Consider the following 72,089-nt stretch of genomic DNA (forward strand, 5'->3'; position numbering starts at 1 on the left):
TAGTCATGCAGTAAGAGCCAAGATAAATAACTATTACTATGAAGATAAAAGAAAATCACTGTAAAAGTCAATGAAAAGGAGCAATCAGGACGTTCTATATGGAGATAGCAGTGTGTTTGTTAAGGCTCAAAGAGTGACTTTTTTTAAATTTATAAAATGGAAACACTGGCAAGACCATAGAATAAGAGGGGTACAACTCCACACAATTCCCACCACCAGAACTCCATATCCCATCTCCTTCCCTGATAGCTTTCCTATTCTTTAACCCTCTGGGAGCATGGACCCAGGGTCATTGTGGGGTGCAGAAGGTGGAAGGTGTGGCTTCTGTAATTGCTTCCCTGCTGAACATGGGCACTGATAGGCCGACCCATATTCCCAGGCTGTCTCTCTCTCTCTCTTTCCCTAGTGGGGCAGGGTCTGGGAAATTGAGGCTTCAGGACACATTGGTGGGATTATCTGCCCAGGGAAGTCCGGTTGACATCATGTTAGCATCTGGAATCTGGTGGCTGAAAAAAGACTCAACATATAAAGCCAAACAAATTGTTGACTAATCATGAACCTAAAGCCAAGAATGTTGCAGATGAAGATTTAGGGTCTCCATTTTAGAAAAAGCTAGTAGGTCTATTTTAGGTATATTCCAAGGGGTCCATGACTTGACTAGTTTTTCCCTGAGTCTGACATCTGATATGCAGGTGGGCCCAAGTTATTGTCTCGGGAGATGATGTCATGTCTGGAAAAAGAACCAGAAAGCTTGATCAAGGAAGAGAGTAGCTCCCAAATATGGAAAAAGTGTATAAATATTGTTGACGTAAACCCCATTTATTTGATCTGGGGCCTGTATTCAGCTTAGGAACCTATGTAACTTCTGCATCCCTATAGGTTTGAGCTCACATTCTGTGGTCATGAGTAGGAACATTCCAAGTTGTACTAATTTCAGGACCCATCTTTCTCAGGTGATAGATAGAATAAGTTATCCAACCTCCCTTCAGAGGATGGAACATTCTCTACCATTGTTGACCCACACAGAGGGCAAGGCCCACAAAGGGGCCTATTGTGTTGTTCCTGATGGAGATGACCAGTGACAATGGAGAGAGGCATCTATTCGAGGTCTAGGCCCATCATGTCTGTGTAGGAATCCTGGGACTCCCCAACTAGGGCCCCAGATGATGGGGTGGCCTGATAGTGACTAAAGAGTCATCATTCAAGTATGCCCTTACTCAGCTTTTCTGGTTCTTGCTTTGATAAGGGAGTGACTGAGGGAAGTGTAAAAGAAACTAGGTGAGGAGGGTATCTAGGTCTAAGCAGAAACTATTTCATTAGGAACTTTATGGTGTCTTTTTAGGTCTTTCTACTTGCTTGCTTCATTTATTGACTCACTGCAGACTATTGTGCACTTTTGCTTTCAGGTAGATATTTTACCCTAATTTATGGCTACATGTGTACATCTGCCCTATCTTACGGGACCTGGTCTATCTCTATATTTTGAGGCTTTGTTAGGAAGTGAACCACCCGAAATAGAATTAAGTAGTCCTATGAGAAAGGAAAGGTCTCACCTGAGTAATGAGGCTGAAGGGTTGACATTCCCCGACTGACATCTCTGGACACAGTTCAAAGTGAAGCATGTCAAGGTGGTTCTCGTTGCATTGATTAGGTTGGGATCAGCCTTGGTCTTGCCTGGTGTGTCATTCAAAGGACATTGAAAGGAGCAGGAGATATATCTGAGAGACAAAAATTTTAACATTGTCCAAGGTAAAGCAAAAATATCAAAATATAAACAGGAAGTTCCTAAGTGACCATTATACTGTTACATTTTAACATGTACTTCCATTCACCCGATCCTTCCACTCCCCTGCCCACCATTCTATGATGTCCAAGACACACAACCTTAGTAAGACTATAATGAAAGAGCATCAAGGAAAAAAAAAAAAAAAGTACCCACAATGACCCTGGGTCCATGCTCCCAGAGGGATAGAGAATGGGAAAGCTATCAGGGGAGGGGATGGGATATGGAGACCGGGTGGTGGGAATTGTGTGGAGTTGTACCCCTCCTATCCTATGGTTTTGTTAACTTATCCTTTCTAAAGTAAAAAAAATGAATTTAAAAAAAACAAGGACATTAATGTCTCCTTTCTTAAGTAAAAAAATAAAATAAAAAATTTAAAGAAAAAAAGTGAAAAAAATTATCAAAGAATGAAGGAAAGAAAACTTCCGTGAGTGGTGGACTCTCAAAAATTCCAGTATCCCCAGTGGAAACCTTGCCGGACTCTGACTGTTGCCAATCTGCTCTCACCTTTGAATCCTATCAGCACCAGCGGACTCTATAACCAATCAGCTGCACCCAGCTTGAAAAAAAAAAGTTAAAAGACTGGGCGCCGAGGAAGAAAGTAGTTCTGGCATGGTAAGAATCTACCTGAATGAAACCTGTTAACGTGAAACAAACAAACAAAAAAGTAACTCCCTGCCCAACAAGAAAAAAAAAAGTCTCATGAAATAACAAACCTGAAGATATCAACAATCTGGTTTTACCTTTTAAAAAATATTTATTTATTATCTTTTGTTGCCCTTGTTTTATTGTTGTAATTATTGTTGTTGATGTCGTCGATGTTGGATAGGGCAGAGAGAAATGGAGAATGGAGGGGACGACAGAGAGGGGGAGAGAAAGACACCTGTACACCTGCTTCACTGCCTGTGAAGCGACTCCCCTGCAGCTGGGGAGCCGAGAGCTCGAACCGGGATCCTTACGCAGGTCCTTGTGCTTTGCGCCGCATGCGCTTAACCCGCTGCACTACCACCTGACTCCCTGGTTTTACTTTAAAAGGCCCTGAGAACAATAGAAAGCAGCAGAGAAGATTGCAGGCATATGAAATAGCCTTCCAGAAAAGCTTGCTGAAGGTTCCTATAATAAATCGTCTAGAAGGTAGATACCGTGGAAACATTTGCAGACAAATTGGCATCTTTGTTCCTAATCAAAAGCTTTCTACTCACCAGAAAAACTCCACTGGCTTCTCATTCCCTGGTTCTTTTCACCCCAGAGGAAATTCTCAACAGAATTTCTTAGTCTTCCACCTATTGAGGACAATTGTTGCAGCATAAATCACTCTAGCTACATACTCAGGCCGGCATAACTTAACATCGGCATGTGACTAACAGCATTAAATTAGTAGTAATCTTTTTTCTTCTTTGGAGTAAAATTACTAGAATTCTCACCTATGCTAATAGAAATGCCAAAAATAACTATAATTTGGAAATGCTAGAAAATTCTGGCATCTTACGACACCTTTCAGAGGAAGGTAGAAATGAAAAAAGTGCATGGGCCTAAACATCACTGGTTAACAGTTAGTTACCCCCCCCCTGTCTTTCGGAATCTTGCCGAATTACAGTGGTGATTCCACTAGAGTCCTGCCACTACCTTTCCTGCAGGCAGAGGTGAAAGGCAAGAAATGATGAATATTGAAATCTGGAACAAGAAATTTAGTTCACTAACTCCAGTCTTGAATTTGACTACTTAATTAATGACATTAATATCCGTTCTGTTCTACAAAATTAGTAGTGAACCTTGTGAAATCTGTAGTGATATAATAAAATTGGTGCTGTGGTCCGGGAAGTGGCTCAGTTGATAGCGTATTGGACTCTCGAGCACGAGGTCCTGAGTTCAATCCCCGGCAGCACATGTACCAGGGTGATGCCTGTTTTTTTCTCTCTCCTCCTATGTTTCTCATTAATAAATAAATAAAATGTCTAAAAACATAAAAATATTTAAAAAAAATAAAATTGGTGCTTACTTTTCTAACTAGAATGTATCTTGCATCACTGTTTTAAAGTCAAGTCCCATTATTTGGGTTTGTTTTTTTTTCCCCTCTCTCTTTCTCCTTTTTTTATCCCCTCATTTTCAATTCCTTCATTTAGTCAAAAACTATTTGCTAGGCACTTTTAATGTTTTAGTTACTGTTGAAGGTAGATAAAAGTATAGTAAGAATAACAAAAAAATTACTCTCAGAGAGATTGAACTCTCATGGTGAAGATGTAGGTCATAAATATGCTAAAATTACAACACTAGATGCAATTTGTGCTAAGGGGGAAATATTCAAGCAAGGAATGGACATAAGAAGCAAATATATAGTGTTAAAGTTTCATAGAGGGTGGTGCAGAGAAGTCAGTGTCTAGTGGTGGGGCATGAAGGAGAGAAGAGAAAAATCTTGGGGGCCTAGCAGTAATGCACCAGGTTCATTGTACATAGTACAAGGACCTGCACAAGGATCCCTGTTGGGGCTGCCCAGTTGCCCACCTTCAGGGAAGTCCCCAACTCTGTCTTCCCTTCTTCTCTCAATTTCTCTCTGTCCTACCCAACAACAGTAACAGCAATAACAATGGGGGAAAGATGGCTGCCAGATGGTGGGATAGAAGGGGGAATAAGAGAGAGTACACCAAGAAATAAGTTCAGAGTGAGATCTTAATTTAATTTTTTATTACATTTATTTATTTATTTGTTTATTGGATAGAGACAGCCAGAAATTGAGAGGAGGATGTGAGATAGAGAGGGAGAAAGACAGAGAGATACCTGCAGACCTGCTTCACCACTCACAAAGCTTTCCCCCTTCAGGTGGTGAGCGGGGGCTCAAACCTGTGTCCTTGTGCACTGTAACATGTGCGCTCAACCAGGTGCACCACCACCCGGCCCCCACAGAGTGAGATCTTATGAACCACTGTAGGTCATAGCAATGTCTTTGATTCTCACTCTTTGTTACCATCTAATCTAGATTGTCATGGAATCACCTTGACTGCTATGTTTAGAATTTGTGAATAAAGAGAACATCTAAGTAGAGGTTGACGTAATGATTCTGGAACTTAGAGAACAGCATTAACCAGAGATGTGTTTCAAAATTAATAGTCAACAGTAGAGCCATGGAGATTGGATGGAATCATTTAAGGAATGAATGCAAACACAGAAGAAAAAAAAATTGGGGCCAGGTGGTGGCACACCTGGTTAAGCACACACATTACAGTGCACAGGGACCCAAGTTCAAGCCCCTGGTTCCCACCTGCAGGGGGAAAGCTTCAAGAGTGGTGAAGCAGGGCTGTGGGTGTCTCTGTCTCTCTCCCTCACTATCTCCCCTCCTCTCTTAATTTCTCTGTCTCTATCCAATAATAAATAAATAAAAATATTTTTTAAAAAAGAAAAAAATTCTAAAGTCAAGCCTGGTATATGTTCAGAGGTTGCAGAGATCTACGAAGGACAACAAAAGAGAATACAGCCCCATGCAAAAGTGAAGAGAGGGTACAGATAGACTCTTCACCAGAGAAGAGATCCAAAGGGTCAACGGATATATGGGAAATGTCCAACGTCACTGATTGTCAGAGAAATGCAAATTAAGACAACAATGACATATCACTTTTTTCTTGTGAGACTGTCATATATCAAAATGGACAGTGACAACAAATGCTGGATAAGTTTTCATGGAAAAAGGAAACCCCTTGACACGGCTGGTAGGGATGTAAATTTTAGGCCCAACCCCTGAGGAGAGCAGTCTGTAGAACTCTCACAAGGTTAGAAGTGGGCACGATGACCCTGAAATTCCTCTTCTGGAGATATTTCCTAAGAAACCAAACACACCTATCCAAAAACAGCCACACAATGCCTCTGTTCATAGCAACACAATTTGTAATATGTAAAGTTGGAAGCAACCCAGGTGTCCAACAACAGATGGGTGGCTGAGAAAGTTGTGGTCTAGATACACACTGGAATACTACTCAGCTATTAAGAATGGTGACTTCACTTTCTTCATCTTATCTTGGATGGAGCTTGAAGGAAGCATGGGATAATCCAGGAAGAGAAGTATAAATCTCACTCATCAGGAGTAGAGACCATCTCGGCCACCTTTTTTCCATTGTTGTTGCTGCTGAGAGAAATTGAGAGAGCAGGAGAAGATAAAGAGGGAAAGAAAAAGACACTTGCACACCTGCTCTACCACTTGTGAAGTGACACCCTTGCAGGTAGGGAGCGAGGGGCTCGAACTGGGATCCTTGTGCCAGGACCCTGTGCTTAGTACTATGTGTGCTTAACCTGGTGTGTCACTGCATGGCCCCCTCTGTTCTTGTTTCTTAATTCTGCCCATGAGTGAGATTAGGGTCACTCATGGTCAGTGATTCAGTCAGCATAACTATTAGTTTGCTCCCATTATATCTAGTTACAAGAGGGAAGTAAGAGTGGGCAGACTTTAGGGAAAGCTAATATATATATATATATATATATATATATATATATATATTTTTTTTTTTAAACGAAAGCACTGCTCAGCTCTGGCTTATCGTGGTTCGTGGAATTGAACCTGGGACTTGATGAAGCCTCAGGCATGAGAGTGTTTGCATAACCATTATACTATCTAACCCTCCACCCATGGGTGGACTTTAGGAACTAGAAGGAATGCACAGGAAATAGAGATGGGGCTGTTAAAGTGAACTATTTGGAATTTAGACTTAAGATATTTTTGAGTTTCTGGCTAGGAAGACATCAAGAGCATAATCGCACAGATAAACAATTGAAGGAGAAGAAATATTCCTGGAAAGTTCTGGAAAGATGATCTTCATGGACATCAAAATCAACATCCAATAAGACAGGAGCAGTATGCAAATGAGTGGCGCTACTACCTTTAATGAGTGAGGTGGTAGAGAAGTACAGGCAGGAGGGACCGTGGTGGGTAGTATATTTTGCCATGAAATGCAAAGATGGGCATTTGGTAGAACAATTAACAAGTGGACTGAGTTCAACACAAAAATAAGAAGAAGAAAAGAAAAGAAAGGGGGGGAAAAGAGGGGAAGGAAGAGAATTTGGAGAAACCATAATCTTAGATAAGAGGGATATTTTACTTAAATAAGCCTCCCTCTCAAAAAAAATTATAGAATAACTTGAGAATGGGGGGGGGAGCTACAGGGGGCTGATCTCAAATAACAGTAGGTATACATCACTCATGGTAGAACATGGGAAGGAGTTAGGACTGGGGCTCAAAGGAGTGGAGGTGCACAAAGTTAAGGGGGCTTGAGCATGATGAATGAGGGATGACTTAGAAATCTTGTTGACTTCAGTCAAGTGTTACCCACGCTGTTCCCAAGATATGAGTGTGGAGGGGGAAGGAAGTGTTTGCCAAGAATATACAGGATGCCGGGTCCTCTGACTTTGAAAGGAGCCCTGGATTCACTCAAGGAGTACAGTCTAGGGGTATAAGCCGTGTCTTTTTCCTTCTGTAGTGGTAACCTACAGAAAGACATGCTTGGAGAGAGGAAGCTGTTCTCTGAATTCTGCTGAAGGAAGTTTCTGGACAGTGAAGGGGAGTATCCAGCCATCAACCCAACCAATTTGTCAGCTACATCCTTGAACAGGACCAAGAGTTCTATTTCTTATGCAAGTGAGCAATGTACTAACAAATGAGAAAAAAAAAAAATCTTTGGATCAGAAATAAGTAAGTCTGATGACTCAGCTGCTGGTGGTACTGCAAAAAGGCGAAGAGGCTGGGCGAATGCTGCATGAGTTGGGAGAGAGAAAACATATTTGAAACGAAAATATCTCCCCCAATTGCCAGTCTTGAAATGGCATTGTTAATCAGAGAATTTCACATCTAAGACCTTAAGAAAAAAAAAAACATCACAGTGACTCTTTAGTCACTATCAGGCCGTTCTACCAGCTGGGGCCCTAATAGGGGAGTCCTGAGATTCCCAGACAGACTTGATGGGCCTAGAACTCGAATAAATCTCTCTCTCCATTGTTACCGGTTATTTCTATCAGGAACAACAAAATAGACCCCTTTGTGAGCCCCCATAGGACCTTGCCCTCAACTTGGATCAACAATGGTAGAGAATGTTCCATCCTCTGAAGGGAGGCTGGGCAACATACTCTATGCTACACCTGAGGAAGATGGGTTGATATTGGGCAGCTTGGAATGTTCCTACTCATGGCCACAGAATGTGAGCTCAGATCCAGAGGGATGTAGAGGTCACACAGGCTCCTAAGCTAATTATAGGCCCCAGATCACATCATATTGATGGGGTTTACAGTCAACAATATTTATACCCCTTTTTCATATTAGGGAGCTACTCTCTTCCCTGATCCAGCTTTCTAGTCCTTTTTCCAGCTATGACATCATCTCCCCAGACAATAACTTGGATCCACCTACATATCAGATTTCAGGCACAGGAAAAAAAAAAAAAAAAAAACACCACTAGTATAGCTACAGGCCCTTTGAAATATAACTAAAATATACCTACTAGCTATCTACAAAATGGAGTAGCCCCCAACACTTCATCTGTACTATTTCAGCCTTTAGGTCCAAGATTGTTCAACAATTTGTTTGGCTTTGTATGTTAATTCTTTTTTCAGCAAACCAGGTTCCAGATGCCAGCAGGATGCCAACCAGACTTCCCTGGACAGACAACCTCACCAATGTGTCCTGGAGCTCCACTTCCCCAGAGCCCTGCCCCACTAGGGAAAGAAAGAGGCAGGCTGGGAGTATGGATTGACCTGTCAATGCCCATGTTCAACGGGGAAGCAACTACAGAAGCCAGACCTTCCACCTTCTGTGCCCCATAATGACCCTGGGTCCATACTCCCAGAGGGATAAAGAATAAGAAAGCTATCAGGGGAGAGGATAGGATACAGAGTTCTGGTGGTGGGAATTGTGTGGAGTTGTACCCCTCTTATCCAATGGTTTTGTCAATGTTTCCTTTTTATAAATAAAAAAAATTTTAAAAAAAGAAATGTGAAAAAAATTAATACATTATTTTAAAAAAGAATAAAATATTTGAGTTCACTTAGAAAACAAACAAAAATCACATTGGAGCAGAAGCAGAGTAAGTGCAGGGTTTTGGCACCCTCCTGCTCGGTGGGTGGATTCCAGCCTTGAGTCTCCTTAGCTGTGTTTTGTCAGTTACCTTCTTCTCATTTATTTATCTTTTTAATATTTTATTTATTTATTTGGGTAGAAACCGAGAGAAATCAAGAGGGAAGTAAAAAGATAGAAAGAGAGGCAGACAGACACCAGCGGCCCTGCTTCACCACTTGTGAAGTTTTCCTCCTGCAAGTGGAGACCAGAGGTTTGAACCCAGGTCCTTGTGCATTGTAGGATGTGCGCTCCACCAGATATGCCACCATCTGGCCCCTCTTTTTTTTTTTCTCTCATTATTTTATAGGGTGTGGCCAATAATCTACAGTACAGTTGTTAGTATATGGGTATAACTTCTCCTCTCCCGGTAGTGTGTGTACCCACAATGCTCTCATCTATAATTCAGATCCCTTTCCACCATAATGTAGCAGGACCCTTAAGCCCACTCCATCTCCCTCCCTGCCCCTTCTCCCCAAAGTCCTTTGCTTTGATGCAGATTCTCTCATAACAATGAAGGAAATTCCTCTTAGTCAAGAACCCTTGTCAAGTTCTCTTTTCTGTTTAGGGTGTGCATGGAAACAATTGCACTGGTTTAGTATTCTAGCAGAAACTTAATGCAGACAGAGGTGGTAAAAGAAACAGAGGTGTGTGTAGGCATTTACAAAGTATGGTGTAAAAAAAAATATATATATATATGTACCGAGACTACAAGACACACTAATATCTGGAACACTCCATAATCTTTGATTCATAATGCTACTGTGTGAGAAAGTAACTCTAAGGTATTTGAGCAAAGAGCTCTTATTAGAACCCCTGTGATATTAACTCACCTCTAAGGTCTCTTTCACTTAAGTTTCTAGAATTCCATGTAACTGTGATAATTGGACAGAAAAAGAGTCTAGGAAAAAAAAATACGAAGTTGAAAAACCTACATTCAGTATTTTCCCCAAGGTGTCTGCCTTCAGCGCTACAATTGGTTATACAGGCACGCACGTGCACCCTTGTTTTAGAGACATCCCTGAACCTCTTATCACTTCATCCAATATCCCGTTCATCAGCGGAATGGATATATCTCAGCAACACAGCAGCCTGGTTAAAGTCTCAGGTATTTGGAACACGTAATATTTGGAGACTCGGGGCAAGTTGAACGTCCTGCAGGTTTGCTCTTCATGATGTGAAAGGGAAATGATAAAGAGTGTCAGGGTGAGGGTATGATTCAGCCTAATAAGGTCAGTGTGTTGATGGTTTAGTACGGTGCCTGGTGCTCGGGAAGTATTTGGTAAATATATATTTTTACAACCACCCTTGATTTTTTTTTTCTACAACCACTCTTTCTTCTTGCTTTCTATATGTTCTTGCTATTGTTGATTCACTCTTGATGTATTAGAATTGTGGTATTACCCACTCTGAAATTAATTGATGTATATTATGATACACAGCCCAGCCTTCTGGGGGGTTCTTTCTAGCTGTCAGACCAGAGATAGATCAGCTAGTCTGTGCCTACTGTCCCTGTGCTCATTTATTCACTTGAACTTCAGGCTGGGGGGCTCCTTTGACCCCTCTCAAATAATGCACAATAGGCAACAGCCTTGGTATTTGGAGACCAGAGTGACCTAGGAATAGGTAGGTTACTTCCACATGTGTAGTCATTTCTGACTGCCCTGTACAGTAACTTTGTTTTTATGCTGGCTATGTGTATGGAAAGATTAAATTAGAGATGTAGGTATAAATTAGAGATAAAGGTATAAATATGGCATCAAAAGGTTAATTCTATAAATCACATAGTTGAGAAAAAAAAAAAACATAGGCAAGCATTGCCCAGGAGATGCTAGAGGATACTGCATTCCACAAGTGTCTAAGCCCATTATATGTTTACAGCTCATTATTTCACTTACAGGTGGACTCTGGAGAGCTGAGGCATAGAAACTTATAAAAGCAACAACAAACAAACAAATAAAAGCAAATTGTTTCTAAGACTTGTGAAATCTCTGGTGGTCATCTTTGGGAGGCGGAGGGGTGGGGTATAGCACTTTAGTGGTGGGTATGGTATAGAACTCTACCCTTCAGCCTTACAATCCTGTCACCCACTGTAATCACAAATTAAAAAAAAAAAAGGTGGGGAGGAGAGAGAGGCACAGGTGTTATTTGAAAGATATGCCCATTATCAAGAATCACATTTTTTAGCAAAAGCATGTAATTTGGGGGGGTTAAAATAAACTAAACATCGATGATTTTATACTTGTAAAATAAAATGCTGAAATTTATAAGTAATAAAAAAGGGAAAATAGATGTTCAGGTTAGCTCCCACAGATGTGATCCCAAGAGACCTAGTAGGTACCTCAAACACAGTAGGCTGTGTCTCAGCTAGAGAAAATCTAAATAAACTCCCAGGTGAAAGCAGATAATGAATTAGCTTCTGCCCCTCTCTGCCCTGAGGAAGATTCTTCTTGTACTGTAGGTCAGTCATCCTTATGCTCTCCTTCCAGAGCAGATGCTGGTCAGTTGCCAAGGTTGTTAGGAAGGAAACCCTCATCATTTCCTACCTGGATTGGCTGCACAAAGTAGTGACTTTTCTCTCTAGCCTCCACACTGCTTGCTCCATAGTCAGTCCTTGGTTCTCCACAATGAAAAGTCCACAACTGTCCAGAAATACCATTTATTCATCAACAATAAAACACACAATGGAAAAGGCCTTATAAATAAAACTATATATTTATAGTGCTTTATTATCTTTGCTCCAGTACTCCACAAAACACTACAGACAGTAACAAAATAATTCAATAAATATTAAAAACTTTCAAGAGGATTCTAGGACACTCTTTATCATACATGAGCATTAACAATGCCACAACCATTACAGACACTATTAAACACTGTCATAGACCATAGACACCTTACTTGAATAAGGGATATGATTAATTATTTAATCCAGTAGTCATAACATGTACACATATCCACACACAAGAGAACAGCTCAGGGTAAGGGTGGCAGACACCAAGCAACTGGAATCATCTGCCAGTACATCATTTAAAGATAATCCAGCGTCAACAGGATAGAGGTCAACACGAGAGAGAGAAATACTAGGATTTTTCTTGGGGTGTAAGGAGTGAGAGGAGGACAGGGCAAGAAAGCTGCTTACATATTTTCCATTGCCCTCTTGGCAGTGTGCTCCCTTCCCTTTTCTGCCTTCTCTTGGTTGAGGTATTCCAGCACTTTCATTAACAGGTCTTCATCCAAGTACTGTCCGTTTAGGGGATCATCATTCTTTGGGGACCTTTTGTCAGTCTCCTGAGAACTTGCCTGACTCAGGTGCTCTTTGATGGCCTGCTCAATTTGGTCCTCACCCTCTAGGTCATCTTCAGATGACGCTTGGCCAGGACCTCGCTTCACCAGGTTAGGATTCATGAGCTCAGGATATTTCACTAGCATTCTGGCCAAAGACTCTTCTATATCTTGATCCTTATCATTCAGGCTTCCATATGACATCTGTCTGCCTTCAGCATCAGCCATCCAGGCAGCTTTGGGAATCTGGTTTGCCCGAGACCTCCATGGACCATAAGGGAGTCTTGACAGGATCTTCTCTCGGTTATACTGGTTGGGAAAATAGGGAGACTTCTGGTTTGCAGGATCCTCTATCCCTAAAAGGGTTAAAATGTCCTCAACAGTGAGCCCATCTGGCACAGTGTCTGCCATCAAGTGGCCAGGTGCTTGGGCGTACCCACCCTTGGAGAACATCTTATTCTGTGGCAGGTTAGGTTGGTCTGAGTCAGCCTCCGAGATGTCTTCCAGATCCTCAGGAAGTTCCAAGTCCTGCTCTGGTTCCAGCGACCCATTTGGCTTCTCTCCATTTTTTAACATGTCAATTAGGTCTTCAGGAGGTATCTGCAAATTCCTGGAGAGTTCAATCAGCTGAGAAATAGACTGGGAATCAAGTGGTTTCTCAAAAAGCCTGGTGGCCCTATCCCCATTCTGCCCAACTGGTGACCTCCCACCACCTACAGCGCTCACTAACCTGTTTAGATAAGCAAAGAGTTTGGAGACGTCATCTGAGATTTGGTCATTACTTAATTTCTGAAGATCTTCACCCTGGAGGTCTGGCTGCCCTGAACGTTTCATTTCATTGCTGATTTGCTCATCTCTTTCCATATTCTCTTTGCTGTCTCTCACCTCCTCCTGGGCTTTGCTCTCTAGTTTCTCTTCCACCGGGTTCCAATCTTCTCCCCCAACCACATCTTCGTAGGCAATATTGTTAGCCTTGTAAATATCATCCTCATCATCTGCATATAGCTTTTGCTCGTTGTTCACCCTCTCACGCTTCTGATTGTTTGGTCCTGTCAGTTTCCCCAGCTCTTGGAAAACAGATTCCAGAGTAGCAAGACTTTGGGGCGTGTACTGTTCCTCCACTATTTCATTAGTGCGTTTAAAAGGGCTCTCCCTGGAATTCTCTTCATACATAGGAGGGAATCGCAGGTGCTTGAGCTTTCTCTCGGGCCACTGTTGAGCCTCATAATCATCAACTATGTCCATTGGAAAGTTCTTTTCTGAATTTAAGCCATAGAGCTTGCTTTCTTTGGGTGCAGGCTCATTTTCAGCCTGTCTCAAAGCTTCAAGTATTATCTTCATCCACTCATCTTCACTCAGGAGATCCCTTGAACTTTCTGGCAATTGACTTTCATCACCATTTTCTTTCTGCTGAAGGGGAAGTGAAACACCTTGGTAGGGACTGTAGTCTGGACTGCTTTCTTCTTTGTGAGCTTGCTGTCTGAGCTTTTCTATGTACTCCAGAGCCCTGATCATTTCAGGACTGGGGAACTTTTGGACATTTTCCACTCTGTGATCTGGTTCTTTCTGAAACAGTAGGTTTCTCTGAAGTGAAGCTCCTTCAGCCCCATAAATGAGGAAAATTAAAAGGAAGAAAGATAAGACTCCTCCAAGCCAATGAGTCTTGGTTCCTGCCATGGAGAATTCCTTAAAGAATATAAGACAGGAGTTAATACAAATGAGGCAGACAAGAAAACATGAGAGCTAGTGAAGTAAACCAAACATTCAAGGGAAAAAAAAAAACATAACAGAACTTTTTCACATTAAATTTAGAATACCTTTTTTAAATTCTTAAATGTTTCTACAAAACCATAACAAATCTACCACAGCAACCATTAACAAAACTAGTACTCATTTAAATCAGTTTTGCCTAATCATCTCTTGGTTAAAACAATAACAGGAACAGTGAAGTTTCTGAATCATTTTTAGTTTACAAAATCTGTCGGTTTTAAGACTATATGATAATTCTGCTTTATTTTTTTCCCAAAAGGCTGGAGAGATATCACAGTGGTCATGTACTAGACTTTAATGCATGAGACCCTGAAGTCCCAGCTTCAGTCCCCTGAGCCACCGTAAATTCGAGCTGAACAGTGCTCCTGTCTATCTCTGCGTTCATCTCTAACAAGATAAAATAAATATTTTTTAAATTTCCAAAATGAAATTTTTATTTACCTTTTGTAATGTTACTGTGGGAATCACTGGAAAAAAACAACTCAGAAAGCAACTACTTTACCTAATGTAAAATGCAATATACACACACTAAATTACTTCCTTCATTTATCAAACCCATATGGTTAATTTCCTGAATTGTCCAGTGGATTTGTTGTAGAAAGACAGCAGCAGTGACACTATTATAAACAACCAAGTGACACAGTATGTTATTGTCAATAGTACTCAATTATGCTGTGGCTAATTCATATTGATATGTATTTTTATGAAATATCTAGTTCTCACTTTGACACCAAGTCTATAAACTTTGGACAGTGTAGACATGAACAGCCTCCAGAACATGGACCGTTTCAGTGTCAGAAAGTAGACCCACCCGATTAAATTTTTCCTATAAACACACTAAATTCATGAAGGCTTACACTGTTGTAGCAGCTCTGAGCTCCATGTTTCTCCTAATAACTTTATCTTGCAAAATGCAATCATGGCTATATGTTTCATCAGCCCTCATGAGTGGATAGTAAATAATAACAGATGCAACAGAGAGAACATACGTTTTCTTAGCCAGTCTATTTTTGAACTTGTGAGTGTTCAGATTCAGCTTGACTTCAGATGCCTGTGCCTATTTTGGTGTGGACCTGTGAAATCTTAAATGACTCATACTGTCAGAAACCTTAAAATAACCACTATGTAACTTCCAATTTAGAAAAACACAATGTGTTGAATTCTTCCTACTTAAAAATCTTCATTCATTTTTTTCTCCAATGCCTTATAAACTCACATATGAATTAACAAGAGAAGTACTTTCATATACTTACATTTGGTATTGCTACACTAAAAACCTATATTAATAATACTTTCGTTGCAGCTTAAAGGAACTTTATATGCTTACTCATATTTTACCTGAATCGTAGTTGTATAGTGACAAATAAATTATGTGGGTAAAAATTTTTTGTTAGCTCAGATAGAAATTGGAAAGACTGTCATCATTCACTATATTATACTGCTAAATGTGCTTTCAGCTTTCAGAGCCTAAAATTATTATAAAAATATTTATCGAGGATGCATATGCTTATATAAATGATTCCCTTTCATCTAACCATGTAGTTTTACCAAAAGAAAAGTCTTCAAAGACATGTCAGAGAATATTTGTAAAATATTTACAAATGTTTACTATAAGAAATTATACTCACACAAAAGTGATTTATACAGTCTTCGTATTACTTAATACTGTTAGCCAGTTTTCATCATCATTTAAAAGAGTAATTTTGAAACCTAAATGAACTTATTTCCTTTACTAGCATTGCCCTGAAATCTTCTCAGCATACAGGTTAGGGGCTTCTCTTTAGTAGTGTTAACATGTAGTTGGATTTTGCTGTGTAATAGAGCATAACACTGGTTGCATTTTTTAAGTCACAGCCCAACAAGTTTCACCTTTTGGTCATTTATTCAGATTCAGTTTGGATAACATATACTAACTGTCATTGAATAAGACTCAAGAGATTTATTTCTCAGGTAGATGCTCTTTTATGTAGTAAAGATGGTTTAAACAGCTCAGATATCCTACATAAGCTTTAAGCTAAGACCTCTCTAGCCAAAAATACCATTTCTATTAACATTAAACTGAACCATTGAACATTCAGGTGGGTATACCTAATATGAGCTATTCAACTAGATGGAATATGAGAGAGAGAGAGAGAGAGAGAGAGAGAGAGAGAGAGAGAGTGAAAGAGAAAAGAAGAAGAAGAAGGAGGAGGAGGAGGAATTTCCGTCTTATTCAGAATTTCTACCAAAATATTTTACTGTCACTTTCAATCATAACATAATACCAGTAGTCATCTATACAACTATGAATATTTCCATCATCTATTAAAATTAGCAGTTCTTTGTAATTCATGGTCATAACCAGCTTACAACCAAAGATAATAGTTCACCCTGAATAAAGAAAATAAAGCAAGTTAAGGACTATGCTAAGCTTATTTTCATGGTACTAAAATTGGAGAATAAAAATGGGAGCCTTTCCAAAGTAGACCAATTAAGACAATAATTTTACAATAGTAATTTTGAGCTCTTCAAGGTAAATGTCACAGGGAAAGAAAACTCATTCTAAAATTGCTTGCTTCTATGACTAATGGGCTTTAATAACCTTTGAATCATTGGAAACCTACTGTTAAGAATATTAAACATATAAATTATAACTTGTCTTTGAATCCAGCTGTCAAAGAAAAAATATATGAAGAAAAGAAGCAAAATATCAGACTTGGTTAACTTTACGTTAACGTGTAATACAGACACTCAAACATTGAACTTTTTCAAGCTACTTCCATATGATTATCTAAATAATATTGTGGTTAAGAAATAGGCAACAGCAGAGAGTAGACATCATAGGTTCACCCATATACCATGAACATACATAGTGTCGCTAGACTATAGGATGAGCAGCAGGTTGTTACGTAGTTTAATACATAAAAGCTTCCCAAGCAATATTTTCCTTCTCAGGCAGGAATTAGAGGAAGAACAAGCCATTTCTAACTTTCCAATAAATCAAAAAGGAAACGCAATCTTACCTCTTAATTGTTTTTATATGGCAGAGAAGGTCCACAGCTTGTTCTCCTGGCCAAGCTGGAGAGCTCCCGGGGCCGTTCGTTCAGCACTCGGACAGCTCCTGGGCTTATAGGGAGCCAGACACCTGACTCTGCACTGCCACACTGACGTCACCGACTCAGCCACAAACCGGCGCTCAGAGGAGCTTTTTCAAAGAACCAGAGAGAAAATAATCACTTTATGTATTTAAAAAAGAAGAAGAAGAAGAAGAAAGAAAAAAAAATGTTGCATGCTTACGCCACCTGTCTTTTTATGGCAAAAACTGCAGTTTCCTTTATCTAAATCTCTGAGGCTTGGAATAAATGGCTCGGCACAATTTCCTTGAGAAAGAAAGGAGAAATCTGTCAGACAGAAATGTCTAATTGCGATTTAATCTCCTCTGTGCTTTAATATTATCTTGTGATGTTGCTGCTGCTGTTGCTGCTGTCGTTGTCATCGTCATTATAAGAAAGTTTTCCAGGCAAGGATTCCCCCACACACCGCTGCCTACAAAGAAATTACATTATCATTCCCTGATATGATCCTAGAGGTCTGAAGACAGGTTATAACTATGAAAAGTCATAGTGCATATCCTGCTCACAGCAACATGCTTTTTAAAGTCATATTTATGTGAGTAAGAAAAGTGCTTTCTTTCTCTCTCTCTCTCTTTTTTTTTTTTTTTTTTTTTTTTTTTACGAGAATCAAACTCTAGACTGTTATGGCTTGGGAATTTGCTTTGAACTCCAAGGTACTTTGTTTTTTATTGTTTGGTTGGGTTTTTTGTTTTGTTTTGTTTTTGTTTAAAGATATAATTTTGAACGGGGTGTTTGGAAGCTTTCAGGTCCAGTAGTTGGTGACTCCTTATGAAGTGTTTTGAATTCTCTATAATAGCGGACCTCAAAAGTGGAAGTACATAAAATGGGTGCTGATGAAATAATTTTATTAAGAAAAAAAATAGAGTACAAGGAAAAAGCTCAGTGATGAACCTCCAGACTTCCATCCAAGATACCATTCCAGAGTGGAGCAGTGCCCTGAGCTCCCTCCTACACAGAAAAAATAAATAAGAGTGTTTGTAAGTTAGATTCTCATGACTGGGCTCAGAAACTCCAGGTTTAATCTTCAGCACCACCATTAAGCCAGAGCTAAGCAATGCTCTGGTCTCTGTTCCTCTCTCACTCTCTGTCTTTTATTGAAATAAATCAATAAATGATTTTTTAAAGTTTAAAGTTAATAAATAATTTTACTGTTTCACAAACATATAATGTATGTCTTTATGATTCATTTGTAACTGGAAAAATGTTGCATTAAAACATTTATCCTTCCTGTTGAAATAGATAAATTCAATAACTTTCACAAATAACTCCCAGTATCAGATTTCTAACTCATATATAATATTCCTGCATTTTGCCAGATAACCTAATTATATACTTTAAATAGTTTATATAACTCCAAATTTTAGCTGTGGTTTTTAAGACATGAGTTTTATAACAATTCTATACTTTGAAATATACTCTTACACAGACAAAAGAATTTTACTATATAAGAGATAATTATATTTCTGTTCAATGGATAATTATATTTCTGATAAAATAATAATTGACCACTGATTATCCAATAAGTTATATGCCTACTAATTGGCAGATATGAAAATGGATTATATATGAGTATACATTTTTTCCATCCGAGAATGATAAATAGATTATTGTAAGATAAATTGGAAAGCACTCACTAAGTAATTAGCTTTTTTCAGGTTTAGGAAACATTGTGGAGAACTTCTTGGTTCAACCTAGAAGTTCAGAGGGAGAAAATTTATAGGGAAACAAAGTCTTAAAAGTTTTCAACAAAGACAGTTTTGACCAAATTAACATATGTATGTAGAACCAAACTTTCTGGCAAAAACTAGAAATTTTTACAATTCTTCCAAAGTTCCAAATTCAAATCTTTAAATCTGGGACTATCTTTAATCATCACAAAAGTGTGCAAAATCTCATTCCAAGAAAAAAAAAAAAAGATGTGAGATATCTGAAGAAAGTCACTAGACTGGACTAGCTCTCTCAGCTTCAAGATATTAGTAGAGACATGAGCCGTATTTGGGTAGGATCCTGATTACTTTTTCATACAATGGCAAATACCTATCATTTACTGAGATCCATTATGTTCCCAACACTGTGGCTGCAATTTGGAACAGCAGCCTAATTTAATCTCCATAACAACTACAATACAATGAGTAGGCTTTTAATCTCCATTTTTCCCGGTCAAGAAACCAAAACTGCAAAAAATAATTGGTCATTATTTCCTCGTCACTCAGTGGCAGAGGTGGGATTGGAATCCAATTCTTTCCAAAGCTATTTCCCTAATTTTAAAAATACTGATATTTATTAAGTGATAAGAATACAGAAATAAGTATGTCATGGAGCCAACTATTGAAGATTAGAATTTGGAATGTGATATCTTTGACAAAAAAATCCTCAAGATGAACCCATTTGTTTTTCTTGGTCAACATCCCATATGGTATTGACCACTCTTCAGGCTACTGGGGGCAGCAGAAAATGCAATAATTGCAAAGCTGACCCTATGTCACTTTCTTGTCCTATAAATCATATTATAATGCTTTCATTTCAACAAGAAATAGGTATTGAATTTACAAAATTTGATTCACCAGCAATCGGTGTTATATTTTTTTCACTGAGTTACATATTTAATATTATCTCTAGAAGTCACTAAATTTTGCTAGTGGTTCCTTTTTCTAAAGAGAAGTGTTTTCTGCAATAGAAATCTCTTTGGAGAAGTCAATATGCTAGGTATAGAGAGAATGTCATCTTTTGTTCTATGAAATATTTGAAGCATAATATGTTAACGGTAACTTATTATTTTTTTATCACTAGCCTGAGATACTACAATTTAAAACCTTCCTTTTAAAAATGTTAATCTTCTGTTACATCTAAATTGTCAAATATCACTGCCTCCAAGAAACAAAGCTCTGTATCTTGGACATTTTCAAAGTTATTATGTACTATGTATGATAATGGATTTCACTAAATTAGCTGACATTCTCACTGTGATCCTCCTAAGATCTGGCTAATAATCCACCATTTAAATCTAAGTCATTAGAACAGACTAATTTGTTTCTAAGGTCAAATTTTCTGCAGTCTTGATAGTATCTATTTTTTTTTTTCAGATTTCACTTAGAGTAGATTTTGCTTTTTCCGTTTGTACAAGCAAACCTCTACCTGAGAAATCCTCCCATTTGAAACGTCTTTTTCACTCCTTCTCATTCTCATTTTGTTTCCACTTATAGAAATGCAAAAAAAAAAAAATGTGTGTGTCTTCTTTCTTTTCGTCTCTGTCTTTCCTGTCTATTTGTAACTTCTTCATCTATCCTTCTCCAGCTCAGAAGACAATGTTCTCAGAGAGCAAGGATTCCCAGCTCTGCCATGCATGACCTGAGAGCCTCCAACTCAAGCAATTACTGCAAGGAGTATTGATGAGGGTGGAGTAGAGTCAGGTAAGGTGAAACAGGTACTGCCCTCTGTCATTTGCTGTCATTCTCTGTCCTTCTCTCCCTCCACTCCCCTCCCCTTATCTATTTATATATCCCAAGGCTTTGGCTGCTTTTTACTATTCATCCCTCATATCTGCATCTTATTCCTTCTTTTTTACTTTTCATCCTTATACTCTTTGTTTAGTCTGATTATTTCCTTCTAAAATCTACTTAACCTCCTTTATTTTTTAATATATATATTTATGCTTTTACTTATTTATTTTCCCTTTTCTTGCCCTTGTTGTTTTTTCATTGTTGTTGTAGTTATTGTTGTTGTTGTTGGTGTCATCATTAGATAGGACAGAGAGAAATGGAGAAAGGAGGGGAAGACAGAGAGGGCGAGAGAAAGACAGACACCTGCAGACCTGCTTCACCGCCTGTGAAGTGACTCCCCTGCAGGTGGGGAGCCAGGGGCTTGAACCAGGATCCTTACACCAGTCCTTGTGCTTTGCGCCACCTGCACTTAACCCACTGCGCTACCTACCGCCCGACTCCCCTTAGTCTCCTTTCTTTATATCTTCATTAACAGATGTTACTGGGATAAGATGGCCTTTTTAGCTCACAATCAAAAAATATATAAAATGGTTTTCTACTACTCTTGCAAAAGTAGAGTCCCTCAAATCACTGTTCAGAGAATATATAAATCAGAAACTGGGTGCATAAGAATCATTCCTGCAACTACTTGTTTTCCAGATAACATACACTAAATCCTATGAGGCAGAAACTCTGTTTTTCTACCAGAAATGCATTGTGTTGAATTGAGCTAATATTTTCTCATTCCTAATGTCAAGACTCCACATAATCCATCTTTGAAATATTTACTGCTCTCAAACTTTCCTAGGTAAATAAACTATTTTCATTCACTGAATCTTTAGGCAGTACCAGGAAGTTATGTTATTATTATTATTTTAATCTCCAGGCTTATTGCTGGGCCTCAGTGCCTGCACTACAAATCCACTGCTCCTGAAGGATTTTTCCCCCTCTTCTGCTGCCTTTGTTGTTTATCGTTGTTGTTATTATTGTTATTGTTGTTAGAACAGAGGGAAATGGAGAGAGGAGGGGAAGACAGAGGGGGAGAGAAAGAGACACTTGCAGACCTGCTTCCCCACTTGTGAAGTGACCCCCTGCAAGTGGGGAGCTTATATGCTGGTCAGGCCCTTGCACTTTGTGCCACGTGCGCTTAACCCGCTGCACTACTGCCCAGTCCCCAAGATACAAGGAGAAAAATTCTTTCGTTATAGTAATACTTTGTTTTCCTATTCTCGCCCTCATCTTAGTGTCAGAGTTAAATTTGGAAAAAGAGCACATGATAAATTAGATGATTGTAATTCTAGCATTTTCTTTCAAGGTTTTTTCTTTCCTCGTCTTATAAGAGAATTGCATGGCTGGTGGTACTAAATGTACTAGATAATATTTAAGATCTCTGCTGATGCTTGAACATTTCTTATTTGTCAAATGGGAGCCGGCTATGAAATTATTTTTGCATTTGTCTACAAGGTACTAAAATATCATCTCTTTCATAAATCCTCGATGAGAACTGCTTAAACCAAATAAATTTAGGCTTTCTTATCCATTGCCTTTGGATTCTGGAACCATCTGGTGCCTGGAGACTAAGAAAGTGCCATTCTCGTACTCTAATACCATGCATGTTTGAGCATCTGCTCCCTCAATGGGTTTGGGGAGAAGGAAGTATGTGCAATAGAAGTAAATTACTTTGCTTCAGACAACACTGAATATCTGTCTTTCAGAGTCTCCTGACATCAGTGTTTTGCCAATCAACATTTTCAGTACTTATATGCAGACGTTTTAATGAAAACATTTTTGTTCAGAGGATAGCAAACTCCAGACTCCTTCCCTTCCTTTTAATCAGAAGCCTAAGAAGAAAGGGGTGGATCTGAAAGGTCAAAGATTAGCATCTTTGTAGCATTTTGTGTACAGAGCACCTACTTAGTTACCAGATGATGTTCAGTTTATTTAGACTTTATAGAGATTTTAAAGTGCTATTTTGCTAAAATAATTTTCACTTCTGGAAACTGTGCACTAGCATATATACATACATATACATATGCTAATTAGTATATGTAAGTGCACACACAAATAAGTATACAGATATGTGTATATTATACTTATATATGCATGTAGTTATATGAGATGGAAATCTGAGAAAGGCTTCCCAACCTAAAACCTTCTTTCCCAAATCCAACTAGTGGGTCTGCATTCCATCTCACATGCAATTTTTTTTCTTGGAATTTTTGGCACAGAGTCCAGGAAGTAGAGCACAAGTCACACCACCCAACAACTTTGACACTCAAACAATATGATGCAGAAAGGGTCATTTAAAGCCTGTAATAAAGTAGTGATTCTTAAATTGTAGTCCTAGGTCACCTATTACCTGGGAACTTGTAAGCAATGTTTATCCTCAGACCCCACACAGATCTATGGAATGAGAAATGACTAAATGATAGGTCCTAGCAGCTGAGGCTGGATGGAGAGAGTACTAACTCTGTCTATCTATCTGTCTGTCTGTCTGTCTGTCTATCTATCTATCTACCTATCTATCTATCTATCTATCTATCTATCTACCTATCTATCTATCTATCTACCTATCTATCTATCTATCTACCTATCTATCTACCTATCTATCTACCTATCTATCTTTGTATCTCTATATCTCTATATCTCTCTCTCCAGCTGCTTCTAATGGGTGCTCTGGTTTCATAGCCATGAAATTAGTTTTAGAAGTTTTTAGAGAATCCTCAAAGGCCAGACTTCTAGAATAGAGGGCATGGAACCTGAAAGTTAGGTCTAAAAGGATGTAAAACGCAACAGTCATGACTGGCTAATTTAGAGCTTTGTCTTAACCAGCCCCTTTAGGCTCCAGAGTATTTAGAAATGTAAACCCCCAGATAAAAACGTTAACAGAGTTCGATGTATTTGTAGCACAGGCCCTGAATTAGTATTTGGAGAAGTTTTTGCTTTGACAGATTAAATATAGGGCTGTCACACAGCCTCAGCTTACTCCCTGTAGGACAGAGGACTGGAAGCCACACTGCCCACGTGATTTTGACATATCCCATCTGGAATAAATAAAAATGCAAAAAAAAATTTTAAAAAGGAAAAGGAAGAAAGAATTCACTGCTTAAAAACAAGATAATATCATGAGTCCCTGTCTCCGCCCAAAACTTGAGTATTCTGTGCCTTTCATGGATGACATACTAAAACATTAATTTTCCTTTCTCACTTTTTAAAATGTTCTGATATCAGAACTATTAATAAGCATAAAACCAAATGTAGATGTAAATACACTTGACCTTTGCCTGCAACTTCCCTGGAGACCTGTTCACCAGACTTTCATTTATTCTTTATGTGGAGCTGGTATTGATATTTATAAAGCATATTCTTCCTCAGCTTATGGGGATTGCATTTGAGTTGATTGCTCCATCTATGAAGATAGGTTTATGTGAGTATAAATCAACTCATAGATGGTTCTGATTAGGAAGGCATATCAAGTGGCATCAACTCTAATCTAGTCTTTTGCTTTCCTATGCTCTAATTCCAACAATCTTCTAGAATATATTTACATATCCCCGGATGAATAATGACTCATTACCTTTCAAGAAACAACTCTATTCTCACATAGAAGTTTCCCCCTTGTACTTACTGAGTATCACCATAAATCCTAGTTCAGGAATTGGGGGGGGGGGGGGGGGGCGCCTAATTCTGAACTCCAAAGCTATTTAAATCTCATCTCAGTCCCATCTTTCAAGACCAGAACCAGACCTCCCCTACACAGTCTGCATTCTCTAAGTAAAATAGTTGCATTACGTTTTCTTGACTTGTAGTCCTGTGCCACAAAGCACACTCTTTGACTTTTGAGCTGTGTGAGCATGTAACTCAGAATCTGCCTCCTTCATTCTTGATCCTACTCTCTCTGCCTTGAGATTCCCCCTGGTACCATCCTGCCTGCTTTCCCTAGCCAACTTCTTACCGCAAAGGAAGCAGCATCCCCATTGTCTAAGAAGAAACTTCTACAAATTCCCTTAATCATCAAGTTCTCTCCAGAACATTTTCTCATTCACCATATCTTTCTCTTTCTTTGTACTCACTAAAGTTGTAATGCAGCACTTGTGAACTGTCTATAGTAATGTCTTTCCAGTTGACTAGTTTCTGGTTTAATTTCTCTCTCTTTGTTTTTTGTTGTTGTTGTTGTTGTTTTGACCTCCAGGGTTATCACTGGGGCTCACTGCCTGCACTCCAAAAGAACTGCCCCTGCAACCATTTGTTCTTTTTTTTTTTTTTTTGGATAGGACAGAAAGAAATTGAGAGAGGAGGGAGAGATATAGGGGAGAGCAAGATAGACACCTGCATATCTGCTTTACCACTTGTGAAGTGACCTCCCCCCTGCAGGTGCGGTGTCAAGGGCTTGAACTGGGATCCTTGCTTGTATCCTCGTGCTTTGTACTATGTGTGCTTAACCTGGTGTGCCACTGCTGACCCCCGTCTGGTTTAATGTCTCTTACCATGCTACCCTAAGCTACCCAAAACAACCTGGAAAAAAAATCTACAAATAAACATATCAATATTCAAGTCAACATCCCTTCCCAAGTGCTTATCTCCATGAGAGTTGTCTCACATGATCAGTGGTGGTGCACCTGGTTAAGTGCACATGTTACAAGTAGGACAAGGACAGGGGATCAAGTCCCCGGGCCCCAACTGCAGGGGGAAAGCTTTGTGAGTGGTGAAGCAGTGCTGCAGGTGTCTCCCTTCTTCTCTGGCTCCTCCTTGCCTGCAGAACTGCTTCACCACTCACAAAGCTATCCCCCTGCTGGTGGGGGGAGGGGGGCAGGGACTTGAACCCCTGTTCTTGTGCACTACCATCTGGCCCCCAGGATGCTAATTTTCACACAGTTCCAAAGCAATAAGCAGAAGCTCAAGACATCATATGGCCTTAAAATTTTTGTTATAGCTCTTAGATGTAGTCACTAAATATTTCCAACTCCTTCCCCCTGTGGAGTATGGTAGCACTCTACTTCTTGGACTTTTGTCATGGGGTGGTGCCGTGTGACAAGTTCCAGCTTATAAGCCTAGAGAGGAATGACACAACATGGAGTTCACTTTCCTTCACTGTAGCAGCAGGCAAGATTTAAGACAGTGGCTGCTCACACAACCTAGTCTCTGAGTAAGCGACTGGCTGATGTGAGCAGAGCTGAATCTCAGCCCATTCCTAGGCACCAATGGGCCAGCAAGACTTAACGTTGTTTCAAGAGTCTGGTTTGGAGGGATAGTTTGTGACCACACCAATCCCAGCCCAATGTGGTTGAAACAAATATTAAAATCAGTAATATTCCGGGAGTCGGGCGGTGGCGCAGTGGGTTAAGCGCACGTGGCGCAAAGTGCAGGGACCGGCATAAGGATCCCGGTTCGAGCCCCCGGCTCCCCACCTGCAGGGGAGTCGCTTCACGGGCGGTGAAGCAGGTCTGCAGGTGTCTATCTTTCTCTCCCCTCTCTCTCTGTCTTCCCCTCCTCTCTCCATTTCTCTCTGTCCTATCCAACAACAAAGCAACGTCAACAATGGCAATAATAACCACTATGAGGCTGCAACAACTAGGGCAACAAAAAGGGGGAAAAATGGCCTCCAGGAGCGGTGGATTCATGGTGCAGGCACCGAGCCCAGCAATAACCCTGGAGGAAAAAAAAAAAAAAAAAACAAGGGCAACAAAATGGAAAACAAATAAATATTAAAATTTAAAAAAAAAATCAGTAATATTCCAGGGAGTCGGAAGGTAGTGCAGCATGTTAAGCGCACGTGACATCAAGCGCAAGCACCGGTGGAAGGATCCCAGTTTGAGCCCCTGGCTCCCCACCTGCAGGGGAGTCACTTCACAGGTGGTGAAGCAGGTCTGCAGGTGTCTGTCTTTCTCTCCCCCTCTCTGTCTTCCCCTCCTCTCTCCATTTCTCTCTGTCCTATCCAGCAATGATGACATCAATAACAACAACAATAATAACTACAACAACAATAAAAAGACAACAAGGGCAACAAAAGGGAAGATAAATAAATAAATAATTTTAAAAACTAAAAATAAATCAGTAATATTCCAAATGAGCATATTGCTAAAATTTGAATGATCATGAACTCATAGTTTTACCCAGAGAAAGATGGTGAGATAAGTCCAGCATGTTTTCTTCTGGGGACTCTCGCTCTCTCAGGAGTCTATAGCAGAGTTACCCCAGTGCATATCCACAATATATTGGAAGGGATTTCGTGGCATCAGTAGACAAAAATTTCCTGTAGGCCCCAAGACCCAACCAGAAACGTATTAGCATGTTTGCATTTTATTTAAGTTATAACCTAGGTCACCTGTTTATGTGAGCGATAGCAATGTCAAATAGAGGTGGTGAGACAAAACTCCATTTATTTACATTTAACAAAAAGCCCAATGGGGGGTCGGGCGGTAGTGCAGTAAGTGAAGCACACAGGGCGCAAAGCACAAGGACAGGTGTAAGGATCTCAGTTCGAGCCCCCAGCTCCCCACCTGCAGAGGGGTCGCTTCTGAAGCAGTGAAGCAAATCTGCAGGTGTCTATCTTTCCCCCCTCTGTCTTCCCCTCCTCTCTCGATTTCTCACTGTCCTATCTAACAACAAGAACAGTTAACAACAATAACAACAACAACCAACAACCATGATGATGAACAACAAGGCCAACAAAAGAGGGGGAAAATAAGCCTCCAGGAGCAGTAGTTTCGTAGTGCAGGCACCGAGCCCCAGCAATAATCCTGGAGGCAAAAAAATAAACAAAGGCACAATGGAAGATATATTATAAAAATAATAGTACTGTTAAGAGCTTTAAAAAAAAAGCAAAAGAAAAGTTCAAATGATCACTTTGGGGGAAATTTTGTATTGTACCACATTTATTTATTCATTTATTTTTATTTTAACCAGAACACTGCTCAGCTCTGGCTTATGGGGGGCTGGTAGATTGAAGCTGAGACTTTGAAGCTCCAGACATGAGAATCTCTTTTCAGAACCATTATGCTGTCTGCTTCCACTCCTTAGTACATTCCTAAGTAGTACTTCATTTGAGGTTCTACAACAAATAGTTATATATTTACCTCTGTCTTTCTTTCTTTCCATATCCAAAGGTGCTACATCAATGACAAAAAAATATAGTAAGAAATTCCACCACATGGGGGAAGCTTCTATGCTATAGTATTTTTTCTCACTCTCTGTTTCTTCTCTGCTAATATGAAAATTCAGCCTGAAATGGGGAAGCCCAGTGATGACAATAACAACAACAAAGTATTAATTCCACAGTAAAACTTGCCTGAGAATAAATTCATTAGGCAGAGGCCATATATGGCAGAAGATAGAATGCTAGGTTTCCATCTTGCTGGGGGACTTGAAATAAATTACTCAACCCCTCTGGGCCTTGGGCTCCTCATTTGACAAATGAAGTGACTAGACTGGGTGCCTCAGAGAGTTGCTGCCAGGAGCCAACTACATAATGTTGTAGCTATGTTCCAGAAAGTTTAGGACAGCCTAGCAGGCAGACTGCCTGATTACTATTCACCTCCCAATGCCTGGGAATTAACTGAAGCCCGGCTTGAGATGCTTGAATTTTAAATCTGTTACCAACCAAAAACAATAATAATAACAGCAACAAGGAGAACATGAAGAACCATAGTTCCTGTTCTAGTGATGAGATTAGAATTGAATTCTGGGCAGGGCTGCCAGGAGGCTCACGTCCTGCCTTCAATTATAATGAAGAGGTACAGAAAGAGTCTCTGCATCATGTTAAGAAACCAACTTCCGCCCTCCAGCCCCCGATGAGGTGGCATCTTGGAGGTGGGGTGGGGGGGGGGTGGGTGGAAGGGACTTACTTCTGGCTCCTGTATGGCATGGCGTCAGATGACTGAATTGAAAGTCCAAACACACAGGGCTGGAGGGAATAAGACATGAGTCACGGTGCACTGGAGCTGAAAGGCTCAGGCTGAATAGGCAGCAGAACTGAATGAATGAGACGCTGGTGTCAGGCCACTGCCACTGCCTCCTCAGCCCAAGGCTTGGTTCATGGTTTAATCATCAGTGTCTGCTGGCTGCCCTGCAGCCCTGCACCCAGGGGCGAGGTGGTGGAAGCCGTTTGCACATTTTGCATTTTCTGTCATTAAATGCATGGCCCCTGGCTCTGCCCTAATGAGACTCCAGGCTGAAATGCAGGGGTGGGGGCGCCGTGGTGGAGGGGGCTGAGTCTTTTCCTGATGAGCTGGTGCAGAGACTGGCCTCTCCAAGAAACCAGAACTGAGGGCTCACCTCAAAATGCATGCCACCCCAAGTCTCCCAGCCAGCTCAGCTGCAGAGCCAATTAGAGTGTTATGAGCAAGAGAGACTTTGCAGAGTCTCCCTTGGGGTGTGTATTTCCTGACCTCAAAGCTGCCATCTCTAAATTGCTGTGTCTGCCATCCCCATGCTAAAGGATCTGGGGTCTTTTCACAATAGCCATCAAAAGCCAAGGAGGTAGAAATCCTGCTTTTCTCTCACAACAACGGGTGGATTCTTTCCCTCTGAATTCTGCTTCATTAGTCTTTATCTCCGCCAAAAGTCTAGACTCATCCATCTCTTAAGAGGAGAGGGAGGCATTCAGTGAGAAAGCTCTGGTGCCTGACTTCCTGGTTTGAGCCCTGACTTTGTCACTTACTAAACTAACTGTGCAAGCTGGATCCCCCTTATTCTCTTCATGCCTGTACCCCTTTCTTCATCAATAGAAATCCTAACCGCAGGCACCTTCGTAGGACTTTATGTGAACACTGCCAGAGCAACAAGCATTCCATAAATGCAATGGTATTACCATTAACACAGTTCCTAGATATTATCCTTGTGCCAAACACTGCATTAAGCAGCAGAGATCCAACATGAGAAAGATTTAGGAGCCGCCCACATGGAATCCAGTGAGGAAAATGGCTGTTGGGGAAATAACTGCACCAACTTCGGGGCAATGGGCTGAGAGCCGCATGAAGCGCAGGCGGAGAGAGGTCATGACTAACTCTGCAGAGGACTAGAAGAGACTCCAGAAAAGGGGGCCAGGTGGTGGCACAGCTGGTTAAAAGCACACATAGTACTAAGCGTAAGGACCCACACAAGGATGCGGGTTTAAGCCTTAGGCTTTCCACCTGTAGGAGGGGGACGTTTCACAAGCAGCAAAGCATGTGTCTATCTCTCTCTCTCTCTCTCTCTCTATATATATATATATATATATATATATATATATATATATCCCCTCCCCTCAGTTCCTTTCTGTTCTGTCAAATAAAAATAGAAAGGGGAAGAGAAAAAAAAAAAAAAGGAAAAATGGCTGTCAGGAAGAGTGAATTCATAGTGCTGGCACTGAATCTCAGTGATAACCCTGGAGGTAATAATTAATTAAATTTTAAAAAAAGATTCCAGAGAACTGGGAAGCTTTGAATGTGGCTGTCCAAGGTGGACGAAAGCTAGGACATAAAGAATATTATCTGTCCTCTTCCAGATGCTGCTGCTTGTTCCAGAGCACAGCTGCAGCTCCAGATCCCAAAGAAACAAGATTCAGTAAAAGACTGAGTCTAGTTTATGAACAGGAAAGCCTTGTTGGAAGCCAAGATGGTCTGTATTATCAGAATCTTGTAGTCTTCGATTCTTGGAATAGGCATCTCACTGCTTTTATCAAACGGCCATGACAAGACACTGACATAGTTACTTTCCAGGAATTCCTGAGTGGCGAAAGGTAACTTAGGAGCATTAAGAATGTGTATTTTTTGGGAGTCGGGTGGTAGAACAGTGGGCTAAGCGCAGGTGGTGCAAAACGCAAGGACCAGTAGAAGGATCCTGGTTCGGGCCCCCGACTGCCATTCACAGATGGTGAAGCAGGTCTGCAGGTGTCTATCTTTCTCTCCCCTTCTCTGTCTTCCCCTCCTCTCTCCATTTCCTTCTGTTCTAACAACTTCAATAACAACAACAATAACTACAACAATAAAAAAACAAGTGCAACAAAAGGAAAAATAAATATTTAAAAAATTTTTTTAAAGAATGTGTATTCTTCAATGGAATACTACTCAGCTATTTAAAATGGTGATTTCACCATTTTCAGCCCATCTTGGATGGAGCTTGAAGAAATTATGTTAAGTGAAATAAGTCAGAAACCGAAGGATGAATATGGGATTATCTAACTCACAAACAGAAGTTGAAAAGCAAGATCAGAAGAGAAAACACCACGCATAACTTGGACTGGAGTTGATGTAGTGCACCAAAGTAAAAGACTCTGGGTGGTTCAGTCCCCCCACAACACCATACACCAGTGCTGAGCAGTACTCTGCTCAAAAAAAAAAAGACTCTGGGGGGGGAAGGGTCCAGGTCCTGAAACATGATGACAGAGGACCTAGTGGGGTTGCATTGTTAAGTGGAAAACTGGGAAAAGTTATGCATGTACAAGCTATTGTACATACTGTTGACTATAAAACATTAATCCTCCAATAAAGAAAATTTTTATTTATTTATTTATTTTATTTATTTATTTATTCCCTATTGTTGCCCTTGTTGTTTTATTGTTATAGTTATTATTGTTGTTGTCATTGTTGGATAGGACAGAGAGAAATGGAGAGAGGAGGGGAAGACAGAGAGGAAGAGAGAAAAATAGACACCTGCAGACCTGCTTCACCGCCTGTGAAGCGACTCCCCTGCATGTGGGGAGCCGGGGTTCGAACCGGGATCCTTATGCCGATCCTTGTGCTTTGCGCCACCTGCGCTTAACCCGCTGCGCTACAGCCCGACTCCCAAGAAAAATTTTTAAATGTATTTTCTTCCAATGGCTGACATTTATCAGCATTGTATGTGTGACGTGCTTGACAATTACTGTGTCATAATAAATAACTTGTAAGGTAAGGAATATGCTGTGTTGGATGATCTGAAATGGCCCCTTTTTGATAGAACTGGTGAATAGAGGCATATTTATGAGGTATACACTACTATTATCACCTTCTGTTGATGAGATGCAGGAGTGACCTAGATAATTAAAAAGGCCTGTGCTCGGACTACCAGGGCCTGATTCTGGCTAGACCACGAAATCATATTTCCTACTCTTGGGAAAAACTAAATGGAATACTATAATAAATATAAAGTGGTTCATTATGAGATCATAATAATTTTATAGCAACTAGCCCTTGCTTCAGAGAAGAAAAGAAAGAAGTTGATGGGTTTCCTTTTCTTAAGCTATCAGTGGTTGTGTCTGTGGTTTGGGCCTCCTGGTAGCCTTGGTCATGTTTACACCAGGCTCTAGAATGTGGATATATGGAAACACTTGAAGGCAGTAGTTCTGCACATGGTTAGACCAGAAGCAGAATTAAGCATCCCAAATCAATTGCAGATGTCAAGAGAACAGGTGAGAGGCAAAGTCTGAGTCAGAAGGTAATGAGGTAAGAAGATCTGAGAGAGGAGATTCAGTGATAAATAGAAACAAAGCCATCACTGAGTTCAAGATCAAGAGACTTGAGAGGCAAGTCCTTTGATGGGTTTCTGGATGCCAGGCTTGATTTAAATGAATGCTGAGAGGCTGGTTAAAAAAAAAAAAAAAACTACTGAGACAGAACATAAAAAGAACAGAGCGTGGAAGAGCGAAAATGTCAAGAGCACCCCATTGGTAATGTAACTGAAGGCTGTTTTCCAGAAGCTACACAAATGGGAAAGCTTTCAAGTGACTTCCATAATGCCTTCTATACTAAGGTCTTCTCTCTATCACCCTGAGGCCAGTTAGAAAAATCCTGAGCCTTAATTATGCTAGACATAATTGAAATTTCGTGACATTTCAGCCTCTAATCAGTCCTTAGATATCATTTTCATCTCCATAGTATCATCATTTTACCCGACTCTGAAATATGACTAGTTACATAAAATTTATTCAACTTGAGAAGTTGGTGATCATCTTTTATTTTTTTCAATTTTTTAAATATTTATTTATTTTCCCCTTTGTTGCCCTTTATAGTTGTTGTAGCTGTTGCTGTTACTGCTGTTGTTGTTATTAGACAGGACAGAGAGAAATGGAGAGAGGAGGGGAAGACAGAGAGCTAGAGAGAAAGACACCTGCAGACCTGCTTCACCGCTTGTGAAGCGACTCCCCTGCAAGTGGGAAGCTGGGGGCTTGAGCCGAGATCCTTCCGCGGATCCTTGAGCTTCGAACCATATGCGCTTAACCCACTGCACTACCGCCCAACTCCCGATCATCTTTTTTTTTTTAATATTTATTTTATTTATTTATTCCCTTTTGTTGCCCTTGTTGTTTTATTGTTGTAGTTATTATTGTTGTTGTTGTTGTTGGATAGGACAGAGAGAAATGGAGAGAGGAGGGGAAGACAGAGAGAGGGAGAGAAAGACACCTGCAGACCTGCTTCACCGCCTGTGAAGCGACTCCCCTGCAGGTGGGGAGCCGGGGTTCGAACCGGGAACCTTATGCCGGTCCTTGAGCTTTGCGCCACCTGCGCTTAACCCGCTGCGCTACAGCCCGACTCCCCAATCATCTTTAAAAGAAGAGGAATCCCTGCTGAACAGTCCTAAATCTAATTTGGGATTGTCCAAGTCCAGTTTTATATAATTAAGTTCTACACAGGCCACATGGTAAGTGCATTCTCCCTCCTAGTGCTTTACCTGTGAGTCTTTGATAGAAGCAAATTCCTCCTTCAAGAACCACCAATACCGAAGGGGTTTTGTGAGAGATGCAAAAATCCAGCAAGATCAATGTGAGTTTTGCCATGTTCATATTTGCATGATTTTAGACTAGTCTATTCAACACCTTTCATCAACTCAGAGCAAGGCCACAGGCATTATTTTTAAAACATCAGTGTACAACACATGGACACCATTTTATCTCCAACAGCTCCACTTGAAAATATGATGGACAGCTCCAAAGACTAAAAGGATAGGGCTCTGGACAGCCAAGAGCTGCTATTACAGCCCACAGTTCCCTTTCCCCTTCCTCAAAAAATAACAATTCAGACAGAAGAACAGATTCAGCAACACCCTGGCTTTGTTTCCCCAATACCCATAAAAAAGAAAGAAAGAAAGAAAGAAAGAAAGAAAGAAAGAAAGAAAGAAAGAAAGAAAGAAAGAAAGAAAGAGAGAGAGAAAGAAAGAAAGACAGAAAGAGAGAGAGAGAGAGAGAGAGAGAGAGAGAGAGAAAGAAAGAAAGAAAGAAAGAAAGATCAAATGAAAAAATACGTATTTGAGTCTGGGGGGGGAACAACATAATTGATATGGAAAAGACTTTAATGACTAAGGGTCTGAGGTCACAGCTTCAATCCCCAGCTCTGCCCTAGGTCTGTAGTAAGCATAAGCCTGCCACGCGGAGATATTGTTCCTAGATATTTCCCCACACAAAAGTCCTGTAGTGGTAGGAAGCCTTGAGTGACTGAGGAACAGAAAGGTAAGGCTAGAGCAGTAAGAGGTGCAGCTTGGTGGACAAACACTGCAGAGACAGGGTAGGAGGGGAAGTTAAGGACTGGGTGTTAATTTAGCTTCAATGTCCAGTCAGTGGAGGGTCTTAAGAATAGGTGGTCAATAATCTATGCCTTACCTTCTTGGGGGGGACTCTCATCTGTGACCTGGCTTTTAGTAGCATCTGGCAGTGGGTAAGAGATTTCTGTTGCTCTCCGTGACGCTGCCAATGCCACCAGTAGTCCTATATTCCGGATTTGGAATACCTCTGAACTCCCTCTACTTTGATTCCTCAAACCTGCATGTATCTCTCCTGCAAACTTTGCTCAGCGTTGATCTTCCTATCAGTTCATGTGACTGCGGATTCAGCAAACAGGACATTCAAGTGAGGTTTATTATTATTTTCTTTTTTTAGTAGTGACTTAATACTGATTAAGAAAATTATGAGAAAATAGGGCTATAATTCTAGACTGTGCCCACCACCAGAGTTCTGTGTCCCCATTTTCTCCACTGGAAACTGCAGTAGTTTTCCCAAGGTCACAGAAATGGGCTGACAAATATTTTTCTATCTGTATGTATTTTTATTTGCCCATTTTTTTTCCTATGATACTGCCTTCTCTTCCTAAGTTAAGGGAAACTGTATACCTCAAAATTAAAGTGTTTAATAGTCCTCTGTAATTAGATTTAGAACTATTTAGCTCAACAATATAATCTACTAGAAAGGCACCGTAAATTTCCTAATCAAATATTTATTACTTAGGCTTAAACAACCCCCTCTCCTACCCGCTAATCACTTCCCTCAATCACTTTACCTACTCAACTAATAACACAAAAGAAAGCAAGTAAAATACACCTCTTAATCTTTTTTGACAGCATTATTAACACCACCTGGTAATCTCTAGAAGAAACGTTGTATGCAATTTGCCAAGAGATATACCGGCAAATATATATATATATCAACTAAAGGAAATTATTGTCTCTGTGACAACCTTTACTAGAATCACCAATTCGATGCAATAAAACTCATGGTTATCTTAGACTCCTTCAGATCCTGGGTGTATTTCCTCCCTAAGCTGAGGCCAGACTCCAAAAACCTAATACTGGTTTAAATGTAACAAATGATGCTCAAGGCTTTTACAACTGGGAAAAAGTCTAAGCTTATTAAGTAAAGAAGGGACTTCAACATCTGGAAAAGAGTAAGAGTCTGGCTCACTTAATAATGGCCTTTTTTGTCACTGCCAGGCTACTCCATCACCTTGGGCTCCCCTGTAGAGTCAATGGGCCTAGCCCTCTAATAGATCCCTCTCTCCACCATCACTGGTTACTTCCATCAGGAATGTCATTATAAGCCTTCTTGTGGGCTTCTCTAGGACCATACCCTCATATGAATTACCAGTGGTGAGCTTTGGCAAACTATTCACTCCACCCCTTCCCCAGGGTCTCTAACACCCAGACCAGATGGCAATATTATTCATGAATGAGGGGGATATAAAATGAAACTTCTACCTTGCCAGAAGAAAGTCCCAAGTATCCAGATCTCAGGTGTGTTTTGTGTTTTGTGCGCGCGCGCACACCTGTGTGTTTCATTGTTTTCCTTTTTTTTAAATTTCTTGTGTTATCTTTATTTATTGATTGATTAGAGACTTCGAGAAATTGAGAGGGAAGGGGATGATAAAGAGGGAGAGAAACACCTGCAGCACTGCTTCACCACTTGCAAAGCTTTCTCCCCTGCAGGTGGGGACTGGAGCGGGGGAGCCTCACACCCTGGCCCTTGAGTATTGTAACATGTGCGCTCAACCAGGTGCGCCACCACTCGGCCCCTTTCATTGTTTTTCCTCTGGCAACAATGAATGAACCCAGGACCTCACACATGTAAACAATTATCCCCTTGGTGTCCTTGCTCTGTCTGACCCATTTTTTCATTCTTTCTTACTATTTGTTTGAGAGAGATAGGTAAGAGGGAGAGACAGCCAGAGGAAGGAAAGAGACACCTTGGCACTGCTTTATCATCCATGGAACTCCCCCCTGTGCATGGTACTCCCATGTGGATTCAAACCCAGAGCTTCACACACGATAACATGTGTTCTCGACTAGATGAGCTATCTCCTAGTCCCTGCGCCTTTATTTATTATTGATTCTTGTTGAAATATAGGCATGCAATGTTACGTAACTTGTGGTTACTTGTGGTGTGGTCTGATTCATTTACATATCACAATATGATTACCAACAAAGCATGAACGCCTCTTATCACATCAGTCACATAAGCATCCTCTCTTGATTGTGTAGAGTACATTTAAGATCTGGTCTCTTAGCAACTTTGAAGGATATAATACAATATCGTTGAGAATTACAGGTACTTACTTAACAAATTTCTCTGAAAGAAAGCATCTGTGTTCTCAGCAAGCCCTTAAGACATCAGCAGAGTGTTTCTGGAAATATGTCCACTGACACCCAAGAGCATTTAGGAACATAATTTAAGCGATGGTAGACGTTGTTGTAATGTGAAATGATAACACGGATAGCCAGCTCCCTGGGGTATAATCACAGGATACAAGGATGCCTCTTGCCGTCTCGCCTTCTCTTTAAAATGCGTCAGAGAAGCTAAACACACATCCTGCTCATAGCGTTGGAAGCCCCCGCTAGGCTTTCTGACACTGCGTGTCTAATTAGAAGCCCTGCATTCAGCACCTCTGACCCCATCTGTGGGAGGCAGGCTCCCCAGCTCCCGATTCTATTTCCAGCCTCAGAGATGATGAGCCCAGGGCAGTGACGCATCCAAACACCTCGCCTGTTGTTTCTTAATTGACAGCCTGAGAGCATCAGATCAAATGATCTTCCCTGCAAACCTTATTAAGTTGTTTCCCTCTCCGGAGAAGCAAGTTTGAAAAAAAAAATATACCTTTGATCTCTGACTCCAACCCACCTCCCCACAGGCAAGTCTACTAATGTGTTTAATGTAGCTCTCTTTTTTTTTTATTTTACTTGTTTATATTCTTGCAAAATGGGCCTTGATCTATGTGTAAGATTTACGATTTCATGTAAATGTATTGTGTTGGGTATCTCCTTTCCTTTCATGCACTTTTGTAGTTGGGCTGGGGTTTTTTGTTTTTGTTTTTGTAGCAGGGGTTTCACTACTCTGGCAGACTTTTTCACATATAGAGAGACAGAGAGATAAAAAGAGAAAGGGAAAGGCATCATAGCATTGGAGCTCCCACTAATTGTGTAGGGAGGGGGCTTGAATCTGGGTCACACACAGGGTACCCTTGCAAATGAGCTTTCTTGACAGGAGGGGCATGAGTGTCCACACATTATGGGAACACTGACCCAATAATGGCCAGCTTAATTGCTCCCAAATCTTCATCACTGGGGGAAAAAAAGTTACATAAGACATCTGTGTTCATCTGGGGGTATGGATCGGCCTATTAACATCCATGTTCGGTGGAGAAGCGATTACAGAAGCCAGACCTTCCAATGATCCTGGGTCCATACTCCCAGAGGGATAAAGAATAGGAAAGCTTCCAGTAGAGCAGAGGGGATATGGAACTCTGGTGGTGGGATTTGTATGGAATTGTACACCTCTTATCCCATCTTGTCAATGATTTTAAATCACTAAGAAAAAAAAAACTCAAAAAAAAAGATATCTCTTCATCTCTGTTCATGCCTCTCACATCCCTGTGCATTTTTGTTTTTATAAAGACCAAATTGTCCTCTAGAGGTTCTTAAGGTTCCTGTATCCTCACACCCCCATCCTGGCCAACCGTTGGCATTTTCTAAAGCCCCTCCCTTCTTTTTTTTATCAAACTAATATGCATAAAGTGACAGCTCATTAATCTGATTTGCACTCACCTGATTACTGATGAGATCAAGCAACTCTCCATACACTTAATGGCCTTTAGAATATTCTCTTCTGTTTAGAGCTTCTCCATCCTTTGCCTGCCTGTCTTCTGGGGTTATTGTGTTGTGTAGTTGTATACTGATTACATAACACAATAAAGGCCTTGTCACCTTTAGACAATACAACTGTCCTGTCCCAGTCTGCACTTGTAGAGTCCTTTGTTGATTCGAAATTCTTCATTTGGCTGTCATTGAATTTTTCATTTTTTATCATAAGTATCCCGAGTGTCCTAGTTATTTATTTTAAATAGTATTTCTCACCCTTTTATTTTTTTAATTTTTATTTATAAAAAGGAAACACTGACAAAACCACAGGATAAGAGGAGTACAACTCCACACAGTTCTTACCACCAAAACTCTGCATCCCATTCCCTCCCCTGATAGCGTTCCTATTCTTTAACCCTCTGGGAGTATGGACCCAGGGTCATTATGGGGTGCAGAAGGTGGAAGGTCTGGCTTCTGTCATTGCTTCCCCACTGAACATGGGCTTTGACAGGTAGATTCATACTCCCAGCCTGTCTCTTTCCCTAGTGAGGCATGGCTCTGGGGAAGCAGGGCTCCAGGACACATCGATGGGACCATCTGCCCAGGGAGGTCCAGTTGGCATCATGTTAGCATCTGAAACCTGGTGGCTAAAAAAAGAGTTAACACATAAAGCCAAACAAATTGTTGACTAATCATGAACCTAAAGCCAAGAATGTTGCAGATGAAGATTTGGCGTCTTCGTTTTAGAAATAGCTAGTAGGTCTATTTTAGTTATATTGCAAAGGGTCCATGACTATACTAGTTTTTGCCTGAGCCTGACATCTGATATGCAGGCAGACCCAAGTTATTGTCTGGGGAGATGATATCATGACTGGAAAAAGGAAGCTGGAACAGGGAAGAGACTAGCTCTCTTCCCAGGTATATAAATATCATTGACTGTAAACCCCATCAATTTGATCTGGGGCCCATATTCAGCTTAGGAACCTATGTAACCTTTGCATCCCTGTAGGTTCAAGCTCACATTCTGTGGTCATGAGTAGGAACATTCCAAGCTGCCCTAATTTCAGGACCCATCTTCCTCAAGTGGTAGATAGAATATGTTGTCCAGCCTCCCTTTGGAGAATGGAACATTCTCTACCATTGTTGATCTACATTGAGGGCAAGGTCCTATGGGGACCCACACAGGGGTCTATGGTGTTGTTTCTGGCAAACGCTAGAAGAAGAATGGAGATGACCAGTAACAATGGAGAGAGGGATCTATTCGAGGTCTAGGCCCATCATGTCTATTCTCAACCTTTTATGACAAAGATATCCTAAGGGATATTTTTTGTCTCTTTGTTTTTGTTAGTGGAACTATGGTTTTACTATTTATTTTTTTATCATTTTATTGGCAGGTTGATGGTTTAGAATACAGCTGTTGACACATGGACATAATTTCTCATCTCCCCATGCCAGGTGTGTGTAAAACACTCTCACAAAACACTTTTCCCACCATCATGGACCCCAATGACCTCTCCACTACTCCATTTTCCTCCTTCCACAGAGTCAACTTAATTTTTTTTTATAAATTTACTGATATAAATTTATTTGAGGGACCAGTGACACGGCTCACGTAGTGTGCAGTTTTGCTGCGTGTACAGCCCAGGTTGGAACCTGGCCCCACCTCACTGAAGATCTAGTCCTATGGCCTTTTTCCCTCATTCTCTCTGCTTCTCTGCCTTTCTGTCAATCTCTGAAAATGAATGAATAAATAAATTTACACACAGGACTTTGATCCCATTAGGACTCTCCAGTTAAAAATAAAAGACTAGCGAGGCTGGGTGGTAGCAGCCGGTTAAGCGCAGGAGGCACGAAGCGCAAGGACCAGCGGAAGGATCCAGATCGAGTCCCGGATCCCCACATGCAGGGGAGTCGCTTCACAAGTGGTGAAGCAGGTCTACAGGTGTCTTTCTCTCCCCCTCTCTGTTTTCCTCTCCTCTCTCCATTTCTCTCTGTCTTATCCAACAACAACAGCATCAATGACAACAATTATAATAACCAGAACAACGATAAAACAACAAGGGCAACTAAGAGGGGGGAAAATGGCCTCCAGGAGCAGTGGATTTGTGGTGCAGGAACCGACCCCAGCAATAACCCTGGAGGCAAAATAAATAAAAATAAAAGACTAGGCAAACTTTCTTCAAGACTTTGTGAGAACTATGGCGTTTATCACAGGTGGTGGGGTGGGGCTGTGGATAAGGGTGACACAGAACTTTGGTACAGTGGATTCAATGTGGAACGATACCCCTATAATATATAGTCTTGTAAAGTATTATGAAATCAGGGGCCAGGCGGTAGCGCAGTGGGTTAACCGCACATGGCATGAAGTCCCAGGCTCCCCACCTACAGGAGAGTCACTTCACAGGCAGTGAAGCAGGTCTGCAGGTGTCTATCTTTCTCTCCCCCTCTGTCTTCCTCTCCTCTCTCGATTTCTCTCTGCCCTATCCAGCAATAACAACAATAACAATAATAACCACAACAAGGGCAACAAAAGAGAAAAAAATAGCCTCCAGGAGCAATGGATTCATATTGCATGCCCTGGAGACAAAAAAAAATTATAAAATCACTAGTAAAGAAAAAAAAAAACCCTTTGATCTTGCTGCTAACAGAAATCTAGTTAGATTTTTCTCTGTATAAGGAGCTCCTTGTCCAGATCTCACCTACGAAACTCCCAACCCCGTCCACCTGCATTGATTTGTGGTATAATGTTTACTGTTTACAAAGTCTTAAATATTCATAGGCTTCTTTTAGCTCACTGTTCTATTTCCTTATTCAATATACCTGTTCTTGAGTATGTGACTGCCTGTCCCATAACAGTGTCATTGTAGAGTATTATTTATTATCATGGAGACCAATATACACACTGTTTTATTTTATCTATTCATTTATTTTTACCAGAGCACTACTTCTTTCTTTCTTCCCTTGGGCATGAAAGTCTTTTTTTGCATAACCATTGTGCTATTTCCCTAGCCTACACATAATATTTTAAGGTTATAGTAGATATTCTTGGATCTTGCCCTTCATATAAAAATTTTAGGCATTTAAAATCCAACTGTGATACTGAATAGGATCCTATTGAGTTAAACATTAATTTTGTGAGAAATGATATCTTTACAATAAATCATTACAGCCAAATGAGTGACTGTTTACATAATTTTCTTGTAATTAGAATTTTGAAGGTTACCTCTTCTTAAATAAATTAATCCTAAATATGTGGTGTGCTTTGTTGCTACTAAGAATGTTATCCTTGAGGAAGGGTAGATAGCAGAATGGTTTTGGAAAGAGACTCCAAAGTCCCAGGTTCAAGCCCCAAACCACCATAGACTAAAACTGAGCAGTGCTCTGACTTAAATATATATATATATTCCTGTTTCACCCTATCTTTAAGAATGCTACTGCCATTGTATTAAAATAAAAGAGTAGAAAATTGTCTTGCTACTTGATAATTTCATTGTAAATCCTCAAATTTACTGAGTCCTTTTCAATTAGTTTGTACCAAATCTTTTTCAAATTGTTTGTATGTTGACATTGTTGGGTATTTTAGATTAGTGACTTTATCACCTTTGTATGATAGCAGTTTAATTTCTTCTTCTAGTTTGTCATATGACATTAAACTGGAATAGGACGTGCAGCACTCTGAAAACAGGAATGCAATGAAAGAAAATTCTTGTTTTCTGAACTTACACATTATAGACTATAGTTCCTCTATATAATAAGTTGTCATAGAAATTTTGGGGCGCAAAGTGCAAGGACTGGCATAAGGATCCCAGTTCGAGCCCCCGGCTCCCCACCTGCAGAGGAGTCGCTTCACAGGTGGTGAAGCAGGTCTGCAGGTGTCTGTCTCTCTCTCTCCCCCTCTGTGTCTTCCCCTCCCCTCTCCATTTCTCTCTGTCCTATCCAACAACAACGACATCAACAATAACTACAACAATAAAACAACAAGGGCAACAAAAGGGAATGTATAAATAAATTAGTAAATGTTTTTTAAAAAAGAAATTTTGGGGAGCCAGGCTGTAGCACAGCGTGTTAAGCGCACATGGCGCAAAGCGCAAGGACCGGAGTAAGGATCCCAGTTCAAGCCCCGGGCTCCACCTGCAGGGGAGTCGCTTTACGGGCGGTGAAGCAGGTCTGCTGATGTCTGTCTTTCTCTCTCCCTCTCTGTCTTCCCCTCCTCTCTCCATTTCTCGCTGTCCTGTCCAACAATGACGACATCAATAATAACTACAATCATTTATTGGTTGATTATGTTTTATTCAGAAATGTAGATGTTTAATTTTTTTTTCTTATCTGTTTTAGAATTTAAAAAATCATCCTAGGGCAGTAGCACAACGGATTAAGCGCACGTGGTGCAAAAAGCAAGGACCCAGATTAGGATTCCGGTTGGAGCCCCTGGCTCTCCACCTGCAGGGGAGTCGCTTCATAAGCGGTGAAGCAGGTGTCTATCTTTCTCTCGTCTTCTCTGTCTTCCCCTCCTCTCTCCATTTCTCTCTGTCCTACCCAACAACGACCACATCAATAATAACTACAAGAATAAAACAGCAAGGGCAACAAAAAAGAAATAAATATTTTTTTAAAATTATACTAGGTTCACAATTGGCACAGTGGATAAAGCTTTGAACTCAAAAGCATGAGGTCCTGACTTAGAGCGTCTGCATCTCATATGCCAAAGTTATGCTCTGGTTCTCCCTCTCTATCATTAATAAATACATATTTTTTTAAAAGTTAAAAATTAAAATAATAACATTTTTAAAACATGCTAACTTGCTTTTATTGCTTTCTGGAATAATAAGCATAGTATAAGAATCTAGTGCTCCTTATAAGTTTGATGGGACTCTGATGAAATTTTCTCTGAGTCGTATACAGACAGTAGGTAGGGTGATGAGAAGGATTGCAAAAATTTATCAATTTCCTAGGGAAAGCGAGAGAAAAGGGTGGAGTAGAAGGGTGGGGGAGGAAGGAGAGGAGGAGAAGAAGGAGGGAAGAGAACCAGAGTATCACTCTAGCAAATGAGATGCCAGGAATCAAACTCAGGATCTTACTCTTGCTTATCCACTGAGCCATCTCCTAGACCTGGGAGGCGGTGTTCTTTAATAACTATTGATGCAAAAATAGAGAGAAAATGGTAATTATTGGTGCACTAATTTTTCCATTCCTTGTTACATCAACTTTAACATTTGATTTTTTCCTAAGTATTCATTGACTGCATCGGTTTAACAAATGAACTAGATGTAGACATCATAGCAATCATTTCTTATCTTTAATTATCTTTTTCTTTTTTAAAAAAAATTATTTATTTGTTCATGAAGAAGTTAGGAGGAGGGAGAGAGGAGCAGAAAGAACCAGACATCACCCTGGTATACGTGCTTCCAGGGTTTGAATAAGGACCTCAGGCTTGACAGTCTAATGCTTTATTCACTGCACTACCTCTTGGGCCACTCTTTATTTATCTTTTCGGTAGATTTATCTGTTTATTTTATATTATTATTCTCTAGAATCACATTATATGGTTGCTTTTTATCCATTTTCTGTGTCTTCCCCTTTTTCTTAATCCTCTTTGCCAAAGTTTTCTTTCAAATTAATTTTCACAGAGCCAATTTTGAGGTTATTGAAATTCACTATTATTCTTTATTCTCATTACATTGATATATGACTTATTTTCATCCCTCTCTCCCTTTTTTATTTGGTCTGCTGCTCTTTTTCCAATGTCATTATGCTTAGCTCATTTATTTTTAAATCTCTCATACTTCCTGACAAATGCACTAAAAGATACATATATTCTCTCTAAGTATTCTGTAGATGTGCTTGACAAATTTTAACATTAATGCTTTCATTATAATTTAAGCTAGATATTTCTTCATTTCCTTTATGACTTCCTTTTGACTCCAGGGTTTTGATTTTTTTTTTTTACTAAGGTATTTAATCTCCTTGCACTTGGGATTTCTTTCAGCTCTCCTTTTCCGATTAATTTTTCCTTTTATTGCATTAGAGTTGGGGATCATGGTCCATCAGATATTAATCCTATGAAAGTTTTTCTCAGATATCTCTGTTGCTTTTCCAATCATACTTCCCTGTGTTAATGTTACTTGGGGGAAAGATCAAAGTTTTGTGCAAAAAAAAAAAGCAAGTCCCAGTCAAAAATCCATTGAAGACTGACCACTGGCCCCTTAAGAATCCATTGAGGATTCACTGAACAGTTCAAGAAGTGGTTATAAAGTCACCAACTTTTAAAAACCTTACACATGTAATGCAACATCATCACTGGAGCACTTGAAGACATGACAGATATTAGTCATAACACAGCAGAAATATTGACAGGTTTGGAATGCCACCTATCAATAGGTTGCAACAGAGAAGCTGACCAATGACAATTTAACATACATTTGCGTGGGGTCTTATGAGTGTGGAAGGATCTTAGTAAGATAGGAATACAGCATCAACAATCAAGGCTGAAGAACTCAGGCAGTGATAACCATTTGGCATAAGGAAAGTCTCTTAGTAGAGCAGAAAACTGTTAGAAAGTATAGCATATGTTTGGATTAACTAGGTGATGTTAGGAATGAAGGGACCTAGGAGCAACTTGGTCTTAAAGTAATAAAAATGAGTCATTAGGGAGTCAGGTGGTAGCGCAGCGGGTTAAGCGCAGGTGGCGCAAAACACAAGGACCAGCATAAGGATCCCGGTTCGAGTCTCTGGCTCCCCACCTGTGGGGACGGGGGGGTCGCTTCAAAGGCCGTGAAGCAGATCTGCAGGTGTCTGTCTTTCTCCCCCTCTCTGTCTTCCCCTTCTCTCTCCATTTCTCTCTGTCCTATCCAACAACGGCAACAATAATAACTACAACAATAAAAAAACAACAAGGGCAACAAAAGGGAATAAATAAATAAATTTTTTTTAATGAGTCATTAATGGCATTTGGATAGAAGACTAACTGAAGGAGTACCTTTACAATTATAAATTTATGGGACCAGATGGTGATTCACCTAGTAGAGCTCACCTGTTGGCCATGTACAAGGCCCAGAACCCACCTGCAGGGGGTAAGCTTCATAAGCAGTAATCAAGGACTACAGGTGACACTCTGTCTCTCCATCACTACCTCTCTCTCCCACCCTCTGTCAAAAAAAAGGAAAAATTATCTGCTAGATATGCTCTTTCTGTAGCATGAATTTACTCAACTGGTGTAAAACAAAGACACTGATAAGTAGGTATATGTGCTAAGATTCAGATGAATACTCTGTTTTGACCACAGAACAGACTCTTGCAAGAGCTGTTTACATTTGTTCACTCTTTATGCTTGTCCAAGTATTTATTTGTATTAAGATCTTATTCAACAAGTCCATTTGTAATAAATCACTTAAATCTTAATCAAGCGTTGTAGACTTAGCCATGGTTTACATTATGTAAAATTTTCCATTCCTGTTAACCAGGAAACAGGCTTATTCATTAGCTGACATTTTCTTATACGGTACCAGAGAATGAACACCAAGCCTCACACATACACTATAACACTGAGTGGTCTCCTAGGTTCAATTTTTCACTCATTACTTCTGAGAGGGAAAGAAAGAAATGACACCTGAACTCTGCTCCAACATACAAGGAGTTTCCCTGGTGCTGTCCATGGTGTTATCATGTGGTGCCAAGGTTTGAAGCCAGAAACTCACACGTAACAGGGCACGTACTCTACCAGAACACGTGGTCTCTGATTTATATTAAACTCAACATTACTAAACCTTTCTTGCAGCACCTTTCTCTGAACAGAATTGTTTATTTATTTGACTAGCAACTGAAATGTTGTATGGTGTTGTGAGTTGAATAGTGTCCCCTTAAATTTGTATGAGCCCCTGACCTCCAATACCTCAAAAAATAATCTATTTGGAGATTGGGTATTGCAGGTATAGTTAGCTAAAATGAGAGTCATACTAAAGCAAACTGGTTCCTAATCCAACGTAAACTAGTGCATTTATAAGAGGGAGGCCACAATGTGTGCGCACACACACACACACATGCACACACAGAGACACACACACAGACACACACACACAGATACACACACATACACACTCACATAGACACACACATAGATACACACACACAAAGACACACACACACAAAGACACACACACAGACACACAAAGACACACACAGACACACAGAGAGACGCACAGACATACACGTAGAAACACACACAGACACAGACACACACAAAGACACACAGACACACACACACATACCTTGGAACAACAGTGAACATGATGGATGATATTAGGCTCCTATACACTGAAGAACACACACACAAAAAAAAAATAAAATAACATCAGAAGGAAATAGAAACAGACTTCTCCCTAACACGCCTCAGAAAGAACCAAAGTTTTTTTTAATTAATTTATTTATTGGGGAATTAATGTTTTACATTCAACAGTAAATACAATAGTTTGTACATGCATAACATTCCCCAGTTTCCCATTTAACAATATAACCCACACTATGTCATTTATCATCCTTCATGGACCTGTATTCTCCCCACCTGCCCACCCCAGAGTCTTTTACTTTGGTGCGATATGCCAATTACATTTCAGGTTCTACTTGTGTTTTAAGCTCCTTGCTTTTAAACTTCTAGCTCCCAATGCTACAAGATAAATTCTAGATAACCTATTCAGTGTATGTATGGTAGGTACAGTATTCCTAGTGCTCTAGTTCACTGGGTTCACCAATCTGACACTTTGCAAAGCAAAAGTTTCCCATCAGGCATCTGGCTTGTGTCATGTGACTCAGGTCTAGTCAATCAGCACTAAGCACCTTCAGTCTTGATGTCCATTTCAGTAAAACAGAAAGTGCTAGAGGCTTTTAAGTGTATAGAGTCCTGAGGCCTGGTGGCATGTGTCTTTCCGAAAAGATGTCAAAGATGCTAGCTACACAAGTGATATTCAGAAGTGATTTTCTAAGCTTCTCTACTTTTTCACATCTGCCAAGTCTGCCTCTGTAACCTCCCATAATTCCAAGGAGCTGCCTTCCTTTAAGGGCTCCATCAGCTCACCAAGCTTAGTATGCTCAGATCTACAGGGATGCAGAGGTCACATAGGCTCCTGAGCTGAATATGGGCCCCAGATCACATCAAATTGATGGGGTTTACAGTCAACAATATTTATACACCTTTCCCATATTTGGGAGCTACTGTCTTCCCTGATCCAGCTTTCTGGTCCTTTTTCCAGCCATGACATCATCTCCCCAGACAATAATTTGGATCCACCTGCATATCAGATTTCAGGCTCGGGGGGGAAAAAAAAAAAAAGAAAAAACTAGTATAGCCATAGGCCCTTTGGAATATAACTAAAATATGTATTGTTGGAAGCCAAATGGAAACTGTGTAGTCACGTATCCATTTCACCAATATGGGTTTCTTTAGACAACCATCCATCTGGGTGCTAAGAGAGTTCAGTCTCTCTGCTGTGTTTCTTCATCACATCCTGTTCATCCTACTTCATCACATTACTGCTCCTATAACCCTCCACCTGATTCTCTCCCAGCCCAGATCACCCCACTCAATTGTCTAAAAAAAAAAAAAAAAAAGAGTCTTTAGCTATAAAACCTCAGACTCAATTCCAGTAGCACATGGTAGTTTTTCTGAAATGCCCCTAAACCTCTTCTTGTGGTCCCCAGAGGAAATGCCACCACAGCATAGGGAATGTAATCAGGGACCACCAGGATTTCTGTAGGTGCTCAAATGACACATTCTCCAACTGACTTGAGACTAATTCTGTCCTTCCCCACACTGCTTTTCCAGCATAGCTGAATATTTTTTCAGCTACATTTAAGCAGTCAGTACCACACGTTGATGCCAGTCTTTCAGCAAGTAACTGAGCTTTGAGAATGAGACTTTACATTCCAATTACTTTTTAGGCCAATTGTTGGGCTTTCCTAAGGTACTGGTAGACCTAAGACTTTTGTTTATTGCCTCCCCCAGATTTCTAAATTATGAGGTTGCACTAAAATGCTTCCGACCTTCCCACATATTTTTTTCCCTCTTGGATTTACAGTTCTCCAACTCCTCTCGATTCCCAGAAACACCATCTCCAGCAGGCAGATTAAGCAGACTTAATTAAGGATATTTGTCTACAAGCTTTAAGTAAGTTTTCCTAATTGCAACAGTTTCACATCACTTTTGTTCATGTTGATAAGTTATTTAAACACCATGAATAATTCAAAGTCGGGTTTTGAATTGTTAATCAGAATAATGATGGCAGTAGCTCAACACTCTAGCGATTTGACTTGCCATGGGTTTCAAAACACCCTGGAACCATCTCCTTCAATAACTCGAGGCTCTGCTCTCAGAACTAAAATAGAAATACCCAAATATTGAGCAGAATCCAAAACAGAAGACTTGCTGCTCCTCCGGGGTGACCTTTCCCAAGCAGCCTTCCCCCCAACAGTTTGTGCTAATGATTTTAGATGCAGTGAGACCTATCATTTCATGAGTGCATTTTGAAACCGCATATATTTTTTTACATTCTCCCTCAGTATGATTCAATCCTCTCAATTAGTTGCACAACACTAAAAGACTATGGAAAAGCCCCATTCTGCCAAGGCCTGTTAAGCAGACAGAATTATTAACAGGTGTACCATCTGAGAACAGTAAAGATTTTTCTCTTCATACTATATATATATTTTTTCAACCAGCTATTATATCACTGAGGCTTGGTGCAATGCACAGCTACACCATTCCTATCAACTATTTTTCCTGCTCTCTCTCTCTCTCTCTTTCTTCTTTTGCCTCCAGGGTTATCTATGGGCTCCGTGCCTACACTATGAATCCACTGCACCTGGAAGCCATCATATTTTCCATTGTTGTTGTTACTCTTGTCGTTGCTGCTATTGTTATTGTTGGATAGGACAGAAAGAAACTGAGAAAGGAGGGGAAGACAGAGATAGACACCTCCAGACCTGCTTAACTGCTTGTGAAAGAATTCTCCTTCGGGTGGGGAGTTGAGGACTCGAACCAGGATACTTACTCAGGTCCTTGCACTTCACACAATGGGTGTGCTTAACTCGGTGCGCTACCATCTCTCCTCTCTCTCTTTCTCTTTCTCTCTCTTTCTCTCCAGCACTACTCCACCACTTGTGAAACTATCCTCCTGCAGGTGGGAAATAGAGACTTGAAACCAGGTCCTTGATCATGGTAATATGTACACTGTACTAGCAGTCATACCTCATCTCTCCATGTACTGTTTATTCCTTCCTTCCTTCACCTTACTGATAGGACACTCACTTCAAATCTGTAACTCCTGTTCTCTGCTCTCAAAACCGGCCCCATCTTTCACGCCCAAGCAGACACGGTTATGTCTACTTAGAAGTCCCATTGTTCCATCACACTTGCCAGTTCTCCGCAGCTGGACTTCTTTCCTGGACGGAGAGCTACATAGTAGTTAAACGCACATCAGTGGAGCCTTTCTCCCCAAGTATAACTCCCAGGTGTAAATACTATCCTGACACGCACTCCATAATCTCTGTATGTTTCTAAGTTTCTCTGTGCTTGAGATGTGTTAAAGGAATACAATATAACTCAATAAAAAGTGATGTTATTAACAAATTACTATTAACAAATAGGGTTGTCTTGAGAATAAACTGAATTCAAATTTTTTTAACTTTTTTTATATTTATTGTATTTATTCCCTTTTGTTGCCCTTGTTGTTTTATTGTTGTAGTTATTATTGTTGTTGTCGTTGTTGGATAGGACAGAGAGAAATGGAGAGAGGAGGGGAAGACAGACAGGAGGAGAGAAAGATAGACACCTGCAGACCTGCTTCACTGCCTGTGAAGCGACTCCCCTGCAGGTGGGGAGCCGGGGTTCGAACCGGGATCCTTATGCCGGTCCTTGTGCTTTGCGCCACCTGCGCTTAACCTGCTGCGCTACAGCCCGACTCCCTGAATTCAAATTTTTAAAACAGACCAATTCTTGGTACACAGTGCATATTCTAAATGTCTGTTAAATAATCCTACTCTTTGGTCCCTATGTATTAAACATTTATCCATGCTTTATATCTTACTGCCTTTCAGCCACCAAGTTGTAGATGTAAATTCGTCCTGAACTCCTTGGGCAGGGGACCTCCTCGCCCACTTGTCCCAGAATCCTACCTCTCCAGAGACCTACCTTACTAGGGAAAGACAGAGATATGCTGGGGGTATGAATAGACTGGCCAACATCCATGTCCAATGGGAAAGCAATTACAGAAGCCAGAAGTCCTTCTGCACCACAAAAAGAATTTGGGTCTGTACTCATTGTTGTTCTCTGATCCTTAATTGACAGTATATGACTATCCCTTGGCCATGCCCCTGGTCATGAACAGGGTTCTGATCATAGGCTGGTACAATACACCAAAGCCTGGTTTAACAAGAGGGGATTTAGTTCACCAAAAAAGTTACTAATGACCCTGGGTCCATACTCCCAGAGGGATAAAGAATAGGAAAGCTATCAGGGGAGGGGATACAGGTTCTGGTGGCGGGAATTGTGTGGAGTTGTACCCCTCTTATCCTATGGTTTTTGTCAGTGTTTCCTTTTTTTATAAATAATTTTTTTTTTAAGTCACTGCAGTTAGATCTGTGCAAAGAAGAGAGTTTTCTACATGGGATCATCAAATTAACCTCTGTTAATCGTTCAGCTCCAGGGAATTTCAACATCCTAGACCTGAAATTCAGCACTAAGCAGGTGACTGCTCCACCGTAGCTTCACAGATGTGTTTCTTTTCTGACACAAAGCATAAATCTATACATTCAGTTTGGTGCTAAAACAGGAATGAGGAGAAAACTTAAACCTCACAATTCACCATGTCACCAAGGCCTATTTGTCACTGTGACTTATCCTGACAGGCATCTCGTAGTTTGACAGAAGTGAACAAGATACCTGAAGGGTGACTGACACTTGGTTTATTTCCATTAATTCATGATGTAGGAGAAATAAAAAATTTAACAACCATAAATTACTCAGGTGACATTTTATGTGTTTTGAACATTTCAGTAGACTAACAGTGAATAGAATGTCCTGTTTCAGGACACTTCATCTAAAACACTCTATCTGTCCTGTAAAGAAAAACAATCATTGGTGAAAATATTATTTTTGCAAAGTCAAAAAGAGATCAAGTCAAACCATTGCTGGTGAGTGTGTAAGCCCTAGTGACTCAACTTTCTCTTCTGTTCTACTTCAGAAAGAATTTCTAGAATGACTGGCTACAAAGGTATATACATGAAAAACACTAAACTCTTAAATAGAAGGGTAGAAGTACTCCCAGAAGGAATCTTGGCAAACACAATGTCCTTTCAAATAATACTAATCAATGAAGCAACATAGTTCAGCCATACATTTATCAGTCTTTAAACAACATTGACTCGTGAATGCTCCTAAGATAGATAGATATAAATATATTGAATGCAGACATTTCATATATATATATATATATATATCACTAGAAATATGATACTTAAATAAAAACAAATAAGCACATGTTGTGACTGAGGACGTAGTTCAGCTAGCAGAGTGCAGGACTTGCATTCCTGAAGCACCCAGATCAATCCCAAGCACTACATGTACTAAGATAGTTCTCTGTCTCTCTCATCTCTCTCTCCCCCTCCCTCTCTCCTCTTTTATCCCCTCTGTTATCCCCTCTCTCCCTCACTCTCAATCCTATCATATACAAAATCAATATTTGTTTAAAGAGTAAGCATTGTAAACTATTAGTCAAGTTTTTAATTGATGAGTAAATCAAGAATATATTAAAACGGGCTCAAAGGGGATTAGTCTGTTCAGAGAAAGCTGAAATTAATTTTCTAAAAATTGCAAAGCTGGTAAGTATTCTAGGTGATAAATGGTAACCATTAGGATGGCCAGTTTTATAGATAGTAATTATGTGTTTCACTCTCAAACATCATTAGCATTGTTTTTATTTTTCTACAAGGTAATATATTTGCATATTTTAACACCTTTTTAAATATTTATTTATTCCCTTTTGTTGCCCTTGTTTTATTGTTGTAGTTATTGTTGTTGTTATTGCTGTCATTGTTGTAGGATAGGACAGAGAGAAATGGAGAGAGGAGGGGAAGACAGAGAGGGGGAGAGAAAGACAGACACCTGCAGACCTGCTTCACCACTTGTGAAGCGACTCCCCTGCAGGTGGGGAGCCGAGGGCTCAAACCAAGATCCATACGCCAGTCCTTGCACTTTGCACCACCTGCACTTAACCATATTTGCATCTTTAAGGAGTTATGAAATTGCTTAATCAATAAAAAAAGAAGAGGGGGAAGAAGGAAGAAGAGGAGGAAGAAGAAGAGGAGGAGGAGGAAGAGGAGCAGAAGGAGAAGAAGCCCAGCAAAGGTATAAAATCAGGGAAATCAGTCAATCCATAGGATGGGCCTATCAGAAGCATGCAGCACTGGCCTGAGAGAGCACCTAACAAACTAGCAAAACATCATAGACTCAGTTCTGGAGACTGTGAGGTCCAAGTTTGTGGTGCCTTCAAAGTAAGTTTCAGGAGTCGAGCGGTAGCGCAGCAGATTAAGCGCACGTGGCACAAAGCACAAAGACCGGCATAAGGCTCCCCACCTGCAGGGGAGTCACTTCACAAGCGGTGAAGCAGGTCTGCAGGTGTCTCTCTTTCTCTCCCTCTCTCTGTCTTCCCCACCTCTCTCCATTTCTCTCTGTCCTATCCAACAACGATGACATCAATAATAACTACAACGACAAAACAACAAGGATGACAAAAGGGAATAAATAAATAAATAAATATTTTAAAAAGTAACTTTCATGCTGGGGTCTCTTGTTCAAATAGCTATCACCTTACTATGTGCTCACTGAACCATCTTTGAGAGAGATAGTGCAATCAATTTTCAGGCGCTCTTATAAAAGCACTAACTCCATCATGAAGGCCCTATCCTCATGACTTCATCGAACTATAGTTACCTCATAAAAGCCCCATCTCCAAATACCTTCATATTCTGAACTAAGATGTCAACCTATGAAGGGGGAGGGAGAGCAGAGAAAGAAAACAAACAAACAAAAAAAAGCATTCAATCTCTAACAAATGTTGTTTGTTTATTTCCGAGTTTTGGATAGCTTTCTTAACTCTAAACACTTCAGTATGGCAAGTGTGAAAACACTCTGTTCCACTTCAAATGTGAGAAAAAGGAAATAAGTGGGTTTTTAAAAAAATTTTTTTTGGAAGGGGACTCTTTGGAGGGAGGTAATCTGAGCAAACATAAGAGAACTAAGTAAAAAAAAAACCAGAAAGCAATGAGAGATGGTATGAGAGGAGACAAAAGCAGAGGGAGGTTCACTTCCTGGTCAGCTGGTATGTCCTGAGTTTCCCGACCTTTTACCTGAATGACTCAGAAAATGAATAGTGTTAAGAATGTGAGGGAGTTGGGTGGTTAGCGCAGCGTGTTTGTTAAGCGCACATGGCACAAAGCGCAAGGACCAGCAGAAGGATCCTGGTTCGAGCCCCCAGCTCCCCACCTGCAGGGGAGTCGCTTCACAGGCGGTGAAGCAGGTCTGCAGGTGTCTGTCTTTCTCTCCCCCTCTCTGTCTTCCCCTCCTCTCTCCATTTCTCTCTGTCCTATCCAACAGTAAGAATAACTACAACAATAAAACAACAAGGGCAACAAAAGGGAATGAATAAATAAATAAATAAATAAATAAGAATGTGAGAGTCAGTATCTGCTGAATACCTCCTGTGTGTCAGTCACTTCAGAAATAGTGTCTTAAGTACATGCAATCACTCTACTGGCCGTTATTTCCATTACATGGAAGTACTTGCTCATGGAAGTTTGGTAAATTTCTCAAGGTCACTGCTAGCAAATTAATAAAATTGAGATTGAGTCTAGTTTCTCGTACTCTGCCTCAGTAAATTCAGTCTGCAAGTATAGACTTCAGCCCCTGACTCAATTGGAGAGCAGGCATGTGTAGGGTGTTAGCACAATACCTTTTATTCACTCCAGAGCTGCTTTTACATAAAGAAAACAGATTTCCTCTGATATACAAAAATAGAAAGTTTCTGTAAAAATCCCGGTTCAAGCCCTCAGCTCCCCATGCGCAAGGGGGTAGCTTCACAGGCAGTGAAGCAGGTCTGCAGGTGTCTATCTTTCTCTCCCCCTCTCTGTTTTTCCCTCCTCTCTCCATTTCTCTCTGTCCTATCCAGCAACAACGACAGCAACAACAACAACAAGAAACAACAATAGCAACAAAAGGGGGAAAAAATAGACATCAGAAGCAGAGGATTTGTAGTGCAGGCACCAAGCCCCAGCAATAACCCTGGAGGTTAAAAAAAAAAAATAGAAAGTTCCTATAATTTTTTAAGGATTTTTTTATGGGGGGGATCTGAGGATGCTGTGGACATTTTTGTAAGAATTCCCAGATTTAATATATATATCACAAAAGGGGCCCTTCTACTTTTGGATCAACAGGGAAAGCTAGTGGCATCTAATACATACCAGGTGCCTGGATGCTAGTGGCCAAGATGGGGAGGAGAAGAGATCATCTCTGTTGGTGGTGGAGAACTCTGCCGCCTCAGAAGTGGTGGTGTGATACGCCTTGAAGACATCCAAGCAGAGATGTCAAAGAAGCAGTAGAGCGAAGAGGGCTGGAGATATCAGTGTGCGAGTGAGTCATCAGCAGACAGAAGTTATTTAATGGGATAAGCAGATTCATGCCTCCAGAAGAAAACTCCCTCTGCAAGAAAGATCACCAGAAGAACAACCAGGCCTAGACTCAGGGGCATGGCTGTGCAAGTTGTTAAACTATTAAAATACTCTGTACCATCTGATGAATGGTCGTGGCCTGAGGTTCCCCAAAGGCTTTTTATCTTCCCACACCATCCCCACTGCTAACTAAGTCTAGCTTCTCAAAGAAATGAAAATTCAGATTGATCCCTGGTCATGTGTGCCGTGCCACTTAGATTATTTCCAGTACCACCTCTGACTCATAACTAATTTATCGTGAGCTCTTACCCTTTACCAGACACAATGGTCAGTTTCTCGTCTCATTGCCTCATTTGGTACTCAAAACTACCCTTTGTGGTAAATGTCAAAAGCATCCCCAGTGCACTGTTGAGAAAAGTCAGACTCAGAGAGCTCACATAGTAAGTGCTGGAGTCAGAATCTAAGCCCTGTTAACTGAGAGGAAAGAAAAAAAAAAAAAGAACATATTTAGACTTTTTTTTTTTTTTACCTCCAGGGTTATCGCTGGGGCTCAGTGCCTGCACCACAAATCCACTGCTCCTGGAGGCTATTTTTTCCCCTTTTGTTGCCCTTGTTGTTTTATTGTTGGTGTGGTTATTATTATTTCTGTCATTGTTGTTGGATAGGACAGAAAGAAATGGAAAGAGGAGGGGAAGACAGAGGAGGGAAAGAAAGACACCTGCAGACCTGCTTCATTGCTCGTGAAGTGACCTCCCCCGCCCGCAGATGGGTATATTAACTTTTAAAAGTGGTTTTTTTGTTTGTTTGTTCATTTGTTTTTGCCTGAGCCTGAAATCTAATATGCAGGTGAATCCTAATTATTGTCTGGGTAGATGATGTCATGGCTGGGAAAAGGATCAGAAAGCTGGATCAGGGAAGAGAGTAGCTCTCTAATATGGGAAAGGTGTATAAATATTGTTGACTGTAAACCCCATCGATTTGATGTGATCTGGGGCCCATATCCAGCTTAGGAGCCTGTGTGACCTCTGCATCCCTGTAGATCTGAGCTCACATTCTGTGGTCATGAGTAGGAACATTCCAAGCTGCCCCAGTATCCCATCTTCCTCAGGTGTAGCATAGAGTATGTTGTCCATCCTCCCTTTGGGAGGATGGGGAACATTCTATACTGTTGTTGATCCAAGTTGAGGGCAAGGTTTCCTATGAGAAATGAAACATTTTATCCATCCTTCAGATTAAATGGAGAAGAGATATGTTGCCAGTACAAAAATGACTGCTTAAAAACAACAGCAGTAGGAGCAGTGAAGCAGGTCTTGTCTTTTTCAGTGAAGCAGTTATCTTTCTTTCTCTCAACCTCTCTCTGTCCTATCTAATAAAAAACTTAAAAAGAAAAGTAAAAACTGAAAAAATGGCCACCAGACCTGGTGGATTCATAGTGCTGGTACCGAGCCCCAACCATCACCCTGGTGGCATAAAATTAATAATAACAATAATAATAATAATGAAGAAGGAGGAGTAAATAATAAAAATAAATTTCTATGCATGTACAAACTATTGTATTTTACTGTTGAATGTAAACTATTAATCCCCTATAAAGGAATTTAAAAAATAAAAATAAATTTAAAAAACAGCAACAAAACAAAACTCGAACCATGGGAATTAGGTTAGGGAGAAATTAGAACACAGATGTTCAGGAGTGATCATCAGAAAATTCATTTGTCTCCAGCAAATATTCTAGCTATAGACTCTTTCTCCACATCATAGTTAAGTGTGGAAGGTGGTATTCAGTGTCAGTTATTTCTTCATCCACTCTTGCCAGCAGATCGGTGATTCTATGGAGCAAACTAGTAAAAATAAAATCCAGAGGTTTGTTTTTTAAAGTTTGGTATGTGATTCACTTACATCAGACTCTCCTGGGGACACTTGTCATAGTTCTTGAATATTATCATTTGCACATTTGTGATTACTGACTGGCTGTGTCTTCCCATAAGATTATAGTTTTACATGGGAGCAGCTATTATTTTCCTCACCTCTGCATTTATAACCTCTGGAATAGAATCTGAAGAGATTAGATATTTAATAAGTATTTGTACAATGAGTGAAACCAACCAGACCAGTAAGCATTCTCTAAAGGTATGTATAAACAATAATTTAAAACATCTTTGTTGGCATGTTAAATGCTGGGAAGGTGTCCTTTACATAAATATATTAGGATAAGAGGAGCCAGGTGGTGGTGCACTAGGTTAAGCACACATAACACTATTCTAAAGGATCTAGGTTCAAGCCCCCACTCCCCAGCTTTAGGGAGAAAGTTTCACAGGAGGTGAAGCAGATCTGCAGGTGTCTCTCTTTCTCTTTCCCTCTCTGTCTCCCCCGCTCTTTTAATTTCTCTCTTTTTTGTCAAATAAAAATAAAATAGCAGAAAAAAATTTTTTTAAAAAGATGCCCCTCCAAGAGCAGTGGATAAAAGCCCCATCGATAAGCCTGGTGACAAATAGATAAATAAATAAACAAACGTGTGTGTGTGTGTGTCTGTCTGTCTGTCTGTCTGTCTGTCTGTCTCAGCGTAAGAATGCAAAGGATATTATACTAAACTATACACAGCTTATGGACACAACTGGATGTTTTGTTTTCAGTCAAGATTTAATATAAAATCTTGACAACATTTTCTGATCCCAGACTTCCTGATACTTGCTATTAGAAATCCTACTAATTGCAGGGGTCAGACCAGCGTAAGGATCCCTGTTCAAGCACTTGGCTCCCCAAATGCAGGGAGGTTGTTTCACAAGCAGTGAAGCAGGTCTGCAGGTGTCTCTCTTTCTTTCCCCATCTCTGTCTTCCCCTCCTCTCTCAGCTATGGCAACAATAACAGCTACAACAAGCACAACAACAAGGGCAACAAAATGGGAAAGATGGCCTCCAGGAGCAGTGGATTCGTAGTGCAGGCACTGAGCCCCAGCAATAACCCGGGAGGAAAAAAAAAAAAAAGAAAGAAAGGAAGGAAGGAAGGAAGGAAGGAAGGAAGGAAGGAAGGAAGGAAAGAAGGAAGAAATCCTGCTGATTGCTACCTCTACCTCTATGCTTGTTAAATATATGTTTGTCTGTCTGCTAGGTACATTCTTTTTGACTGAAAATACCATGCACCCTTATTTTCAGGCTATGTCCCTCACTATAAAACCCTGTTCTGGGGCGTGGTCTGGAACATATCAGACATTACTGCCCACAGGCAGATAGTGGTACTGCACACATGCAGTTCTCCATAACTCTGATGTCTGGCTTCTGCCCTGAGGGTCTGGAGATTGTGCATGGGATAACTGGAATATACTTAGTATCTTACGGCATCAAAGGAAGGTATCTGACATAATGACATTCAGGCAATGGCAGATTTAAATACCCCCTACCTACATTTCTGATGTTTTCCACCACTATGTTCTGACCTTTTGATACTGATGTTTAACCACCTGTTATTTGTGCTTTGACATTTACCCTGATGTACATTTTACTTAAAAACATCTTTGATCTCCCTTACTTCTTTGTGAGCTAATGCCTAAGTTTTCAACAAATACTCTGGGAGACAGTTAAGATTGTGACTCACACTTGACGCCGTCCCAGCTCAGGTTGCCTTGTGTGTGTCCCTCCAGGTCTCTGCAGGCCATGGGTATCTGACAGAAGTGAATTTCTCTCAACCCTGAGACATATTGATTCACAGGGCCCTGGCATCTGGTTGGGTTCTCCACCCCAAGGATCAGCCATACTAAAATATAGTACATCAGGTAATGGGAAAGATTACATGCGTAAAAATCAGTTTAAAGACAATATAAGGTGGGTTCCACATTTTTGCCTTTGTAAACGCCATGCAGAAGTTAGAAAACTACTGTTCATTTTAGAACTGCTTCCATCCACAAAGTTGGTGATCAGAGTAGGGCATGGGATTCAATCATTATTAAAATACATTTCTGTTAGAACCTAATGAGCTTCAGAACTCTTTAGAATGGTGGAATCTCTCATCTTTTTGTTTTCCCAATCTCATGATAGTTCATCAGTTTAATGAAGTCTTCTGAGTTGAGTCTTTTCTTGAATTCATGACCCTGCCTGGAAGAGAGTCCGAGTAACGTCAAGTTTTTTTAGTTTCACAACTTCTATAAACAAAAGGAGAAGGGGCCGGGTGATGGCACACCTGGTTGAACACATGTTACAAAGACGAGGCTTCAAGCCCCCAGTCCCTACCTGCTGGGGGAAAGTTTCACAAGTGGTGAAGCAGGGCTGCAGGAGTCTCTCTGTCTCTCTCCTTCTATATCACCCCCTTCCCTCTTGACTTCTGGCTGTCTCTATCCAATAAATAAATAAATAAATAAATAAATAAATAAAGAGAATAAAAACATTTTTAATATTTATTTTCCCTTTTGTTGCCCTTGTTTTTTATTGTTGTAGTAGTTATTGTTGTTATTGATGTTGTTGTTAGATAGGAGAGAGAGAAATGGAGAGAGGAGGGGAAGACAGAGCGGGGGAGAGAAAGATAGACACCTGCAGACCTGCTTCACCGCCTGTGAAGTGACTCCCCTGCAGGTGGGGAGCCGGGGCCTCAAACCGGGATCCTTGCGGGTCCTTGTGCTTTACACCACGTGCACTTAACCTGCTGCGCTGCCGCCCGACTCCCAATAAAAAACCTTTTTTAAAGAAGATGTCTTTCAAAAAAAAAAAAAAACAGGAGAATAAAAATGCAGAGCGATATCTACTGTAACTAGGACTCCTTCCAACTAGTTATTTCAGCTAAAATAATAACTTACTCAAATACAAATTCATGAATCTAGTTTATCACTCTACACACCTGTGAAAAAAAAATAAGAAGTGGATCTTATTAAATTATTTTTAGTATTACTGTGTCTGTTGAATCATTTTTACCACAACTACAATACAGTAGCAAAAATCACTATTTAAAGTGGCTTCAATGCCTTTCTCTCCAGTGCTTGTTCTCTTTCAATAACTGAAAACAAAATGGGATTCGACATCCAGAAAGGAAAAATGACATAAGTGGAGAGAAAGGTAACTGAGCTAAGTATTTGTGAAAGGTGGGTTCTTGAATCTTAGAGTGAATTCCAATGTCAAAATGTTCTGGGATTGTTTGTGCCTGTGGTAATGAAAACATCTGCTTGATCTCTCAGTCACATTACAGAGAATTAAGCAGAGGAAACCCTTAAGAACTTATATATTAAAAAAAAAAATTCTTGCTCGACATTCTTTGACTTTGTTACTTTTTGAGTCAAGTTAGTTCATCAAGACTGGCCAGGTAAAAATGATGATGGGATTTGACTAAGGTTTCTTTTGCATCTCACTAAGGAAAGAGCAATCAAGTCTTGCAAAATCTCTGTCTACGATGCTGGGACGATTGCAGAGTGAGTTGATTGAGCTCTTGGTTCTCTCTCTCTCTCTCTCTCTCTCATAAAACTCAGTGAACACAACAGCCCAATCAACTTGAAGAAAGAATCAGAGTTGCACAGAACTTTGAACTTACGGTTATAACTTCTTTTTCGGTCCAGTTGGCATAGAGTTGGGGAAAGATATGCCAGCAAGGGGTTATGGATCGGCCTGTCAAAACCCATGTTCAGCGGGGAAGCAGTTACAGAAGGTAGACCTTCCACCTTCTGCATCCTATAATGACCCTGGTTCCATGCTCCCAGAGGGTTAAAGAACAGGAAAGCTATCAGGGGAGGGGATGGGATACAGAGTTCTGGTGGTGGGAATTGTGTGGAGTTGTAACCCTCTTATCCTATGGTCTTGTCAGTTAGTTTTATAACTAAAAACTTAGAAAAAGATATGGCAGCAAATTAGTACTCATGAGTCTATTACTCATACACCATATTATTACTCTATACACCAGTGATTTTAATTTAATTTTATAACTTTCAAAAGATTAAATAAGGTACTTGTTATATGGTCAACAATTTGACTGATCTGAGTATTAAAATTTTTAGAATTCCAACCCAATCCTTTTCCTACTAAATAACAGCATAATAAAGTAAAAATGAAGTACAGAAAAAAATAATAGAGTACAGAAACTATTACCAAATCCATTGTACAACTCACTAGTAATTAAACTAATTGAAAATATGTATTCTCTTGATATTCAGATTTTTTTGCAATATGTAAGCTTGATCTCTGTTATTTCAATGTTGCTTTTTATTTCAAAATAAAAATCCCTTGTAAAGTATATAGAAACTAAAACACAGTAAAAGGTACAATCAAGATGTTAAAATTAATGATTTGTGCCTTCTTGTATATGAGTAGAAATTCAGGTTAAAAATTATAATATGAAAAACAAAAAAAAATCAAATGACACCCTTTATGCATTTTGCAAATGTGGTTTGTAAAAGAAATTCTGGTTGAGTTCAACTATACTTCCTGTCTTATAGCTGGGTGAAGAAACAGAGTAACAAAGAAGTAAAAGAAAAAATGTGTGCAAAACCTAACAAGGAAAATGTATCAGAACAGCTTTTACCCTAGGTGATCTATCTCTGAAAGAGCCCACTGTATCAACCTGAAGTAGTCACAGCAGGCTACTTCCATAACAGAACACCTTGAAATGCCACACTGTTCATTTCCAATTTGATTTTCTTGCTGCACATTCAGCACTACTCAGATTTTGGGTGCTGTAAGCCTGAACATGGGAGCAATTTTATTTGTTCCTCTTACCTCAAGTCAAATTTTCAGTTACTGTCTAGAGCGGGCCAAAGGCTAGTCAGTTGTTTGCAAACTACTCTTGCTGCCTTAACTAGACAGCCTTTTAAGTTCCAGCCACTGTGTGTTTACTTTAAAACATTTGGGTAACCCTGTTAGGTTTTGGGGATCTTCCCCAAGCCAGAAACAAAGGCAACAAATCTTCTTCACCTAATAGGTTGACAGAAAGAATTAGTTCTACAATTTTTTATAAGTAAATAAACCTCTTTCTGATGTAAAGCAATAAGTCTCATGCACAGTTCATTCCTTTTTAAAGCCACATGAAAAAAGAAAGAGAGAAAGAAAGAAAGAGAAGGAAGAAAGGAAGGAAGGAAGGAAGGAAGGAAGGAAGGAAGGAAGGAAGGAAGGAAGGAAGGAAGGAAGGAAACTGAGTCGGGCGGTAGCACAGCAGGTTAAGCACTGGCAGCACTAAGCGCAAGGACCAACCTAAGGATCCTGGTTCGAGCCCCCCGGCTCCCCACGGCAGGCAAGTCGCTTCACAGGTGGTGAAGCAGGTCTGCAGGTGTCTGTCTTTCTCTCCCCCTCTCTGTCTTCCCTCCTCTTTCGATTTCTCTGTCCTATCCAACAACGACAACATCAATAACAATAACTACAACAACAATAAAAAACAAGGGCAACAAAAGGGAAAATAAATAAATATAATAAAAGAAAAGAAAAAAGAAAGAAAGAATTCATTGACTTACACAAAGAAATAGTCTTAAGGTTTCAAGGGCTTCTTAATTCAGGGCTCTGAGCATGTTGCTAAGGTCTGCCTTTCTGTTTTACAGTCCTTGGGCTTTCCTGATAATGCGAAAACACTTCCCAGAATTGAATTCCCATGGCCCTGGTCTGCCTAGAGTCTTATGACCTGCTTAGACTAAGCACTGGGGACGGGGAGAGCACCATATAAAAAACAAAAATACTAGGATGTAAATTCTCAAGAAGCTTTCCCCCTACTCTAACCCCATTCTTGCTGTAGTTCACCGCATGTGTACAAGACCCTGGAATCGGGTTCATTGGACAGTGACTACGAGTAGGAATCAAAATTACATAAGAGATGATGGGTTTGTTTCTTGCAAAAGCTGCCTCTCTGAACAGCATTGGTATAGGGTTGGGCGGTGGCACATCTTGTTAAGCACACATAGTATGGAGCATAAGGACCAGCACAAGGATCTGGGTTCAGCTTGCGGGGGGATGCTTCACAAGGAGAGAGACAAAGCTTGTCTGCAGGTATCTCTCTTTCTCCCTATCTCCCACCTCCACTCTCGATTTCTCTGTGTCCCATCCAATAAAAAAGAAAATAATGGTCTCCAGGAGCAGTGAATTCTTAGTGCCGGCACTAAGCCCAAGCGATAATGCTGGAGGCTAAATAAGTAAATAAATGCAGCATTGGTATGGATTTGCTTAGATTATCTGAGCATCTTACCCTTTCACCCGCTTCTCCCACATACTAACCACTCTGACAGGAATCCTTCCGCATTGATTATTCCATATCTCTCTGTTTGAAGAGGAGTCACAAATAGGTTATCTCCTGCTGTGAGGCAGTGATCTCAAACTCAAATGATTCCAGGTTCTTTCAGATAAAGGAGCTTTGAGATTCAGGGCCAGGTGTTTATAATCTTTCCTGTCTATGTGCATTAGATTTAAAGTACTTGTGTTTCAACGGGGTGCTGGTTGGAACATGTTTCAGAGGGCTATCTATATTAGGGGTCAACAGCTTTCAGCCAGCTTGCTGATGTTGGGGGCTTTGAAGTAAAATAAATCTGTAATATATATAGTATATAACATTAAATAACATTGGAGAAGCAAAATTTTATTAAACAAATATTCTAATTTATTTTATTAAACAAAGATGGCTTGATTTATTGATGAAGGGTCCCCTGCTGAAAATGATCGTATGGTCTCCAAAATAATCCTTAAAAGAAAATGAGAATCAGGGACTGGACAGTGGGACACCTGATGGAGTGCACACGTGACCATGTTCAAGGACCCAGGTTCAAGTTGCCAGTCCTCACCGACTGTGGGCAACTTCACTAGTCTTTGAAAGTGGCTATAAAAGTAGAATTTTAATGCTCTTACTCTAGTAGAACAATAAAATGATAATTGAGTGAGGTGAAAAGATGTGTTATTCAAGTCTACTAAGGTAAGCTGGAATTCAAATAGTTTCCATGCCCACTATATCATACTTAGGGAATTACCTAACATGCATCATGGATTGGGTGGGATGGAGATGAGTGAGGGAGAAGATTCCAGAAGAAAATACTCCTGCTGCTCTGGTTTTTAGCCTCTGTTTTTTAGGACTGAGAGGAAAGGACTGTAATGGAAAACATGCTGAGTCAAATTAAAGAAGTAGCCACAGGTCTCCTACCTCTTTTTGAAGATTTCAAATAAGAGTGCTCAGGACAGATGTGTAGAAGAAATGAAAGACTCCACTTCATTTACAGTTGATCCCCAAAAAAGACAAAATACCTTGGGGTGAATCCCACAAAGAAGATGATATACTTTTACAGGAAACCTATAAGACATATTAGAAGAAATAGAGTCGAGCCCCCGGCTCCCCACCTGCAGGGGGGTCGCTTCACAGGCGGTGAAGCAGGTCTGCAGGTGTCTGTCTTTCTCTCCCCCTCTCTGTCTTCCCCTCCTCTCTCCGTTTCTCTCTGTCCTATCCAACAAGGACAACAACAATAATAACTACAACAATAAAACAACAAGGGCAACAAAGGGAATAAATAAATAAATAAATAAATAATAAATATTTTTTAAAAAAAAGAAGAAATAGAGGATAATGGAAGAAGAAGGAGGAGGAGGAGGCGGCGGAGGGAGGGGAGGAGAGGGGAGGAGAAGGAGAAGGAGAAGGAAGAGAAGGGAAGGAAGGAAGGAAGGAAGGAAGGAAGGAAAGAAAGAAGGAATATCCTCTGTTCCTAGATTCGAACGGTAAACATAATTAAATGACCACTCTACCAAAAGAGATCTACAGTCTCAGTGAAATTCCTATAAAGATCCCACTGGCATTTTTCAAGGAAATTAAGCAACTTAACCAAAAATTTGTGTGGAACCACACAAAAAAAAATGCAAAAGTACTTCTGAGAAAAAAGAAAAAAATGAAGATATCACAATTCCCAACCTTAGTTTTTGCTACAAAAATGATAGTAATTAAAACAGCATGATGAGATCAAAATGGACACTTGGCTCAATGGAACAGAATCAAGAGCCCAGAAATGAAGTCACACATGTGCAGCTGCCCAGTATATGGCAAAGGAGCCAAAACCATTCAGTGGGGAAGGAAGGTCTGTTCAACAAAAGGCGATGGGCAAACTGGACAGCCATGTGAAGAAAAGTGACACTAGACCACCGCTTAACACCATACACCAAAAATCAGATCGAAATAGATCAAAGAGTCGGGTATTAGACTAGAAACTCCAGAATATATAGCAGAAAGCATCAGTGAACCATTGCAAGATCTTAACCTCAAATTTGTATTTGGATGCTCAACCCATGGGCATGTGAAATGAAAACAAGGGTAAATAACATCAAACCAAAAAGCTTCTACACATCAAAAGGGAACCACAGATATATTCAGGTAATTGGGAGAAGATATTCGCACATCACACATCGGATAAGCGATTGATATATAGATGAAAGATTGCTTTACTCATATGTGGAGTCTAGAGAATTGACATATATGAAGTTGCCAAAAAAAAATCTGAATCAAATAAACTGTCTTTAAGGCCTCTGGGAAGGTAGTTATCTTTGGAAAGTTGTGGGCACAGAGCTTTGGTGGTGTGGGACTATACCCTGTAATCTTACAATCTTATAAACCACTATTAATCACAAATATTTTGGTATTCATACCAAGGTGGTAGAAATATAGGAATGATAAAATTAATTCTATTAATTATAAAATGATTCTTATATGTGCTTCTGTGTGAAACATATTGTGTGATTAATGCTGTGTTAGCTGAATGCAGTAACTACCTGGCAAAAAACTTAGCTTCTCTGGGGGAAAACAAAAGAATCAAGGAGAAAAGAGTGACTGACCTGAACTCACCCACATTTGGTAGAAGTTAGCTACTGTTTGAAGGTGGAAAGCTGTCCACCTTGTCCAAAGAAAGGTTGTGATTTGAGGTCAAAAGCCAGAGTTGCATATTTCTGAAAAGAAACTGAAACTTAAAAAAATAAATAAATAAGCAGGGAGTCGGGCGGTAGTGCAGCAGGTTAAGTGCACATGGTGCCAAGTGCAAGGACCGGATCCCGTTTGGAGCCCCCGGCTCCCCACCTGCAGGGGAGTCGCTTCACAGGCAGTGAAGCAGGTCTGCAGGTGTCTGTCTTTCTCTCCCCCTCTCTGTCTTCCCCTCCTCTCTCCATTTCTCTCTGTCCTAATAACGGCATCAATAACAACAACAATAAAAACTACAACAACAATAAAAAAAGGGCAACAGAAGGGAAAATAAATAGATAAATTAAATAAATTTAAAAATGAAATAAAAAAGTAAAACAATTGAAACTACAAAATAGCAGTCTTCTCTACACGTTCACCAAGTCCCTTGAAACGCCATCTCCATAGAAAGAACATGAGTGCTTAGTAATAAGCCCAGTCACACAACCTTCAGAAGTGTAATCTCGGTAATGAATTCTCACCAGATCCTCCAGAGAAATAATCCATCTTCCAGACTAATTAGACATGAATCAGGAAATCATAAAGCACAGATGTAGAGGATGTTGAGTTGATAAGAAGACCCCTTTGCTGAAAGCAGTAGGTGCATAAATCACTGGGAATGTAATGAGCTTACACTTGTTACAGGGCACTTACAAAGCCATGTTTTCCCCCCTCCAACCCTCTTTCATGCTCCATCTGCACTCAACTCTTTTATTTCCCCCTCCAGGGTTATCATTGGGGAGATCTGTGGCTGCACTATGAATCCACTGCTCCTGACGGCCATTTCCCCCCCCCCTTCTTTCCCCCATTTTCTTCCATAGTCCTGAGAGAAATTGAGAGGAGGAGAAAGATAGATGCCTGCAGACATGCTTTACCATGTGTGGAAAATCTTCCCTGCAGGTGGAGAGCCGGGCCCTCAAACCCAGATCCTTGTGTGGGTTTAGTACTATGTGTGCTTAACTGGGTGCACCACTGCCGGCCCCCTGAATTCTTAATTTTTCCCTTTTTGGCAAGAGATAGCCATGTTTATGATATGGAAAGGACAAAGCATTGCCAATATCATAGAGTACTGCAATTAGTGGAAATGATATATTTACCACGGTCATTCAATTGTAGACAGACTTATTTTCCTTTGCAGAAAATCTGTTTATCTGTTTTTCATGAAACAAAGTATTAAGGTAGCAAGTATGTAAAAAAGAAATCATATGTAGATGCGACGGACCGCCCGGCGCTCGGCCGAAGAGTAGCAGGAAGGAGCAGAGTCCCCAAAGAGACCGTGGGAGGGGGGTCAGGAGTCGGCGCAGGGAGAACAGAACACACCGCACTCTGTTGGAGGGTGAATCTGAACTCCATTTTTATTCAGCCAGTGAGAACTTATATATCTTTCAGCCTTACATAAACAATATCTGAAACAGAAAGTAAAGCTCATTTCTTGATTAGATGGCCTTGTGGTTTTACACAGTAATGTCGTACTTTATGGGGTGATGCATTTCTGAGTAATAGGCTTAGCAGATAGTATTTTGCGTAGAGTTTTAACATATTTCATAAGAGGAGGTAAGTATTATTAAGAATTTTTCTTAAAACTTTATGTATTTGATGACCCATAACTTTGTCTACCTCATTTCCTGTTCATCTGTATCTAATCTGGGAACAGGGACTATTCATCCCCAACTACACGGCATCATTACCATGTACATAATGAAAATAATAATCAGAGTTTCCAGTTTAGATCTGCTCAGAATGCCAAGACCCACTCCCAGAATTCTTCTTCCTTGAAGAGAGTTTTCCTGGGTGCTGACCCTGTCAGACCCATCAATCTGGAGTTGAGTGGGGCGTGGCATGTAGAAAATTCCTAGAAGCCATTTTATGAATATATTTAACAATTTTATCCTTAGATGATGAGCTTTCAAGTGATTTCCTGTGATAATGATTTCACATTGCTTAGAGTGATTTATACTTTATTGTGCTGGGGGCCCAGAGATTCTCTGAGCTAGATTAGTTTTAATGTGAATCTATCTGCTTTGAATTCTGAAGTAAATGTGTACTCATTCGCACCACAGTCCATGAGGCAAAGTTTGAATTTCCATGTGTTACAGGAAATGCTGTCCCTCCAGGTGGACAGTTAGATTTCTTGTCACTTTCTCAGTCTTTAAAGTTTTCTGTCCTCTTTTCATATATGTACCCTGTTAAAATTCTATCTTTAAGCCTTTCCTTCTGTTCCCCACTGGGCATTAAGTCACATTAAGTCAAATGGGCCTGTCATAGGGCTCATTCCTGGGAAATCGGTTGCTCTCTAAACTTCCCCTTTGATCTTAATTTCTCTCGCTTTATATGTATGGTGATAGATGGATAGATTAGATAAATGACTTGATAGATGGATGAAAAGATAGATAACAGATAGATAGGTTGATGGAAATTTTACTGAGACAAACTGCCAAATTTGTAGTGCATGTAATTATATATGGAGGGGGGAAGGGAGGGGGAGGGGAGAGGGCGAGGAAGGGAGAATTGCATCATTGAGCTCACTAAGAATTCCTTTAGCCATTATTCTTTTTTTTTTTTTTCTTTTAAAGCAGGGGTGGGTCTTGATTTGGAGTCTTCACTTTATTTTGTTTGTTTGTTTGTTTTGGCTGATGGTGGTGTGGGGGACGGGGGACGGAACGTAGGACTTTTGAGCCTCCGGCATGAGAATCTGTTTGCATAACCATTTTTGCTAGCTACCCTCCGCCCGTCATTACTCTTTTTTCCCCTTCTATTTCTTCTTTCTGTCTTTCCCTCTTATCTTGGTGAAAACCCTTTAGTTCTGTTATCCTCTTTTGATAAACCTTAATTATTCAACACACTGTTATAAGCTATGTGCATTGCCTTATACACTAAATTCTGAAACTTTTTCTTATTTTATAGCTGAAAGTGAGTACTTTTACTAGCATTTCCCTTCGCCTTCCAGCTCCCAGCTCCTGACTGCTGCCATGATACCGTGCTTCTATAAGATCTCCCCCAGATTCCACATATAAAAGATAAAATGCAGTGTGTGTTTCACTTCACCTTGATGATTTCATTTAGCTTGGAATGGGGTTGCATTGGATCGACCTTCTCGTGGTGCATCCCGTGAGTACCCCATTCATTGGGGAAACTGACGATCCTTCCTAGCCGACTGAATCCACATGGATCCCGGTCACTTTCAAAGCCAGCGACAAGCAGCTCCTGACAGCTTTGCTGTTGACTGGCTACGGAAGAAGGGCAAACGCTAGAAGAAGAAGCTTGGAATGACAGGCTATCCTTATTTTTTTAAGGCTATATAAATATCCCACTGCATATATACTTCATTTTCTTTGTCAATTTACTTACTAATGAACACTTAGATTGTCTCTATATCTTAGCTATTGTAGTTCATGTTGCATTGAACATGATAACACAGATAGCTCTAAGAAGTTTGGGTTTAGTTTCTTAAAAAGATACCCAGACCAGTTTCTGTGAGAGAGAGCTTATGTGCACACGTATCCATAAACTACTGCAAAATATATACCTGAAAGCAGAAGTACACTAGAGTTTGCAGTGCGTACCTCCCTAACACTTCCTCTCCACTATTCCAAGCTTGGGATCCATGATTGCTCAACAAATTGTTTGGCTTCATATGTTAACTCTCTTTTCAATCACCAGGTTCCAGATGTCACCAGGATGCTGGCCAGGCTTCTCTGGATTGAAGACCCCACCAATGTGTCCTGGAGCTCAGCTTCCCAGAGACACACCTTACTAGGGAAAGAGAGAGGCAGACTGGGAGTATGAACCAACCAGTCAACACCCATGTTCAGCAGGGAAGCAATTACAGAAGCCAGACTTTCTACCTTCTGCAACCCTCAATGACCCTGGGTCCATGCTCCCAGAGGGCTAGAGAATGGGAAAGCTATCAGGGGAGGGGGTGGGTTATGGAGATTGGGTGGTGGGAATTGTGTGGAGTTGTACCCCTCCTACCTTATGTTTTTGTTCATTAATCCTTTCTTAAATAAAAAATTTTAAAAAAAGATACCCAGAAATAGGATTTCTAAAATAGACACCTAGGAGTAAGATAGATCATACAGCAGTTCCATTTTTTAATCTTCAAAGTATTTTCCTTACTCACGCTAGTCTAGAGTCCCACCATAGACAAGGGCTCTCTTTTCCCCACCATTCATCAGCAATTCTTATCTTTTCTTTTGTTTATTAATACACATCCTAATCGATGTTGCATGATATTTCAGTCTAGTTCTAACTTGCATTTCCTTGGTGACTAGGAGTTACTGCAGAAACCATGTGAGCTGATCCCAGAGAACAATCTGGACTTTTCAAATCTACACAACCATTTTAGTCTGAACGGCCATATAAGGATGTAGGACTCATTTTGGTCCAATTTACTGATAAGAAAAACTGGTTCAGGGAGTCAGGCTATAGCGCAGTGGGTTAAGCGCAAAGTGCAAGGACCGGCGCAAGGATCCAGGTTCCAGCCCCTGGCTCCCCACCTGCAAGGAAATCGCTTCACAAGTGGTGAAGCAGGTCTGCAGGTGTCTGTCTTTCTCTCCCCCTCTCTGTCTTCCCCTCCTCTCTCCCTCTCTGTCCTGTCCAACAACGATGACATCAATAACAACAACAATAATAACTACAATAAAACAATAAGGGCAACAAAAGGGGATAAATAAATATTTTAAAAATTAAAAAAAGAAAGAAAAACTGGCTCAAGGAGGAATAAGCATCTTTCCCAGAGTTAAAACTCACTTTATACGAGATGTTGCAGCTTGAGAAAGTCCTGTGGGGCCCTGCACCTTTAGATGCATCATCTATTTAAAGAAATGTGAGGGGAAAAAATGAATAAAAGGCCAAGAAAGTAAATGTATTCAGAATAAAATGAAGTTCCATTCTGCCTCTGTATCAAGCAAATACGGATGATTCAGAGGCCTTGGGAGAAATGAACCAACCTTATAAAAACTTAGTCTTTTAAAAAATATTGTGTTCTAATGAGACAGATGCAGAGAGAGGATGAGAGACCAACCAGAGCTCTGCCCATCTCTGGCATATAATGATGATGGGATTTGAACCTGGGACCCCAGAGCATCAGGCATGAGTGTCTTTCACGTGACCATTATGCTATCTCCTCAGCCCTCAGCTAGTTTTTATATGGTCTTTGACACACTTCAGCAGCCCTTTATTACTCTTACTATTTGGCCAAAATTGACCCAGATTTCTCAACTTTTTCCATTATGGAAACAAAGTCCTATTTCCTTAAAATATGAAGTCAAGTTGCTTTGAAGGAGAGAGGCAGTGGGACCCCCAATTAATAAGTGAAGACTTGCCTGCACTTTCTGAGATAGAAGGACAAACAGAATAAATTTGCATATTGATCAAATCACACATCTCTGCCAAAGGAAAAGAACAGAAATTGCCAAGAAAAGGAATTATTTAGGAAGAGAGCAAAAGATTTTTCTTCTTAATCATCAAAACTCAACACATGGCTTTGGCAGATTCTGACATGTTCATGAGACACAGGAATCACAGAAAACACACATAAGAAAGCATGTGGTGAGGGGAAGAGCACAGCGGGTTAAGAGCACATGGTACTAAGCACAAGGACTGGCGCAAGGATCCTGGTTTGAGTCCCCTGTTCCCCACCCGCAAGGGGGTCGCTTCAGGAGCGGTGAAGCAGATCTGCAAGTGTCTACCTTTCTCTCCCCATCTCTATATTCCCCTCCTTTCTTAATTTTTCTCTGTCCTATTCAACAGCAACAACAACCACCAAAATATGGCCTTGAATAGCAGTGGATTCGCAGTGCAAATATCAAGTCCCAGCGATAACCCTGGAAGCAAAAAAAAAAAAAAAAAAAAAAAGGAAGCAAATGATCCAACAAGCAGAATAGTAACCATATTATTAAAAGAAAGGGATCCTGAGTTACTAAGAAAAGTGGTGTGGGTCCAGGCAGTGGTGCACCTGGTTAAGCAAACACATTGCACACAATGCACAAGGACCCATGTTCAAGCCCCTAGTCCCCACCTGCAGGGGGAAAGCTTCATGAGTGGTGAAGCAGGGTTGCGGGTATCTCTCTCCCTCTCTATATCCCTCTTACTTCCCAATTTCTCTCTTTCTCAATCCACTAATAAATAAATACATAAAAAAAATTTTTTAAAAGAGGTCCTTGATCCACTTGGAATTTACTTTTGTATTTGGTGAAATATAGTAGTTCAGTTTCATTCTTCTGCATGTTTCAACCCATTCATTCCAACACCATTTGTTGAAGAGACTCTGCTTTCCCCATTTAGTAGTCTGGGCCCCTTTGTCAAAGATTAAATGTCCATAGGTGTGGGGGCTCACTTCTGGGCTCTCAATTCTATTCCAATGGTCAGTGTGTCTATTCATGTTCCAGTACCAAGCAGTTTTGGAGAGGGTGTGGAGTCAAAGGAATCCTCCTAAACTGCTGGTGGAAATGTAAATTGGTACAACCTCTGTGGAGAATAGTCTGGAGAACTCTCAGAAGGCTAGAAATGGACCTACCCTAGGATCCTGCAATTCCTTTCCTGGGGATATATCCTAAGGAACCCAACACATCCATCCAAAAAGATCCATGTACACATATGTTCTTAGCAGCACAATTTGTAATAGCCAAAACCTGGAAACAACCCAGGTGGCCAACAACAGATGAGTGGCTGAGCAAATTGTGGTCTATATACACAATGGAATACT

At 40.4% G+C, this 72,089-nt stretch overlaps 1 protein-coding gene across 6 annotated transcripts; it reads right to left on the reverse strand.

The window, feature by feature from the left end:
- Positions 1–11,510: 11,510 nt before the first annotated feature.
- On the reverse strand, positions 11,511–54,581 carry SCG2 (secretogranin II). Of its 6 annotated transcripts, XM_016187273.2 has the most exons (5): positions 54,310–54,581; positions 17,199–17,281; positions 16,925–17,106; positions 12,883–13,838; positions 11,511–12,762 (listed from the first exon to the last, which is right to left on the reverse strand). In XM_016187273.2, exons 4-5 carry the CDS (start codon positions 13,827–13,829, stop codon positions 12,006–12,008), a joined length of 1,704 nt encoding a protein of 567 aa, XP_016042759.1. In that variant the 5' UTR covers positions 13,830–13,838; positions 16,925–17,106; positions 17,199–17,281; positions 54,310–54,581; the 3' UTR covers positions 11,511–12,005. The 6 variants fall into 6 exon arrangements, with proteins under 6 accessions (XP_016042759.1, XP_060049652.1, XP_060049651.1 ...); XM_060193669.1 differs by having other exon boundaries at positions 11,511–13,838; positions 17,204–17,281; positions 54,310–54,576; XM_060193668.1 differs by having other exon boundaries at positions 11,511–13,838; positions 54,310–54,576.
- Between the last annotated feature and the right edge of the window lie 17,508 nt (positions 54,582–72,089).

Source organism: Erinaceus europaeus, chromosome 7 (assembly GCF_950295315.1).
Source record: "Erinaceus europaeus chromosome 7, mEriEur2.1, whole genome shotgun sequence".
Classification (NCBI taxonomy): domain Eukaryota; kingdom Metazoa; phylum Chordata; class Mammalia; order Eulipotyphla; family Erinaceidae; genus Erinaceus; species Erinaceus europaeus.

Coding starts and splice junctions, on each gene's coding strand:
- SCG2 (XM_060193670.1), bottom strand. CDS start 13,829: ATGGCAGGAACCAAGACTCATTGGCTTGGAGGAGTCTTATCTTTCTTC.